At 31.7% G+C, this 60,948-nt stretch overlaps 3 protein-coding genes across 6 annotated transcripts; 2 read left to right on the top strand and 1 right to left on the bottom strand.

The window, feature by feature from the left end:
- The first annotated feature begins 4,868 nt into the window (after nucleotides 1-4,868).
- On the top strand, nucleotides 4,869-13,751 carry LOC112802089 (probable RNA-dependent RNA polymerase 3). 3 transcript variants are annotated; one of them, XM_025845106.3, is made up of 18 exons: nucleotides 4,869-5,432; nucleotides 5,970-6,135; nucleotides 6,222-6,351; nucleotides 6,736-6,810; nucleotides 7,037-7,226; nucleotides 7,465-7,663; nucleotides 7,769-7,856; nucleotides 7,955-8,095; nucleotides 8,849-8,920; nucleotides 9,421-9,527; nucleotides 10,031-10,179; nucleotides 10,330-10,552; nucleotides 10,868-11,093; nucleotides 11,283-11,455; nucleotides 11,752-11,911; nucleotides 12,557-12,695; nucleotides 13,009-13,181; nucleotides 13,311-13,751. In XM_025845106.3, the coding sequence occupies exons 1-18, from the start codon at nucleotides 5,084-5,086 to the stop codon at nucleotides 13,545-13,547; spliced, it is 2,997 nt and encodes a 998-aa protein (XP_025700891.1). In that variant the 5' UTR covers nucleotides 4,869-5,083; the 3' UTR covers nucleotides 13,548-13,751. The 3 variants fall into 3 exon arrangements, with proteins under 3 accessions (XP_025700891.1, XP_025700889.1, XP_025700892.1); XM_025845104.3 differs by having other exon boundaries at nucleotides 5,964-6,135; XM_025845107.3 differs by having other exon boundaries at nucleotides 5,964-6,135; nucleotides 13,278-13,751.
- Nucleotides 13,752-16,341: 2,590 nt separating this feature from the next.
- On the bottom strand, nucleotides 16,342-18,012 carry LOC112802088 (small ribosomal subunit protein eS26x). The gene is made up of 5 exons (XM_025845103.3): nucleotides 17,748-18,012; nucleotides 17,550-17,642; nucleotides 17,389-17,473; nucleotides 17,142-17,275; nucleotides 16,342-16,616 (listed from the first exon to the last, which is right to left on the bottom strand). The coding sequence occupies exons 1-5, from the start codon at nucleotides 17,748-17,750 to the stop codon at nucleotides 16,539-16,541; spliced, it is 393 nt and encodes a 130-aa protein (XP_025700888.1). The 5' UTR covers nucleotides 17,751-18,012; the 3' UTR covers nucleotides 16,342-16,538.
- Nucleotides 18,013-40,620: 22,608 nt separating this feature from the next.
- On the top strand, nucleotides 40,621-42,665 carry LOC112802087 (uncharacterized). 2 transcript variants are annotated; one of them, XM_025845101.3, is made up of 5 exons: nucleotides 40,621-40,942; nucleotides 41,014-41,089; nucleotides 41,958-42,009; nucleotides 42,105-42,174; nucleotides 42,287-42,665. In XM_025845101.3, the coding sequence occupies exons 1-5, from the start codon at nucleotides 40,847-40,849 to the stop codon at nucleotides 42,371-42,373; spliced, it is 381 nt and encodes a 126-aa protein (XP_025700886.1). In that variant the 5' UTR covers nucleotides 40,621-40,846; the 3' UTR covers nucleotides 42,374-42,665. The 2 variants fall into 2 exon arrangements, with proteins under 2 accessions (XP_025700886.1, XP_072093586.1); XM_072237485.1 differs by having other exon boundaries at nucleotides 40,632-40,942; nucleotides 41,029-41,089.
- Nucleotides 42,666-60,948: the final 18,283 nt, after the last annotated feature.

The raw sequence follows: 60,948 nt of genomic DNA, 5'->3' as shown, positions 1-60,948 counted from the left end.
GTGGAGAATAACTCAGTGAAAATAGATCCTCTCAATTGTTAAAAAAATTGAGAATATAAAATATGATATTTAACCTTTCATTACTCTCTCTTTAATATTTATTTTCAATCTCACTAATAAAATTAATGGTGAGAGATTATATTTTACTTTTTAAAAAAAAAAATTGAGAAGATCCATTCCCAATTATAATTATACGCATAGTAATTAAGCTTTATTAAAGTTGCTAAATTATTGTATGTTGAATGTTGAAAAAAATTGAATGTTAGGTCCAATGAGAATGAAAACAAAATGGCAGTGGGCTTGAAAAAATTAATGTGAGCTTAAAAAATTAATAATCTTGGTAGTAATAATTTTGTTGCATAAGAAAATACATATGAAATATTTAATTAGCAACATATTAAAAATGGGCTCATCTTTAAACGCTCTTTGCTATTTATGGTGTGCTGCACATTTTATTAATTCGTTAAATCTAAATTTTTTATTTATTATATTTTATTTGAATTATCTAGATTTAAAAAGGCAACATGTTAATCAGATTAACCATTTTTTTAGAAATTTTAGATTTTTTTTTTATAAGTTTCAGATATTGAGCTGAAGTCCAAAACAAAAAATATAGTATATAAATATTAAAAGCAATATGTATGTACAACAAAAAATATTACTGGGCTTTAAAATTAAAATAAATAATACATAAAAAATAATTTGAAAATCTATGGACTAAATTAAAAAAAAAGATATATTAGAATTTTTAAAAAAATATTAAATATATATTATGTATATAATATTAAAATTTAAAAAAATTTTGTTTTGTGTAAAACAAAATTATAATATTAAATAAAAACACAATAATAATAAATTTTGTATTATATACATTTAATTAATATATATATATATAATTTTATTTTGTGTGAAATAAAATTATAACATTAAATATGAAGTGAATGAAAAAAGATTTTGTATTATATAAATTTAATTTAAAAAACATATATACAAGATAAGAAGCAAACAAACATATAATAATTTTATTTTGTGCGAAACAAAAATTCATATAAAAAAATATTTATATAATTTTTTATTGAAATATGTTACTTTATTATATCTAAAATATATTATTTGAAATAATTATATTATTTTAGTTAATATATTATTTAAAAGAATATTTAAAATTTATTATTTTGTATTAAAAATTTATTAAAAATATATTATTAATTTTTCTTAAAATAATATTTTTTTGTTTAAATACTATGACAAAAAATTTTTACGGAACTATTCAATAAATATTATATAAGTTAATAAAAGAAAAAAGTACTCAAAATTTTTTTTATCAAAAATAAAAAGACTCAAATTCCTGACTTAGGTGAGTATGAGAAGAATATGCTATTTGAATTATAACTCGTTGGTAAAGAAAGAAATCATCTTAATTATATATTAAATAAAATAATTATTTATTAGGCTCATTCTTATACAAATAAAAATTTCTCTTAATTTTATATCCGTAATATTTTATACCAATTAACTTTAAAGTTTAATTATTTTTTGAATAAATTAATAAAAAAATAATACAAATAATTGTTTAAATATAATTGTATTTTAATTTTTCATTCTATTACACGTCGAGGATGAATTAAAATAAAAGATAATGGACTTGTTGTAACTGCTATGTATTTTGCGTTTTAACTACGTTGTCATCTGAGAATTTTGGCACCTTCATGGAGACCAGAGTTCTTCTACAGAATTGATTTTGTATTTGGAGTTAGCCAACCAGCAACGGCTACAGATAGGTTTCTTCCTCTTCTATGGTAGCAATTTTTCGGACTTTGAAGGTCATTCATGGCAGAGGTGGAAGGGAGTGGGTTCAAGTAGGCAGAATGATATCGTGGAAGCACCGCCAGCAAACAAACAGTGAAGATAAGACATCACATCGATAATAACAGAGTAATGGAAGAATTCGATCAAGTTTTCTTGAGTATATTTGTGGTGACTGGTGTAAAGGTCGTACTGTGTTAAACGAGGAAATTAGTTTTTTTGTCAGTGTCAATTTGTTTATTCAGCTTAGGACTGGAAGTGAGTCAAGCCAGCTCATGAGCTAGTTCGAACTCGACTCGTTAATAGCTCGATAAGCTAAGCTCATGAGCTAGTGAGCCAAGCTTGAGGTTGGAATTGAGCTCATAAATTAAATAAGCCGAGTTTGAGTTTGGATAAGCTCAGCTCATTAGCTCGTGAGCTGGCTCGATTATATATATAATTATTAATACACATATCCTATATGCATTTAATTTATATTTTTAATATTATATATATACATATGAAATAGTACTATATAATTATATATATTAATGATCTTAATTATTTGAAATTTTATATTTATTTTTTACATATAATTTTGATGTAGGACATAAATAAAAAATTTATAATTTATTGATAGATAACAATATATAAAATTGATCTTTTTAAATATTTTTTAAAATATATAAGTTATAATTTATTGATATAGAATTATAGATTATGTATTTATATTTCTATTATTTGAGCCAGCTCGTGAGCTTTCGGTGAGTCGAGCTTGAGCTTAAGAAATATGCTCGATTGTTAATGAGTCGAGCCGTGAGCCAATCTCAATTATTGTGAGCCGAGCTTGAGCTTGGTCTAGCTCGGCTCAGTTCGACTCACTTTCAGTCCTAATTTAGCCCATAACAAAAACAAAAACATAATAAATAAATTTAATTTACCTTATAACTTTTGATAGTAGGTTAACTTTTAAAAAGTGTTGCACTTTCTACTTTACTTGGAGTGCACTAGCTTTTACCTATTAAATGAGATTGAATTTAAGTGTTGAATGGTAAATACTTTTGTAACAAAATTGAAATTTTTTTCTTCAACCACATTTTAATTCAAAAGTAATAAATTATAATTTTTGTGTTTCCGTTTAATTGTTATATTGGAAAGTAATTAAATTTTTTTTTTGTTAATTTATTATTCAATTTCATTTATAATAAGAAATACTAGGAACAATAATCAAAACTCTTGTAATTTTTTATGGTTGTACTTTACAAAAAAAAAATTTAGACTATTATTTTTAATATATTTTTTCTAAGTGTTGTTTTTTTTTTATCAAATTTTTTTTATTTTTCTTGTTTATAATATAGATGTTTTTGTTTAGATTTTTTTAAATGTTCTCTAATGTATATTATTGTATTTTTGTAATGAAATTTTAAATATTTATTATTCATATAAATTTTTTAATTATTTTTATTAATACATATTTTTTTATGGAACTTTATTATTCTTTTGTTTTTTTATAATTTTTACTATATATTTTTGAATTAATATTTACTTTGTTTATTATTATTATTATTATTTTATTATATAAATTATTAATTCCATTAAAAATGCCAAATTCAATACATAAAGTGAGAATTTATTCATTGTTACCAAAATGAACTCAGCCACAACCCAGTAAGATTTTATTGCACCAATAGGTGGTTTTGTTCACATTTCACAAGGCCTTTATGATTAGTATTTAGTCCAACTATTTTATGCTGTATGTGGCTTACTTTGCAAAACTCGGCTTTAGTAACTTCTTCATAGAGTCATGGCTGTCTTGACAGCTGCCTTTTTTTGTCTTTTTAGACAAATTTTAAGGATGTATGTGGTATTTCATTTCACACAACACGACAAATTTGTTACATCCAACCGGACCGTACTTGCCATACCAGTGTTTCATTAAAGCAAATGGAACATCTGAAAATTTTCCAATAGTATAATACTTCTCCGCTAAGTTAACCCCAAAGAAGAGTGATGGAGAGGAGACACCACTACTACTAGGCTACTAAAGTACTACTACTCTTGAGTCTTTTCCACCATCATATTTGAAACTCGGTGACAGTGTTATGTCTTGTCATCCATTTTTTCACTCCACCAATTTTGTTCATTTACTTTTTAGACATCCTTTTTTCCGATTGTTTTTTTTTTAAGATATTAACCGCATTTTAATAACTCAGTTATTAAATTTTATAATATTTTTTAAAATTTTGGAGACCAAACAATATACCTTTCATATATTATTATATATTTAAGAAAAATATTAAAAAATTATTAAAATTTATTATTTTTTATTATTATTTAATTATTAATTTAATTTGTTAATTTTTTAATTTAATAATTTAATACTATATTTTGCCTTAATTTTTTAAATATTGATAACTAATTAATAAATAAAAATAATAAATTTGAATATTTTTTTAATGTTTGTCTATATTTAATATTAGAATATAAAAACCACTCATAAAACATTTTTTTTAAAATGTTTTATAATAATTAAAATTAAACATATATAATTCATCAAATTGTGTTATTTTTGTCAAAATTAAACGAAATAAATCAGTTTTGACCGAAAAATCGATAAACCAAATCTTAAACCAATTTAAATTAATATTTTTTATAAAAATGACTATAATTCTTTTATTATAGAAAATTATTTAAAATATTTCTATTATATATTTTAAAAATTTTAAATTCTAATTTTTTTCTTTTTTTATGCTATCATTGAATTAGAATTTAGGATTTTCAAAATTAATATATATAATAAGAATATTTTAGTCATTTTTTATAATAAGAGTATTATAACCATTTTTTTATAAAAAATAAATATTAATTTAGATCGGTTCAAGATTTGATTTATCAATTTTTTGATCAAATCAATTTATTTAGTCTAATTTTAACAAAAATAACACAGTTTGATCATCGATACATAAATTAAATTTTAATTATTTAAAAACGTCTTTAAAAAAAAGACATTTTAAAAAAAAGAAGTTTTAAGTATCTTTACCTAAGTGACCCTTAAAATATATCATTACCATGTGCCTCTTCCTAATCACCAAGGTTTGATCAATATCCAAATTCTACGTTAAAATATCAACCATTATATGTAAACGCAGAATCATGTATAGTCACCACTCTTCAGTGTCCTCACTCCTACTCCTAACACGCTCTCTTTTCACTGTTCTTCACCATTTCTTCTTCTTCTTCTTCTTCTTCTTCTTCTTCTTCTTCTTCTTCTTCTTCATTCACACATTGTCACAAACACATGGCGACTAACAACGGCACAGAGCAAGTAGTGGTGCCTCTTCCAGTTAAGGTGGACAATCTTCTAGAGCGCATCTGCAAGGAACAGAACCAGCGTCCTCCAGATTCTGAAGCCAGGCGCAAGCTCGCTGAAATTGGCGAGCAAGAAGCCCTTACTTTACTAGACAAAATCTCAGACTCCAAAATCAAGTCTCTAAGCGCATACATAGTTTACATGATCAAAATATCAACTGGCTCATCATCGCCATCTTCATTTCCTTCTCCGTCGATCTCCCCTTTTGCTTCTTCTACTCTCTCTCCCAACCGTTTCACCGGTTCAGCTACGCGCACGATGAGCCAGCACCACCAAAGTATGCTTCTTTACTTCGAGTTTGCATCTGTTCACTCGTTGCTGGATTCAGTTACACAAGAAAAGGAGTAGTTCTTCACTTCTTTGCTTCCTCTTTTGATTTTTCTTTAGGAAAAGAAGATGGAACTTTTTAACAATTGACAAATTTGAACTTGGAATCTCTATCTGCTTGATCTTATTTCTTACGTGCATAGCCTTTTTTGAGTTTAAAACGTCGTTTTCCACTTTCCTTTCTTTTTTCAAGACTAAATTATTTCCCGGTTTTGCCCCCACCCTTTTGTCAAAATTATTTTTGTTTTGTTTAATTTTTTGAGTTTGTTTTTCTTTTGCATGATTGTTTGTATGAATAAATAGAGTATCATTTGTGCACCATGAGTACTGCAAATGCAATGTTGAGTGTGATACTATGATTCATTAATAAAGTACCGTGCTTCTGTCAGGAACATAACACTGTTTTAATGTCGTTAGTAGGGCTTTTAGTGCCATCGTGGGATCATTTACAAGCTTCACTCTTTGTCGTTCATTTTTGAAGCTACAGATACAGTTGGTTTAGGCAGTTCTCAGGCCGTTGTTACAGAACTTAAACGAAACCCCTTGGATTTTTATGCTGAAAGAAGAGAAGAGAAAATGCTTAGTCCACAGATGGAGGCACTTGGAGAATTGGAGTTCAGAAGGGCCTTTCTGCTGTTGAGTTACATTGGAGGGTAAGCTCAGTGCATCTTGGCTATTCTTCTGTTTGGTTTTTGGTTTTTCCTTGCATATAATTCTGTTTTCATTCATACAATTACAGGGAGAGTCTTGAGACTCTTCAACCGGACTATATTAGAAGCTTGAAAGATTTGCCTATGGGAAGGTTTGAGAGAACAATATGGCAAGATGTGGGGCATAAATATATAAAGGATTGCCGCGATCGGCAATCGGTAAATATCATGAACTGATTTCTGGATAGTAATTTGGGTTGGTTTATTTCTTTGCAATAGGTTTATAGTTTATTCCTTTGCAATTGGTTTAAGTGCGACTGTGACATCTGCAATCAAGTTGTCTTTTGTTTCAAATTTTAATGTTTGGCAGTTATGGTAGTCATAAAATTTGCATTAATAAACTTCACTTGTTGAACTTTTAATTGTTTAAATAGTGCTTGACATACAGAAATCAAAATTTTGTTTAACAGAATGGGAATATCTTGTTTAGCCTTGGGATAGAAGACTTTTACAGTCTACAATGATGCATATCAACATGATGCTCTTTCATTCTGTGTTAAATTTCTTTTCTGTTTGTACTAACGACAACCTTGGTTTCTTCAGTATGTTGACTGGGATTCTAGTAGGCCACATGTATATCAGTGCTATGTTTCTACGGATGGGAGCTTAAGATTCAAGGTTTGTAGATCTCGGCATTGTTTTCTTGTACTGTCAAAATTTTTGTAACCACTCGGTGGTTTTAATGCCATCAAGGTCTCCATTTGTATAGCATTAAAATTATTATACTTTTATGAATTGTCTGTATCAATAAGCTGCCTGTATATTGGTTATTTTTCTACATAGATATTTTATTTCTATGCTAATGCTTTACTTTATTGCTCCTGTATGTATATCAATCTCTCAGGGTCCTGTTATACAGAACTCAAGAACACACCTACAAAGAACGTTAGGGGATGACAATGTCTTACTTGTTAAATTCTCCGAGGAGGGAAGTGTCACGAAGACGCGAATCACTGTTGATGAGGCTATCAACCTGTATGAGAAGTTTGGAAAGGAAGGGATCCAAGTTGGACTTAGATTATATCGCTTTTTTGGTAACCATTTTACCCTTGTTCTTTCATATTTACCCCCTCTCCCTTTTCTGGCTAACCTCCAATTATGATTTAACTACTAAATAGAGTGAGAAATTTGCTTTTTAATTTTATCCTTTGATATATAATATTCTATTTTTAATAAATCATTACTGTGTCATATATCAGATGTTATCTCTTGAGTTGTTTAAGAAACTTGTAGTGACTGGCATGTAACATACATCTTCCACCAATTGAGCAGTTTTTAAAGATGGTGGAAAGGAAGAGAAGAAGAAGGACCCAGCATCGTCCTCTGTAAAATGTTATTTTGTTAGGATGAAGTCACTTTCTTCTGCTGATGAGAGGGCATCGTACATTCTGGCAGATCGGAATATGATCGAAGCTAGATGTTTGTTTATGCATGCTCACACATTAGCTAGTGTGGATAAGTATATGGCCAGGTAGTATGACAAATACTTTATTTTAGATATCCATATTTTATTTGGCCTGCACTTAATCACCTTGTAATAGATTTTGTCCAAGAAACTAACTGTAGTGGTATTCAGATTCTCTCTTCTTCTATCAAAGACGTTCAAACTTGACATTGACTTGGCTAGTGTGAATGTTAAGCAAATTGATGATGAATATTGCCTGGTATAGTCAATTGCCAATATACTCAATTTTTATAATTTACAGTCTTGCATGAAGCAAATTATTATTATTATTTGACCTCCCTTGTCATTGGGAATTAGGATGAAAAAGGAGAAAGAATTCCTGATATAGATGGCAAACTGCGTATTCATACAGATGGAACTGGGTTCATCTCAGAAGACTTGGCGTCGTGCTGCCCTACCAGTTTGTTTAAAGGAACTGCCAAAAATAAAGTCACGAAGGTATCTCGACTTTTTAGTGTATATTCCACTAAATTGTTCTTCAGTTAAATTCCTTTTTTTTCCCAATGACTGGTCATTTGTTAAGAATCCACATTAAGAAGAAAAAAAATATGTTGCAAAACCACAGTTTTGGTTGGTGGATTAAACATTTTTTTTCACTTCCTGTGAAAGGATGAACTCAACTTTTCACCTTTCGTGGTTTATATATACTCTCCGAAATGGTGGCTTGTGCTTTATCTTATTGACTTTAATGACTGAAACATTCTGTAGTTGATCAACTTTAATGACTGCACACATAAAAACTGTTCTAAAGTTGATGCATGGAAGAGAAAAATTTTGGATGGAAGCTCTTTATTTTTCTGGTGTCTGTTTTTTTTTTTTTTTCCATCATGTCTTCCATAAGAATAAGAAGTCTTCCATAATGCAATATGTTTTTCCCTGTACTTTATCATATTCTGGTTCTCCTTTTGTTGGTATTTTCCTAGTGAAGTAAATGACAAATTTTAAATGCCAAGAAATATTTCAATATGCTTTATGATCTAGCCCCTTTGTGAGTATTCTGTGCTTATGGCTGTCTTTAAACTTAGGAAACTCCCGATCTGTTAGCTTTTGATGATACAATGGGGGATGGTCAATTTCTATGGTTTCCTTGCCAGTTTTAATATTGCAATGACGTTTTCATATTGCTTGTTCATGTCATATGCGCGGATGTTGTCCTAATAGAATTTATAATTTTCCCTTTTGCCCATAAAGCCTTTGATGATCCAGTGCCGTCTCTTCCACAAGGGTTCTGCAATTAAAGGCACGCTTTTGGTTAATCATACGGTATGTTTTTGAACAACACTTGGTTAAAAGTCATGATTTCTTCTTTGGCATATCTTTATCTAGTCAATATTATCGAACCCCTAGTCTGCTGAGTGCTTTTTAAGCTGTCTGAATTGATATGTAAATTATAACTGTGTAGATAGATCATAAGATACTTTTTGGTATTTCAATATTTTGCTCCACTGTTTTTATTCTGGTTCTCAATGATTAAGTTGAACATGTAGTCTTATAATGATGAGAAGGATAACATAGGTGATATGTTTATAAAATATTATTGCAATTTAACATTGATGGACTATATTACAGAAGTGTATAAACCCAAATTTATCTGAATAGGGCATGCTGGTATTTTAGTTTTCCATTATATTTTTCCTGGTTACTAGAGGTGCTTGACATACTCTCTTACTTAGAATTGGACAGGTATTGTGGTTTATTCTATAAAATAATTTATTTTCTCTAGATAAAGAAAAACATTATGGTAAAGTATACCTTTTCTGCAGCTTCCTCCTAGGACAATCCAGGTTCGGGATTCAATGATTAAAGTTAAGAGCGACAAAGAACTTGAGAATGCTCCAAGCATAGATTCGTTAGAAGTAGTGGGAACGAGGTTTTTCACTTCATCACCTTTCCTGCTAGTATTTTGGCGTAGTTATCATTATTTTGATAATTAAGTTATTTCAGAAGCTGATAGAGTATATGTCCAATCACATATTACTTGTTAACGGGATAATGTATTTCCTTTTATCGATTTATGTGTTTCATCTGGATGCACAACTTAGCGGTCCACCAGACCATTATAAAATGGGCCCTTTCAGTGCTGTGCTTTATTGTTTATATTTACATTTCACCATTTACTAATAATCCTCGATATAAATGGGCTAAAGAGGCATATAATGATTTCCTTAATATGGGTGCTTGAAGGAGATGCGGGTGTCACCTGGTTGGGTTTGGTGAAGGTAGATATATGCATCCAAAAGGACACTATTTGATGATTCTATGTTGCCCAAAATTTGCAACCAATAATAGATAGTAGATTGTTCAAGCTTTTTTCTTATGAGATGCCTAGCAAGTCTACTGTTCTTTCACTAACTAAAGTTCCACATGTTTCAGCAATCACCCAAATCGCTCATTCTTGTCTAAATATCTCATTGCACTTCTAAGCTATGGTGGAGTTCCAAATGAATACTTCATTGAAGTACTTCAGGATAATCTGAAAGAAGTTGATCAAATCTTCTCTAATAAGCGCGCTGCATTTAGAGGTTGTTCATGCAGATTAGTAGATTTATTTTGTCATATTTCATCAAGGTCTTGCTTGTTTAGTTATTTTGGATATGAATTGAAGTGATATACTGTTTTAAATGTATTGAAATCTCACCAAGCAAAGCTTTCTTACCATCATTTACATGCAGCTTCTCTAAACCATGGTGAGATGGATGATTACACTGCACTGCGAATGATCTTATGTGGGATTTCTATTGAAGAGCCGCATTTGCAGTTTCAATTGTCCGTATTTGCAAAGGAGGAAATGAAGAAGCTTAGAGGAGGGAAGATCTATATACCAGATTCTTTCTATTTGATGGGGACTGTTGATCCCACTGGAAAATTAGAAAGAAATCAAGTTTGTGTAATTCAGTAAGTGTAAATCTTTTACTCTTTGGTATTAATTAATCTTTTGTCCAGAAAATTTTCTAAATTTTAGATGTATTTGATATTCAAAAGTCAAAACTAATGAAAACATAATATTTGTCTTGATGACACACATACATCCTTGTAGTGAAAATGGCCATTTTTGCCAAGAATGAACGGTATGCAATATTGAGTAGAACAAAATGCTATGACCATGTTTAGCTGCATCATGCTCTATAGTGTTCTTTTTAAAAAAAAGTGGAACAATTTTTGCAATTTAATATTATTATGTCTGAGCTGATTGTTCCTTTTTCTTTGTAGTGAAAATGGCCCAATTACAGGGGAGGTGTTAGTTTACAGAAATCCAGGTTTACATTTTGGGGACATTCACAGAATGGTTGCAGTACCTTTGGAGGAACTAAAATCTTATGTTGGTGATAGCAAATATGCAATTTTCTTCCCATGTGTTGGCCCTCGCTCTGTGGCAGATGAGATTGCCGGAGGCGATTTTGATGGAGACATGTACTGGGTTTCACAAAATTCTGAGGTTCCATTCCCTGTTTGAAATTCAATTTATTCTTCTCACTAAATTTGTTTATTGCATTGTTGCCCCATCTTCACAAAATGGAACTCTTCTTCTGGGAAAAAATACCCTTCTTATTTGTTTATTGCATTGTTGTCCTCCGAGGGGCTTTAAAGTAGTTTAATTTGACCATTCAAGTTTGAAATGCTGCAGCTATTAAAATCCTTCAGACAGAGTGACCCTTGGATAGAAACTCGACCTGAAGAACCTCATGATAAAGAACCACGTGATAAAGAACAAAATGTTAAAGAACCACGTGATATGTCTTCTGATGAATTTGAGGAACGGCTTTTTAGACTATACCTAAAGACTCGATTTGAACCAAGGTGAATCTGCAGCTATATATATAAAAATTTGTAGAATTCTAGTGGTATATATGCTTTCCGGAAGTGAAAATTGTGCAGAGTACTGCAGGCAAAATTAGATTTAAATACATACATGTATGTTCATGCTCATCTCTTCGAGATAACCACTCTTTTATGCCGATTTAGACACCTTATCCTGTACTCCTTACATGTAATCCTTGAATAACATAGTGAATCCAGGTAACAAGGCTGTTGGTGGAACACAATCTCCAATTGGTCTTAAGGATTTTCTTTTATTTTTATTTTCTATTTTTCAGCATTGCAATAGGTGCAGCTGCTGATAGCTGGATGGCACTCATGGATCGATTTTTAACCATAAGAAATGAAGAGGAGAAGGAAAGAGTGAAGGAAAACATAATTAGATTGGTTAATATATATTATGTTGCATTGGATGCTCCGAAGAAAAGTGGTCGTAAGGTTAGTTTGACCGCGTCATTCTATTATTGCTTTCTGGTGTCTGCTTGTGGACTCCATGACTTTTCTTGACCAATCAATTAGCAGTTGTGTTAGTGCTTCTTCTCACTCAACATTGAACTATTTATCACATCGAAGTCTATAGGTTGATCTGGGGTTCCCGATCCACCCCACCCCCCTCCCCTCTCTCTTTCTACTTTTTCCCAATCATGGGATTTCATGATCTTAGATTGTTGGCAATGCAGTCATTACTTGATTAAATTTACTGTTATCATGATGAACTTTGTTATCTGTAAATATTAGAATTTATTTTATGTACTACTTTGCTTATTCATTATGGCGTGCAAATCTGGGTGCATTTCTCTTTTCTGCTGATCAATTGTCATAAACTTCTCTTATTCATTTGTCGCCAGTCATTGCCAATAGATGCAATGATTTTATATCTGTTCTATCATCTGTTGTTTTCGGTTTTCTACTGTTTAAATGTTTGTTTTGGGATTGAAAAATCATGTTTCTGGTGCCGTGTGGTCAAAGAGATGATATGACTTTGAATTTGGTTTTACTGATGTAAATATTTACAAATAATGCTTTCAAGAATGAATACCATCTGAGTTTTCCAGAACTCTGACACATGTACTTTATCAACAGATTGAAGTCCCAAAAGAGTTGTCTGCAGAATTGTTCCCACATTATATGGAAAAGGAGAAATCATTCACTTCAACCTCTGTGTTAGGAATGATATATGATGAGGTTCTCAGATGGCAACATAAAGAAGATCCTGCAATAGGTGAGGACTTGCATTTAAGTCAGGTATTATATATTTATATAAATATAGAAAAGGATTGTCAAGCGCATAACATTACCATCTGGCGAGGTCCCAGGATGATAGATGTATATTGTTCTAGTTTTTCATAGTGGAGAGGGGGTGTTTATGAAGATTCAAACTTGCAATCTTCTGGTTCTAAGACAGCAACCCTAACGTGATTTTGAAGCCTACCTTCATGATTTATTTAATTATTTTCCTCCAAGTACTTTATATAAAGTGATGTACAATCTGTCCATTTTATGTATGCTGATTATCGTCCTGTCCATGTTACCAGACATAAAAAAACTCCCTTGTTTTGATATTGAAGTACCTAAAACAAGTTTGGAAAATTGGCGAAATTTATATAAGGAGTATTTGAGGGATATGACTGCTGCCTTAAGAGACAAAGAAAATGACAAAGATGCTTCCAAATGGAAGGCAGATGAAGTCATCAAATATTATAAGCAGGTAAAATTCATATTTTTCTAGTTATATTATTTGTATATACCCTCATTCTATATGTAAGCACATTTTTTTTTACTCCCTGGATGTTACCATAAACAGTGTATGCTGATGGGAATTTTCCTTTTTGGGTAGAAACTGTATGATGGTGCTGACAATATGGAAGATAGTGCAAGAGACATAAATGATATTTATATTGATGCTTTGGCTGTGTATAATGCTACTTATGACCATGCCATGGCAGTGAAGGAAGTTAATAAATGCGGATTTGCATGGAAGGTTGCAGGTTTACCTCTATGCAGTCTTTATAATCTTAAACAAGATGAAAAGGCTTTTGTGGTTTCCCTCTCTGTATTGCGTGAGATTGGATGATCATCTTCACTCTACACAGTCATACTAGCTAGTTAATTGTATCATAGCCTATGCCAATACTTTGGTTGATGAACTGTTACCAAACTGCACCTTAGCTGTGCCTAATTTGTCTGTAATATAATATAGGTTTTCATGTTATCAAGTATCAACCTGTAGGATTGGTCATTGGCAAGTAATGAAACTTTGTGCACTATATTCATTGTAGATCTTTATGTTGCTGCTTTAAATTGAATATGTGATATGTGACCATGTTTGTTTTGGGGATTTATGATGTTAATATCTAATAATACGGTGTGGCAGTAGTGGAGACAATGATGGTGGTGATAGAGATGGAGGTGATGGTAGCACGGCGTAGGCACCATGGAGGAAGTCAGTCATTGTGGAAAATGAAGCAAACTTTGTGCATTGTCCATTATTTTGGTTTATTGCAGTTATTTTTGTGGCTGCTTTTAAGTGGGAATGTGGGATGTGGTATCTGTTAATATTGATGATAGGGATTTTTCATGTCTAATATATGTAGTTGACCCTACTAAATTTACCTGTCATTATTTTTGTAGCTCAAGAAATTAACTGAAAATTTAGAAACTTGGTTGTAGTTAGTCGACGATGATTCTTTTTTGGGTTAGAACTTCAAAGAATTTAGTAGTTATTCGTGATTACTTAAAAGTAGTGATAGTTTAGAAGAATTGTTAATTTATTATCTCACTGATCTTGAGAGATATTGAGATTCAGTTATAAACTTATAATTGTCTTATCTTGTATAAAAACATGGTTGTGTAGGAAAGTCTTACAGTCAATTTAAATTTCCTTTTAATCTTTAATTAAAAGTACAAATAATGGACAATTCTGACTATTTTTTATACTTTTTGTTTTCTATCAATTATTCTCTCCATTTTGCTTTGGAATCTATTTTTATGTTTCTCCTTTTATTTCATGTTTCCATATAATATACTAAATTAAGAATGTAGATTATATTTGTAAAAAATGTTGTGGTATGTTGAACAATGTTATACATCTTATGCTAACTTAACAAAATATTTTATGGTAATTGATTCTGTCATTGTTTTTATTTGAATATATTTTTTCACATATTAATTATCAAATAATTTAATATATATATTTTGAGATTAGACAAAAAAAAATGTTGAGATATAACTTTTTTTTTACACGTATTTAGCCAATTTCACCCTACCAATATCTACCATTATTTTGTTGTTACAAAATGTTTTCAATTTTTTTCTTGATGTACGTAAAAAAATTTAATAGTTAAATATAATAAATATTTATTTAATTAGTGATTATAAAATTAATATTGGACCTTTATTTGAATTTTTTTGTTTTTGTAAAATTTTATTTATTTTGGATCAAACCATATTTATAAATAAATATTAAAAATACAGACCTAAATTTTATAAATTACAAGATTTATAGAAAAAAGTCTTTTTTATATGTATGAGAAAAAAAAGTCTCCTTCTAAAATGTTCACAAGAAATACATAAAAAAATTCTATAGTAATTAGATACATTTTTTGGAATAATAATGAACAAAATTTATTTTAAAATACTAATTAAATTAAACAATTATTTAAAATAACTATCAAAATTTATTAGAAATATAAAAAGAGTAATAATTTGGTTAAAAAAATTGAGAAAGTAATATATATTTAGAAAAACAATATGGTTACGGTTTAAAAGGTTCAAAATTTTTCATAAATAATAGTTCTAGTAAATAATAAAAAATTTGTGATATACGTAAATATAATTTTTAATTAATATATATGATTTGAATATTAATTTAAATTTAAATTTATCTATTTTAAATATTAAACAGTATTTTATATTGTATTTTAATTTTTAAGTTGATAAATGAATAATTAATTATTTTTAATTTATTATGTATTAATTTTTAATTATAAGATGAATTTGATTATTTCACGTATTAAGTATTGAATTTTTTTTGTGACTATATCAAGTATTGAATTTGATTATATTTACGTATATTGTAAATTTTATATTGTGTACTATAATTATTATTTATGAAAATGTTTTAATCTTTTAAACTATAATCATTACCCAAAATAAATAGAATTCACAAAAAAAAAGTTCAATATCATTTTTATAGTCACTAATTAAATAAATATTTATTATATTTAGTTACTAAATTTTTTTACGTGTTTTAAGGAGTAGCAAAAAAAAACAAAAAAAATTCTGCTACTTATTAAAATAATAGTAGATATTATCTTTTAAATTTTCTCTCTTTAGATACTTGGTAATTTTTTTAGATATCTTGGTAATTTTTTCTATTGACAACAAATATATATAGGTATAGAAAATTTTCTCCTTCTCCACCATAGAATTCACCAATATGAAATTGTGTGTTGATTTATTGTTATAGATTTGTCATCTAATTGTCCTGTTTATATCTGGAGCGAATAGATACAAGAAGATAAACCTATGACTACATATGATACACAAACCTTTTAAATGATACCACCTTTTAAAGAAATAAACTCTCTAATTATTTTAAATTATATCTCAAAATATTAAATTCATTTTAACTTTAATTATTTGTCTTTTAAAACATTATTAATATTATATGTTATTTTTTTTAAAATATATATAATTATAATATTTAAAAGAGAATAAAACAGGAAGAATAAAATAAAAAATGAAATCTACTAGCATGATTGTTTTCATGAGAGACTTGGCATATGGATCATTTAAGTTTTGCCATAGTATGGGTTTTTTATCCTAAGAATTTCAATAACTATAACCATTTTAAAATAATAAAAAAATTACCACCCCAAATCGCTAAACTTTATATAACCGGTGTCCGTTGTTATCCAAAACAGAAAATCATGACAATTGAGTAATTCATGCAACAATAGGGAGAAAATAATTTTACGGCAACTGAGATTCAAAATAAAAAACAATAGTAATTAAGGATTATCACAAAATCGATGCAACATGTCCTACGATCTTAGAATTTGAGTTAAGCTCTAGGGGCAGCTCCTACTCCACCAGCAGGACGGGGTGCTTGACCAGGCTGACCGGGCCTTGGTGCATCATCCTTTAAAATGAGAAACAAATATAATCATCAAAAAACCAGTAAATGGTACATAAAAGGCATAAAATTGATTACCATCACTTACAATTCCTAGGCACAAAAGTCACAAGTCTATTCAGATATGTAGAACATATTATCATTTATCCAAAAGAGAGAATGCATAACGAATTACCCTAAACAAGACTGAAAGTTTGGAGTCCCATTCATTTATGCAGTCAATCACATTCACATGCTCAAGTGAACAAGAAGACAATGTTATAAGAATGCAAAATTGACATCACAGTTCTAAGATCTGAATATAGCTAAAACTAAAAGACGGACAAGACGCAATTCTTAGTGGATTAGGATCAGCCTCAATTCTTTCCATTAATGTGAAGTTCCAACTAATTATCCAAACACTGCAATACTCCACAATTTAGGAACAAAATGTGTATCAACATAGCTAAATATTATCTAAAACAGTTTGAGCTCATTAGAATCAATGCAACAGATTGTGGAAAAGTTAAAAGAATGGCGAAACAGGCATACCCTACGCCTGGCAAAGCGCTGTGGCGGCTCGCGGTTCCTCCTATCGGTGCGAGAACGCACCCTCACGACATGAGAGTGGATGGCACAGGAAACACAATACTGCATCTTCACGTACAACTTCGGAAGAGTGTATTCTACAACCAACAAATCAAAACAATAGAAATTCATAAATTCAAAATAATTCAGCAACAAAAGAACACAAATCTTGATAAACAGAGATAGATAGATTATGTGAAGGAAGAATTACGCTCATAGACGCAGGCTTCCTGAACATCACGAACTGCAGCTTGCTCAACAATGTTCCTCACAAGGAACCGCTTGATCGATTTGTCCTGTGAATTTTATTAAAGAAAAAATTAATCTAAGAGGAGTGAGAAACAAATCTAAATGGAGAAAGAATGAGAGTACCTTAGGGCAGCACTTGCCGCAGTTGGAACAGCGGATGAATTTGACGTGGCCGCGGCCATGCTTGTTTCTTCCGCCATTTCTGCGCTTGAAAGTCTGAAAAAGAAGAACGAAACAGAGAATGTGAGGGATTAAGCAGAGAAGAAGAAGAAGAAAAAGAAGAAGAAGAAGTAAAAGATATCGGCGTAAGAAGAGATGAACCATTGTGGGAGCTCCTGCGGCTGTGAAATTAGGGTTCTGGTGGCAGCTTCTCAATAGCACAACAATTAGGTTTTATTGCTTGCTTGCTTTTATCCCTAAGCTATTACTGGGCTTGTTTAATTGCTTAATCTTTTAAAAAAATTCAAAACATTCTTATCTTTATTTTTTAGAGACCAAATTTCTAGGATTTGTCTTTAGGAAGCTCAATTTTTTTGAATTTTTCTTATATTTACAATAAATTATTTATAAATATGATTCATATGGTGTTTAATAATAATAATTATTATACATCTTATGCTAACTTAACAAAATATTTTATGGTAATTGATTCTGTCGTTTTTATTTGAATATATTGTTTTACATATTAGTTATGAAATAATTTTATATATATATATATATATATTTATATATTGAGATTAGACCAAAAAAATATTGAGATATAATTTTTTTTTTTACATGTATTTGGCCAATTCCACCCTACCAATAACGTGTAGAGATGGATCAATGGTAAAAAAAAATGACTGGCTCACACAATCAAGTCCTTATTTGTTCATAGAGAAAGCATTTGGATGCATAAGGCATAAATATGAAATTGTGTGCTGATTTATTGGCATAGATTTGTCATTTAATTGTCTTATTTATATTGGTAAGCAAATAGATACAAGAAGATAAACCCTATGACCACATATGATATACAAACCTTTTAAATACAGAATATTTTAAACATAAATAAATATTTTAAATGATAATATTTTAGTATATAATACTTTAAATAATAACATAATTTTTTACTTTTAAATAATTAAATATAAATATATAAATATAAAAATTATGAGTATTTTTTATTCATTAAAACTAATTATTATACAAAAAATTTTTAAAATATTAAAATAATATTTTAAACTGTAACATAAAAATAAAAAATAATTAAAATTTTATTTTATATTTCTTGATCAATAATTAAATTATTATATTCAAAATATATTAATTAATTATTTTTGTTAAGAATATAATTTATTTAAAATATTATATATAGTACATGAAAATATTAATTTTTTTATTCTTTTAATTTTTTTAGAAAAATAAAATAAATAATATAATTTTAAATATACACCTTTCACATTATATATTTATTTATATTAATAAGATCTAAACTAATCAAACTTACACAACTAAAAATATTAAAATTATATACAAAATCAAGTTATTACAGAAATATAATCACATAAATACATTATTTTCTTTATACCTTTTCCATAATAATATATATACTATATACTATCTGAATTAAAATGCAGATCAGTTATTATATGTAATTACACCTATATATATGATTTGTCTAAAAAAATTAGAAAAAAATTATATTATTTATTTAGTTTTTCTAAAAAAATTGAAGAAAAAAAAGTTAATATTTCTATGTATTATATATAATTTTTTAAATAAGTTTTATTTTTATAAATATTTTGATAAAAAATTATATTATATAATAATATATTTAACAAAGTAATTAATTAAAAAATTTAAAATATAATAATCTAATTATTTGATAAGTAATATAAAATAATTTTTAATTATTTTATATTTTCATGTTAAAGTTTAAAATATCATTTGAATATAATTTTTTAATATTATAAATTTTTTTTACATAATAATTAATCCTAATGAATAAAAAATACTTATATTTTTTATATTTATCTATTTTATATTTTTTGAAAAAATAAACTTACACAAATCTTCTTAACATATATATATATATATATATATATATATATATATATATATATATATATTGAAATAAGATAACATATTAAATTTGTTATATTAAAATTAAAAAATTATATATTTAACTCTTGAATATAACAAAATATATTTTTAATAAATTATATATGATGAAAAATATTTTGTGAAACACATTTGTACACCAATTTCTCATATATATATATATATATATATATATATATATATATATATATATATATATAAGTCTGGTCGAGTTAGAGAATAAAAAACTAGAAAAATAGAAAAAAATATTTTAAAGTGTAAATAGCTTGATTTTTGTGAGTTTGGAGCTTATTGGTGCTTGTTGGAGCTACCTTGGTAGTTGAATTTTGGTTGAAAGCTCATTTGGGTTATTTTGGGAATCGGTCAAGATATGATTTTGGTTTCCTCTATGTAGTATATAATATTCATGGACACTTAGGCTAGTGACCCATAAGATAGGATTGGATTTGAATGGTTGGGGAGTTGTTGGGTGTTATTGTATGATGATATTTGATGAAATGATGAATTTTGAGTTGATAATGATGATTGGTAGTAAAATGATGAGAATGAATGATTTATGAAGTTGAGGAGAGAATTATGTTGATACATGTGAAATTGGTGTTAATGGATTGGTAATGTAGTTGAAAATTGTTAATGAAGTTTGATTTGTGAGATATGTTGACAGGGATGTTGTGGATGGAAAAAAATAAAGGAAAAAGGTGGTAATTTTGGTGTGATATGGCATAGAGGGTTGATTTTGATGAGAATTGGAGTTTGGAATGGTATGGATTGGTTTGGTTGTATTTTGAAAAGGAATTGTGAAAGTTGTGACTTTGGGTAAAAGTGAAATTTTGATGAACTTTGCTTGATCATAACTTTTGCCTCAGTTTTCAAAATTGGTTGAAAATAGTTTAGAATTAAAGATCTTCAAAAACTCTTTAAATCAGTATAAAGTTTGTGAAATTTGGAATTTTGTAGAGGAAGTTATGATCACTCAAAGTTGGTGTTGAAAATCTGAAAATTCTGCAAAGTTACAGAATTCTGAGTTTTCTGGTATGTGCGCACGCACACTCTGCGTAAATGGTGACCTGTGCGCACGCACAGACCTGTGCGTTCGCACACATAGAGGCAGGCAATCTGCCTGCAACGCTGGCACAGCTTGTGCGCGCGCACATCAAAGGAAAAATTGCATCCTGTGCGTACGCACAGACTTGTGCGCACGCACACGTTGGGGCGGCCAGTCTGTTGGGGGCGCTCGCACAGGTTGTGCGAGTGGACAGACCCATTTATGTTTTGACACCTGTGCATACACACACCCCTATGCGTACGCACACTTTTAAAAATTTCCTGGGCGTGCCTACGCACACCCCTGTGTGGACGCACACGCCCTGTTTCTCAAATTTTGCTTTGTTTTCAACTATTTCACGTTTCTAACGAGGTTGTAAGCTTCTATAACACCTTTTAAAGACTTTTGGCCATATTTTTGGGTGTTTAAACATGGGAAATAGGTTAAGGGTCTTAGGCGCTATTATTTGGGAAAGGTTAGCAAATAGAGTGCTAGGTTTCTGTTGTACTGGGAAGGTTGATGATGTGTGCTGAATGGTTGATGAATGAGATGCGAGATCAAGGAACTGAAATGTGAAGGAACAGTGGTTGAAGTGAGTCAAGGACTCTGAATGAAGCGATGTATCCATCTTGTACTAAGAATGTTTTTAAAAATCACTGTACTACTGTTTTATACTGAGGATATAAGACGCTATGCGCCCGGCAGGGACGGTGGTTAATCCCGCCTGTCGAGATAGCGGCGGCGGCATAAGGACGGTGGTTAATTCCACTTGCACTTAGTTATGAGGACAGAGGCAAGAGATCCCGCTCACATCCCTTCGGATCATCAGAGCGTACAGGCGCAAAACCCTGGATAGTGATCCGAGCACTATATCTCGGGGGTTCCCACACCATGAATCCGAAGGGCAATATCTCCATGGGGATGTGTCGGGTTGGCAGTTGAACCGACAATGTGATATCACAGCCAGTAGGCCAGGCATTCATCATGTGCATTTTCTATCTGTTTGTATACTTTGCCAACTTGATATTGTTTTTCTATCTGTATAACATGTCTACTTGCTATTTGAATTAAGTGCTACACATGCCTATACTTGTGTTTTATTTGTATTGTATATACTTGTGTTTTCTACTGGAGTTGAAGAGGTTCAGAAAGCAGTGGCGATGGGATCGCTTGGCGGATCGATTGGTGAAGGCTGTGGGATAGCGGTGTTTGATTAGAGTAGAAAATTTCCTAGGATAGAATACCTTTTTTTGGTACCATGGCTTAAGTTGTATTAAGGAATTACATATTATGCTGTTTTGTTTTAGAATACTTTAAGCTTGAATCTTGTGATGGATATAGAGTCTAGGATTGCCTTTGGCGTCCCGAGGTCTAATATCCTACATCACTGGAAACTATTACCATACTGACAACATCCGGTTCTCATACCATACTCTGTTGTGTTTTTCAAATGCAGGTCGCAACCCACCTCGGTGAATTGTCTGATTGGTGACAGGAGCGGAGGATCTTGACTATCTTGTGGAGTCTTTTGATTTATTATATCTATCTGTCTCTCACTTTTGTATTTTACTTTAGCCTAGAGGCTTGTATTGAGAGAACAAAACTTGTATAAGCTGTTTTTACTGTCTGGTTTTATACATGGTCTGTATATGGCTAGCCGGTTTAAACTCCGCAAATCCTGGCTAGTGTCTTATGATACTACATTATTATACTATGATGTTTTGTTACTCGATACCTATTTCTTGTGCTTTAAGTTAGAATCTTTGCTAGTACGTTTTGCGCTTTTAAAGTCCTATTTTTGAGCTATATTCTTTATCGGGCTTCTAGATAATATTAATTCCTTCTATATAATATATGAAAAAGCTTAGAATTGTCGTAACCTTTGATTAACATTTGCTTTACGACGCGATGTAAGGCTTAGGCTAATTAAGGTGTTACAATAATCATCACCCGTTCGAAGAAATGACCCTTGAGGCTTTCCTCTCAAAAAACACTACCGTCACTGATGACGACGTCACCGCTGTTGCTTCGCTTCATAATCATCATCCTGTTTCTCATCAGTTCCCGCAGGTGTCTACCGTTGAAGGCTCATCCTCCTCCGCAGCTTAGCCTTTTGCCAATGGGATGGTGCAGTGGTAAGTGAAGTCCCAACACCCTCGTTATCATCAGGAGGAGGCGCTGGTAGTAGAGGAGGAGGGGCAGCTGCGGTGGCAAAGGGAAAAGTGAAAATTCTTATGTGGTAAGTGAGGTTTACTATTCCTGAGAATCTCATTATTGGGGTCTATAATTGTTGAGTTGGAAGGAACAGGAATTGAATTAAAGTTGAGATTTTTCAATCTTATCTCGATAACTTTAAATTACTTGTTGCGGCTTCTTAAATTTGTCATTCCAGTATTCGGTTGTGAAAATTGGTACAAAAGATCAATCTTTTATTGACTCTGTTATGGTAATGTGGAAATAATTGGTTGGATATAGATCTAATTGATTATTGAATACCCGTGAGATATCAACGATAAGTGGAATAGATTCAAAAATATGTTGATGATAATATATATAACATTGATATGACACTAAATGCACAGGAATTAATAGATGAATTATGTATATATTTTGTGCAATATGATAGAGTTGGATATGTAAAAAGTGATCCCCCAAATTCTCATTGAAAAGTGAAACACTTGACATTGAAAAACTTGTCGATCAGTTACAGATAGGACACAAATTTTATGTCATCGGAGTCTCAATGAGATCGCATGCTACCTTGAGTTGTCTTTACTACATCCCCCACATGCAAATTCCAACATTTTAATAAAGTGCCCTCACGCAAAAAAAAAAAAAAGTGTCATTGTGAAATACCTCACTACCACATAGGACTGTCCAAATTTCTGTGTTGTTCAATGACTTTTAACTGGTCATGACCATTTTTTCCGTTGATCTTTCTATTGTTATTTTTTATCTTAAACATTATAGTGGGGTCAAAAAGCCAAAATCAAGTTAGAGACATTAATAAAGGTTTGAGCTCTGTTTATTTATAGTTTTCCAAATGGCGGGTGTTAAATCCATTGAATTCTAATTGATTTCCACATTACTGAGGATTTCAACATGACTATATCCATTGATTTCTATGGAGTCACTTCTTTGAAACTTAAAGGATGCAAATGTTTATGTAAAATGCAATCTAAATATTTTGCACCAAAACATTCATATTTCATAGACAAAATTCAATTTGTAACTTCTAATTCCACCATCCATAACTCTAATTTTTCCCACAGAGATTGGTAGGGTTAACACAATGATGACCAAAATACTTAGACTTATTACATCCATGACTATTAGAACCTTTATCAAGCAATTGTTTTTGGGGGATGTGCAGGGGGAGAACATGAGAATGCAAACAGACAAATTCATAAATTGTAAATAATAGTGGACTATGACTTGGTAGAAAAACAAATGCATCAATATAATTTACCTGTTAAAATATTCCAGAGACAAAAAATTATCAGAAACTTCACTTTCTAATGAAAGAGATGTGCACTGTAATCTCCCATCTTTCAACCATATATATTTAAGGTTCTTTGATATAGATCCAACTAAGTCACAACATGAATCAAAATTCCAATAATTACTAAAATGGCAACACAATCAACCATATATTATTCATTTTATGAAGTTCAGCAACATGTAAAGCAATTAACATCAATAAAAAGTATTTTTGGCTGTAAACACTAAGAGGCAATAATCATCCAAAGATAAGTGCATTCACAAAAAAAATGAATAAATCATTCACCTGTTCTAAAATTTTTAAGATTTTGAGTGATGTAAACATGTTCCAAAAGAAAAATTAATAAAAATAGCTAAAAAATAAAGGAATTTAAACTCGTCTATGATTGATACAATGGATGGTTCACAACTCTGCCTCATCATCATCATTTGCCCCTGGATAAAAATCAAACACCAATAACAAATAAAAAAAACAAAAATTCATAAAAACAAATACCAAAATTGAACATAAACATTAATCCAGAAATTGAAATCATGAACAAAAATCAAACAACAATAACAAATAAAAAATAAAAATCATGAACAGAAACATAAACCCAGAAATTGAAATCAGAATCATAAAACCAAATACCAAAATTGAATAGAAACATAAACCCAGAAATTGAAACCATAAACAAAAACCGAACATCAATACCAAATAAAAAAATATAATATCATGAACAGAAACATAAATCCAGAAATTGAAATCATAATAAAAAAACAAATACCAAAATTTTTTAACCCTCACAAATATAACCCAAAAAATTTCAAACAACCAAATATACAGAACAAAAAAGAATGAAATGCATGAAATAAATTCATAGAAAAAACCTTAACAAAAAATAAGTAGAACAAAAAAAACAATTGAATAACTTCAACAAAACAGATTCATACAGTAGAACATAAAAGGATAAAAAATAAAGCTAAATGAAGCAAATTCATACCTGAGGCTGAGACTCCATTGGAACATTGGAAGTGGAGTGATGAAGGGGGAGACAGAGTACCACGGCACAGGCGACGATGTTGACTCTCTAAGACCCACACCACCACTATGAGGCTAAAGACGAACGACGCAAAGAGAGAAGAGAGATACTTAGAATGAATGAGACAATGAGTTACTGGGATGAGAAGAGAGAGAAGACGAGAATGGCATCGGGGTTTGAGATCGACAGTGAATGCTTGATGCATGGCGATGGTAGAGAGCAAATAAACGTTACATGTTACAAAAATTAGGTTCTCCATCATGAATCTTAAAAATATGCGTGAAAAATGTAAAAAATGATAATTGTTATTAAACTCCCATATGGACCATATTTATAAATTATATAGTGTGTATATCTAAAAAAACTCAAAAGAGTTGAGCTAGCTTACTAAAGACAAGACAGACATCCTTATCCAGCTATACCACAAAAATTTTTCTTTATCATACTCACCAAGCAGACATGAGCGTATGAATGTACACATAAGAGATTGCATTTTTCACCATGCTGCGCTGTATTTTTTTCATTTCACTCGTGCACATAAATTTGGCTACAATTTTGTCTATATATTTTAACTTTACACAATATAACATTCTTTATTTTTGTGTATTTTTTATGTACTCTTTATGTATTCTTTTAATTTTATTATTTTATCACTTCTTATCATTTAATAAATTTATATTCATCTATGTTATAATATTGATGAGATCTACTAATATAATACAGTATTAACACAAATTACAAAGTGTTATGTCATAGAGTGGTATATGTCTATGAATTTTATTAACATGATTCAATATTTAACAACTACTGTTGATAAGCAAAAAAAAGAAGAGGACAAACTATTTAAAAACTTGATTGCGGAGAAGACCAGCCAAATATATATTATATGGTTAAGAATGGACATCCTCTCTATTTCATTAAATACAACACTTAAAGCACATAAAAAGATTACAAAAAATTATTGAAAAGTATAAAAGACCTTATTAATAGAAGGAAGAAAAATGCTACAAGCCCTAAATCGAGCAAAAAAAATAAAGATAAAAGAACATTGTAGGCAACTAGACATGATATTTCAGAATAGAAAAATTATTTTTCAACAGTATTACATTAAGTAAATTTTTTTATTAATTTAAATGTATATTAAACATAAATATTTTATATATGTAATTAATTTTAATTTACATATGAGTTCGAATCAAATAACATCAATTATAATGCTTATACATTTGTATATGAAAAAGTTGTTGAAGAGATACATAAAGAATACATAGAGAGTACGCAAAAATAAAAAAATATTGTGTCATATATTTCTTAATTAAAAAATTATAAAGAATACATAAAGAGTACATATATTGTAACAATGAAAACATTATCTTAGGATCTGGCTTTTATTGGGTTTTGACCGTTGTTAATACTTTTAGAATACTGTATTAGATTAGTTTAAAATATGATTCATCGATTTTTCTATTAAACTGCTCAGTCCGGTCTAATTTTAACATTATACTCTTAGACATGCCACCACAAATTTATAGGTTTAGATAATTTTTGGTATCCACACCATAATTACTCCCTAAAAGATATTAAATGTCTTTAGTGATAAATATTAATTTGTTTCGAAAATAAAAAAGAAAATATTAATCGTTCTCTTTCTAAATCCCAAGAAATAACACTTTTAATTTATTTTAATTTTAGTTTTAATTTGTTATTATTTTTTTATATTTTAAGTTAACTAATTTGATCATATGTTATTTTAAAATACCAAAAATAAGAATTAGAACTAAAACTATTATATTTTTTTTCATTTTATTTTAGGATGAAAGTCATATAGTTGATTTATCTCACAGTGTCGTATCACTAAATCACTCTTTTTCAGTCGACTACTTCAAACCATCTACAAGTGTGATAATCTTTTGTATTATGTTATGATCACATAAATATTATAATATAGATATAAATTTACTAAATGATAAGAAGTGATATCATGCTCTATTACCATTTTTAAAATATTAAACTGTACCACTTTAAGGTCCAATTTATTGGATTTTCTAGTCGATTTGGTTCAGTTTTAACAGTTATGCTCTAAGGTAAGTGTAGATAATTTTTTATATTCATACCATAGTCGCTCCCTAAAAGATATTAAATATTTTTAATGATAAATATTAATTTTGCTCTCAGGTATGTCACCACAAATTTATAAGTATAGATAATTTTTTATATCCACACTATAGTCACTCCCTCAAAGATATTAAATATTTTTAATGACAAATATTAATTTATTTTGCAAATATCAAAGAGAATAATAACCGTCCATCCCTCTCTAAATACTATGGTATAACACTTTTAATTTTTTTTGAATTTTAGTTTTAATTTGTTATTACTTTTCTATATTTTAAGTTAATTAGTTTGGTCATATTTATTTGAAAGTACCAAAAATAAGAATAAGAATTAAAACGAATTTTTTTCTAAAATTAATAAAAAAATATTATTTCCAAAAACAAACTATTTCAATTTTAATTTTTTTTGTTTAGGATGAGTTTGCTGCATCCTCCGACGAACTTCTATAATTTTATAGAATTCGCACTAAACTCAAATTTCTAAACCATTGTTATCGTCTCCAATAGTACATAAGAGTACATAAAAGTACACAGACAACAAGCATGGCTTCTTCAATATTGTCGCACCATTATATCATCGTCTCCAAAAATACACAAAATATGATTTATTACTGTGTACTCTTGTGTACTCTGGAGATAATGATAATGGTTGCCATTGCCCGTTGAGAAGCTTAAGAATTTGAGTCAACCGTTATTTTTGAGAATTTGACCCTCTATTAATATCATGGAGTTCGCCGGGAAATGCGGCGAACTTGCTTAAAATTAAAAAAACGTATCTTGGTATTTAAAGTTGAAATAATATTTTTTTATTTAAAAAAAATCGTTTTCTCCTCCTCCATCATTTTTATTGTTGTTGTGCTTTTCTCTCTCTTTTTTTTTGGTATATCTTCTTCATTTCTATCAACTTCATCTTCTTGTGTACATATGTCTTTGCCACTGTTAGGGCTCTTTTGATGAGTTCCTCTCCCTCCCTGAGTTCTCCATGAATTCATTTTCTCTGGTGTACTATGTAATTTTTGCCAAATTACAAACTTTTTGTTATGTTATGGAATTTGATGGATCCTGTGCCTTATCATTTGTTTAATTGAATGGAGGTACCTAAGTTTATTTATTTGTCTATGATGAATAGAGAAAGGTATCACCAAAGACCTATATGCTTCCATTTTAATTTCATTTTACTATTGTAAAAATATAAATAATTTGCTTTGTTGAGTACATTATCCGTTCGCCTTGGTTACAAGTTGAAACAGGCACTTGACTCGAAGCCGAAACAGAATTTAGCTAGTGTTCTGAAAGGTTCCTTATGTTCTGGGTTATGTTAGGAGAATTCAAAATTTTCAATCTCATGTTCTACATTTTTCTTTTTTTGTATGGATAATCTCTTATCCAAATTGAAAAATAGTGTCTTACTCATGAAGTTTGCATAATTTTATACTTTGTCTGATATGTACAGTAGATTATAACTTCATAGTTTTGTTTTAAAATTCAGGAAATGAAAAACCTTTCAACATAAGAAAATTTCAAATTATTTTATGCAATATAATGGATATTCCCACGCACTAGATAATCATGGCTACTTCAACTACAATTCAGATTTATTTTATGCTTGAAAGATCATTTTTATTTTCATACTGTTGAATGATCAATTGTAGTATATCAGTATATGCTTCTATTATTAGCCTAATTGTTTTATTTTGAGTTTAATCGAATCCTATTCTACTCATCATCAAACGGCTCTTTACTCTTATCTATTTATTGATTGTTTCATTTTTATCTTATCTTTGTCTCTGGGACCTAGTTGTTACGCTAATAAGTTAGAGAACTTTTAAATAATATTGGAGATTAGAGAATTCACTAACAACACATTATTGTGATAGATGAAGGTGTGTAAATAAGGAATTGAATATAATAGAGAATCAAAGAAAATATGTTTATAAAAAAATAAATAAAAAAATTACCTAAAAATATATTTGTCTCTCTAAAAAAAGATTTGGTCATTCTCTCTAAATATTATAAAAATTAATCATTTTTAATAATTTTTATATTAACAGTCCTTTTTAATAATTAAATCTCCCTAATAGTCATTTATAATAATGCTTCGAAATAAAAAAAAGGAGGGAGGAACGAAGAACAAACCAAATAAGAAGGAAGGATTAGAAGGAACAAAGTGAGCAAGAAACACCCACAAATTAGAAGTGCAGGGCGACACTATGGTAAGGCTTCACATTAGCACGAGTGAATCCTTGGCGAACTAGGTTTTGCTTCCACACCTTTTGTTCTTTGTCTTTGGAAAGAACAACAACAAGTAAATGAATTAAATTAAAACAACATTAAGAAGAAAAAAGAGATGAAATTAGAACCAAATTAATATAAGACAAAATCTGAACCAAATTAATAGCAACATAATCTAAACTAAGTAGAACAAGCAAACTAAAGAACGAATGGAAAGAACTACCAAGCCGCATGAAAGGGAGGATGGAGAAGAGTAGTGATGGGCATATCGAGGAAAATGATGTAACAACAGGAACTGAAGGAGGGGAGCTACACCACAACAAGGATTTGTAGAGAATGATTTGCCTTTACTCCTGTGTATTTACACAAAAAAGGAGAAGGTCTCTCAAAATGGACAAGGTTTCTTAGTGCATATGAGAGGCTCATTGTTTTACATATTGACAAAGTTTTGGTGTGATTCTTCATTATTAGATGTTACGGTATTTTTCAAAAATTTTGGGGGCGGGGTCGATTCGGAGGGGGATTGTTATTGCATAACTTTTTTTAATTTATTTGCAGCAATATGTAAGGGGCATATTGTATTATTTTAATTTTAAAGCCACAATACGCGGAGGAGGGGTATTGTATTTTTCTTATTAAAAAATATAACTGAAGCATTATAAAAGGAAGAATGGATTTGTTAAGTTGATTGTGACTGTGAGAGTGTTTTATTTCCTTGAGAGTTTTTAAGAGTATAAAAATGGAGAGAGGTGTCAGTTTGAAGATATATTATAATGATCAAATCTTTCTCCAAACATTTGAGGGTGTAGGTTTTGTATGTGAAAATTTATGAGATGTTGTTATTCCTTTTGCAATAACATATGCAAAATTTAAGATTATACTTTGTCAATGTGTTGATAATCAAGTATTAAAAATAGTCATAAATATTCTTTATAAAGATAACATTTGTTAGTATTTGCTAGATTCGTTTAGTTTCAAATAATATATGTGGTTGATGAAGCAAGTATGCAAGGGATGTTTTCGATCTACCAACAAACACGAACACAAGTGTCAGTTATCGAGTTATATGTTGAGTTTGAAGAATTAGTTGAGATTGATTTATTGAATCGGGGCCTAACATCGACTAGACGATTTATAACACTGAAAGCGAAGAGGAATTTGAGGGCACTTACTATATTGTTAGTCCAACTGAAGATATGGATGAAAATGATATAATAGTTGAATCTGACATTGCAGATGTGACAAACGCACTAGCGAGCCAACATCCAGCTGGAGAGCCTTCTTTCATGCACATTTTAGATCTGACGTTATGAATATACCAGAGTTTCTTGAGTATTTCAATGTAAGTAAGTAAGTAAGTAAGTAAGTAAGTAACTAAGTAATAATAATAATAATAATAATAATAATAATAATAATAATAATAATAATAATAATAATAATAATAAATAAATAAATAAATAAATAAAAAATTATTATTATTATTATTATTATTATTATTATTATTATTATTATTATTATCAAGGCTAGTCTTATTAAGAGAAAATTTTGTTGGGTTATAAAGCAGTACAATGGTAGTCACACATGCATCAGAACTATAATTTCTCAAGATCATGCCAAGCTAAACTCATACATAATTGCAGAGATGATAAAGCTATTGGTTGAATATGATCCATCTTTAAAAGTAAAATTTGTGATTGCTGAAGTGCAATCGAAATTCAATTATACAATAAATTATCGCAAAGCATGACTATCTAAGCAAAAGGCAATTGTAAAAGTTTTTGGTTGTTGGGAAGCTTCTTATGAAGCTTTGCCGTCATGGTTTGAAGCAATGGTACAAAAATATACATCGTTGGATTATATGACCACAAACTTAGTACAGTCCATTAAAGGGATATTGAAGGAGGCGCAAAATCTTTCTATCACATCATATAATGAGAAAATCGGTGTTTGTTTCTGGTTGATAAGTTTTAGATCCTACAGTTGCTCTAACAGATACAAATTTGGCTAAAAAATTATTTCCTTCTTTTCATATAGTCTTCGGTGATATTCATATTCAATGCTTAGTTTGATAATTTTCCTTGAATTTGCACTTCACTTGCACATGACTATCCAAATTCCTGTGTTGTTGAGTGACTTTTAGCTGGTCACGACCATTTTTTTTGTTGATCTTTCTATTGTTATTTTTTATCTTAAACATCATAACGGGGTGAAAAAGCCAAAATCAAGTTAGTGATATTAGTAAAGGTTTGAGCTCTGTTTATTTATAGTTTCCCAAATGGCAGGTGTTAAACCCATTGAATTCTAATTGATTCCCACCTTACCGAAGATTTCAACATGACGATATTCATTGCTTTCTATGGAGTCACTTCTTTAAAACTTAATGGATGCAAATGTTTATGTAAAATGCAATCGAAATATTTTGGACCAAAATATTCATATTTCATAGACAAAATTCAATTTGTAACTTCTATCCACCATCCATAACTCTGATTTTTTTTTTCACAGAGATTGGTAGGGTTAACACAATGATGACCAGAACAGTTAGATTTATTACATCCATGACTATTAGAACCTTTATCAAGTAGTTTCCTTTTTGGGGATGCACAGGGAGGTGGAGAAGATGAGAATGCAAATAGATAAATCCATAAATTGTAAATAATGGTGGACTATGACTTAGTAGAAAAACAAATGCATCAATATAATTTACCTCTTAAAATATTCCAGAGACAAAAAATTATCAGAAACTTCACTTTCTGATGAAGAAGATATGCACTCTGATCTCCTATCTATGAACCATATATTCAAAGTTCTTTGATATAAATCTAACTAAGTCATAACATGAATCAAAATTCCAAAAATTCACTAAAATGGCAGCACAATCAACCATATATTATTTATTTTATGAAGTTTAGCAACCTGTAAAGTAATTTAACATCAATAGGCTGTAAACACTAAGCAGCAACAATCATCCTAAGGTAAGTGCATTCACAAAAAAATGAATAACTCATTCACCTATTCTAAAATTTTTAAGATTTAGAGTGATGTAAACATGTTTCAAAAGCAAAATTAATAGAAATAGCAAAAAAACAAAGGAATTTAAACTTGTCTTTGATTGATGCAACGGATGGTTCACAACTCTGCCTCATCATCATCATTTGCCTCTGGATAAAAATCAAACAGCAATAAGAAATAAAAAAAACAAAAATTCATAAAAACAAATATCAAAATTGAACATAAACATAAACCCAGAAATTGAAATCATGAACAGAAATCAAATGGCAATAACAAATAAAAAATAAAACATCATTAACAGAAACATAAACCTAAAAATTGAAATCAGAATCATAAAACCAAATACCAAAATTGAATAGAAATATAAACCCAGAAATTAAAATCATGAACAGAAATCGAACATCAATACCAAATAAAAAATATAACATCATGAACAGAAACATAAACCCATAAATTGAAATCATAATAAAAAAACGAGTACCAAAGTTTTTTAACCCTCATAAATATAACCCAAAAATTTTCAAACAACCAAATAAACAGAACAAAACAACTAATTGAATGAAATGCATGAAATAAATTCAAACAAAAACCTTAAAAAAATAAGTAGAACAAAAAAAAACAATTGAATAACTTCAATGAAACAGATTCATACAGCAAAACATAAAAGGATAAAAAATAAAAGCTAAATGAAGCAAATTCATACTTGAGGCTGAGACTCCATTGGAACACTGGAAGTGGAGCAATGAAGAGGAAGACGGAACACCACAGCGCAGACGACGATGTTGACTCTCTGAGATCCACACCACCGCTCTGAGGCTGAAGACAAACGACGCGAAGAAAGAAGAGAGATACTGAGAATGAATAAGACAATGAGGTGCTGGTTTGAGAAGAGAGAGAAAGGATGAGAACGATGCCAGGAGAGGGTCTGAGACCAACAACGAATGCTTGATGCACAGTGACGGCAGAGAGCAAATAAGCGTGGAGTAGGTTGTGCCTTTGTGGTGATTTAGTGGATAGTGAGGCAACGAAAGTTACAAGTTACAAAAAATAGGGTTCTCCATCATGAAACTTAAAAATATGTGATAAATGTAAAAAAATGATAATTATTATTACACCCATGTATAGGCCATATTCATAAATTATATATTGTGCATATTTAAAAAGCTTAAAAGAGTTGAGCTTATTTAAGACGGATCCTAAAATTATCCCAATAAAGTAAAAAAACATTCCACTTCTAAATTATCTCCTAAACATTAATATTAGAATAATTATCCACATACCTAATAAATTGACCATCTGACATATCTATTGTTTACATTATTTAGTATTTTCATGGTCTACCTATACTTTTTCTTATTTTATTTTAATACTTAATCTTGGATTAAAATATTTTAAGTTGAATAAATTGATAAAATAATAAAATAAAAAATTAATTTTTAAAAATAAACTAATAAAATATATGTTTTATAAAAATTACAAGTTTAATGATGTTAATTTTTATTTTATAAAATTAAGTTTATTCCACCTCCACGGTCTCTCTTCCACCTCTATGTTAGCATATTGATAGCCACGACTAATTATATAGCGAAATCCTATAACAATCCTTTAAAAGAAGGTTTATTCAGTAGTGGAATATGTTATGTGGCATCCTCTAGATTTTTTCAAATTTTTTATGTATGATCATTATTACAATAACACCCATGATCAAATCATCCTCATTTTACTACTCTTCTGAACATCGTGTCTACTTTTCTTATCATTCTTTACAGCTTTATTTACATGTACACACCTGAAATTTTAAATTTCGAATTCAAAATCAATTAAAAAGGGGATTCATTCCCAATTTTCCATCATCTGTGTTCTCCATCCTCTGTTTCCTTTCTTCTCTCTTCCTCCTCTTCTTCATCGATTCTTCTCCTTCATCATCCGTTCCTCCTCTTTTTTTCTTCCCTTTTTCCGTTCGTTTCTTCTTCCTATTCCTAATCTAAATTGGAGATGGAGAAAGTTTATGTACTCACCAAGACAGAGGATGTCATTGTACCTGATGGCTCTAACCTTCAGAGGAGTCGTCGCGGTGGAACAACGCCAGCGGTGGTGGTAGGGTTACGGCGGTGGATGAGGAGCCGATTGCTATGGTGGTGCACGATGGTATGGCGTGGTCGTCCCCGTGGGTGCGGTGGAGTTCGTGGTAATCATCAATGTGTGGTGATGGATACGGAGGAGAAAGCGGCGGAAGAAAGCATATAGTTGGAAAGTACTGAGTCGAGGCCATAGGGAGCACATGTAGTAAGAGCACAGCAGCGACGATCAGAACAGAGCCGTGAGATCTAATCAGCGTTCAGAACAGATTTGCATGGTTGTTATTTTTTTGTTTTAATTAATTAATTAGATAAATTATGTAAATGATTATTATTTGCTTAATCTACAAATTTTATTGTTTGAAAATTTAAATTTTGAATTGAAAATTAATTTGAAAAAAAAATCATTTGTATATGTTCATTTTCATTATCCGCACAAATTCTCTTCTCTAGATAAGGATCTAATTAAATAAGAAGCTAATTTATTTTTTATTTTAATGCAGCCCCCAAACATATATCACCAACGTAAAAAGTGCAAATGTATGGACCACTCGCAAATTAACTTTTTCATACTAAGCATAATATGTATTTGTGTGGACTTGGCATTTATACATATATTTTTTTCCTCTAATTTTGGTTAACTTAATTGTGACTTGATGGCTAAATGATTAAAAGTCTCAATGTTTATTTTTAAGCTTTTGAATATCACAAATTGTATTGCTGGGTCAGCAGACAGTACACTAAAATTTTGGAATTTAGAATCCTTTGAAATGAATGGATCTACTAGACAAGAGGTTTCTCATTTATAGTGTCGTGTAATTAATGGTGTCTGGATTCTGCAGTTTTTCTCTTTTAAATATTCTTATTGTGCATTATTTTCTTTTTTCAAGTTCACCCCATGATGTACAAGCACACATATAGTGGAGGTCATGGTTCTCTATGAATTTTGGTAGATATTTTTGCTTAATGTTTCCTTTATAGTTTCTTTTCGATATGTTGATTTTACTAAAATTATTTGAGATCTTATTTCTAACAACCAAAACTTACTAACAATAGAAATGGGCACGTTACCATACAGCAAAGCTTCAAAGGCTTCTCCATAGTGCAATATGAAGACAAGATCCATGGGTGTGAAGAATTCCACTAAGAAAACTATTAGAAGGAATCACAAATAAGTGGTAATTCGTTTTCCCAATTAATCTACTGATAGTTGTCATTTACTTATGGGGTTTTTGTTGGTTTGTTCGGTATTTTTTGGTTTGTTCTTTTGTCATTTAGTTATTTCAGCAGGATTCAAGCTATGATCAAGAAGATTTACCTTAGGTTACCAAGAATAAACCACCAGTTTCTTCCTTCAAATTGCTAAAGAGCAATGAAACCTTCATCTTTTCGTTTTGTGGATGACTGCTGTTATAATATACATATAATTTAGATATTTATCTATTTATTTTTTAAAGATATGTTCTTTAACTACCTTGCTATTGATTTTATATTGTTTATTGTTTCTAATATTGCTTATGGTTGTACTGTTGTTCTGTTTTGCTATGCTATCATATACATAAATATTGAGAATTTACTATTAACTATTAAGTGACGACTAATTATAAAAAATTATAATAAATAATAAATAATCTTATTTCCTTGATATTCTTATATAAATAACACTCATATTTGTTCCTCTCTAAAAGAAGGTGGTCAAGATGATAAATATGTATCTTCATGCTTTTCATGCTAAGACGTTTAGCTTCTTTCTTTAATTTTTTTTCCAGGAAAAAAAGAAGGTGAAACTCTCGGAGTCCAGGATCTGGCATATCTTCTTGCAACAGCCAACTTTATGGGATCTCCAAGCTCCCATTTAGATCTGTGGTACTCTAACTTCTTACAATCCCTGATTTTACTGCTTTCTTTATTAATAACAAGTGAATATATACACTTTTGTGCGTCCCTTACTCTATTGCTTTCTTTGTTGCAATTCCTTTTGTTTCGGTCTTCTTCCTTTCTTTTTAGAATTGGCATTTGATTGATGGGTTATTGCGTTTATTTTTTATTTTTATTTTTTTAATAGTGGTTTTATATTGTTTTAATTTGAGAGTGACATTATTATTATATTTTTCAATATATTTTTAAGCATATTTTAAAATCTTGATTTTCATTTCATATAACTTTTCTATAATCTTATTTTACCAATACATTATAGACTAAGATTCTTAATACCCCTCCTTTTGAAACTCCATTTTTCTTTTGTTATCTTTTTCTTAGGCTTTAGTATGAGATTGGGTTCTATGTTGATATGAAGTATTTCGAGCACATCGCTTGATAGTAAATTTGATGATGTTGATAAGTTCCTTTCTGCATGAACATTAAACCTATATCTACATTAATTTGAATAAACAAGTAACTGAGTAAGTTTCCATAAGATTCCTTAGTGGTGTCACTTTGTATATGTTCTATTATGTTGTCATTAATTATTCATTTTAATTATGCCTGTCTAAATATTTTATATCTGATTTGGTTAGTAAGCATGGTTCCAAGACTTTAAATGTTCTCATGAAGGAACCGTATCATTCTAGATTATCAAAGGGAAAAAAAAGAAGAAAAATTGCTTTCTTTAGTTTGCATGCAAGAAATCTTTTGATATCTCATTCATACATAAGCAAGATCCTACTTTTTAAGGAGGAAAAGAAAACAGAACGAAAAACAAATAAAACACAGAATTTGACCATCTTTAGTTTCTTTTTCCTCACTTGAGAGCAGATGCATGAAACAGGACATAGTTAAACTTATTAATAAAATTAACAGATCCTCCATTACCATTCAGTTTATTAATAAGATTTGAAGAATTACAAATGGGGCCACTATTTTATCTCTGGGTGACTTCGTTCTGGTTTGTTTCCTTTTTAGATTAATGGTATGTATCAATTGCTTTGCAACATTAGTATTTGATATTCTTCTTTCAGTGGTTATGTTTTAGTTCGATGAGGTGGATTTGACCGGCACAAAGTTTGAATATTTATGGTTTGGAGTGAATATTTATGATTTGTTGACATGGTGATTTGTCTCTTTATCTTGAAAAATTTATATGTTTGGCAAATATTTGCATTTAAATCTTTTTTACAATTTTTCTTTCGAAATCCTCTGTTCCTATAGAATTAAGATAGTTCTTTCTTAGACTCTTTCATTTATGAGAATCTATTATTCTACATAATGAGAGTTTAGAAATTAACTATTTTACATTGCGTGCATTGTGCATCCTGTTTTTTAGAAAAATAACTATTTATATTTCTTAAATGATTTAGGGCTATGAAGTTCTCAAAAAACTTGCTTATGTGACTGATAAATTTGATAGGAAATTCCTTGAGCAATTACGTGAGTAAGAAGATTTAGTACTTCGTTGTACTTAATATTCTATGCTCTTTTTTTTCCTTTGTACTTGTGTTCAATGCTTTTTTTTTTTCATTTTCGTTGATGTGCCTTCTCTTGCTTAGTTGCTTTTCAAAGAGTTGGATACTTATTTGTCTATATATTATGACTTAATTTTTTCTTTTTGAGGGATATAAGTTTGCTTTAAAATATTGGGTTGCCATTGTTTAATTGAGTTCTTTGTTTATTACAGAGAATTTTGCACCACAATTCCTAATGATTTTAGATTCAGAAAAATTAAGCTCTCTCTCCCATATATTTTTTTATCCACTTAGTCATTTATCAAGTTATTCTATGGTTGAAATCATAATTGTGAATTTCTGACACCTGATAGTGGATTTTGTACACTTTATTCTCCAATTGGTTTCCTTTTATATTAATGGTATGTATCAATTGCTTCGCAACATTAGTGTTTGATATTCTTCTTTCAGTTGTTATGTTTTAGTTGGATGAGGTGGATCTGGCTGGTGCAAAGTTTGAATATTTATGGTTTGGAGTGAATATTTATTTTTTAAAAAAAAAATCATGAAGCTTTTTATCTTTTGCTGCTTTAGCTTTCATTATTGTATATTCATGCTCTAACTACACAAGTTATATCTTTTCCAGCTAATTTTTTGTCGAGATAGTAAATTGTCTCTTATCTTGAAAAATTTATGTTTGGCAAATATATGCATTTAAACCATTTTTTCAATTTTTCTTTTAAAAGCCTCTGTTCCTATAGAATTAAGATAATTCTTTCTTAGACTCTTCTATTTATGTGAACCTATTATTCTACATAATAAGAGTTTAGAGATCAACCATTTTGCATTCCGTGTAACGTGCATCCTGTTCTCTAAAAAAATAGCTATTCATATTTCTTAAATGACTAAGTTATGAAGTTTTTAAAAAACTTGGTTATGTGATATATAATATTCTGTGCTCTTTTGAATGTATATAATTGTATTTTTTTATTATCATTATTATTTTGACTGCTGCTCTATTAATGTATATTTATAATTTTACATGACTTTTGTGGTATTATGTAGTATATGAAGTTTGTGACAGTGCCATTGCAATGTTAGGTGATCTTAATAGTAGGAAATGACTTTTCTTCTCTGATGTGTGTTATTATCTATGAGACTATGACTATTAACAAGCTTTAGGGGTCAAACATATGAGTCTATATTTATCGAAGCATGTTTTTACACACAGACAACTTTATGTTGCTCTTTCAAAAGTAAAATTCAAAATCAAGATTAAGGGTATTAGTTTAGAATAATCATTCAAGGCAAAAGATATAAATGTTGTTTGTAGACAAATTTAGTTGATTATGTATAATTTTAAATTTTATTTAATATGTAATTTTAGATATTTATATTCTTCTATAAGTTTGTTACTTCTTTGTAGAAATTATTTTTGGATACTTATTCACTTTAGTTTACAATTTTTCTATCATGTATTTATTGTAATTAAACGATAATCTTAATTTTAATTTATATGTTTTTACAATTTTCTTAAAAGTAAAATTAGATCATTTTATTCTTATGATTTAATTTAAAATAAAAAAATTATATTTAATTAATTATTCTAACAATAGCTTAATATTAATTGATTTTTATTAATCTTAGCATATCTATGCATCGCTTAATGTTATTGATTTTAGAGACAAAATGGTGAGGAGTGCATGAAGGCATAAACGCTAGGAGATTATCACAGGGCTGAACTAATTCTAAAAATAGAGTGATGATGTTGATTTTTTTTTTAATTGATTTGAATACTAAATTCTAAATAATAGTTGAAAGACTTATTTTTTAATATATTTTTTTATATAAATTGATCATTCTATTGTTAAAAATTTAAAAAATAAAAAAATAATTTACATCACTATAATTTTTTTATATTTAATAATAGAATTTAGATTATACAAATTTTGAAACTAAATACTTGGAGTTTAAAAACAAAAATAAATTGGCTGAGAATAATATAAAATATATTTAAAGAGAACATTTTTTTAAATTTTTAATAATCTATTTATCATTATAAAATTACGTAAATCAAATCATTATAAAAAATAATTTATATATTATAAAAAATAATTATTATATATATATATATATATATATATATATATTAGATAATAATGTTTTATTATTTAAATTAATTAAATACTAATTTTTTTCTTTTTAATTTTAATTAACATATATGATATATCTAATATCTTTTCATTATTTTTGTGTCATTCCCATGCATCCTAGTTCGGTACTAATTTCGCATTTGGTGCCCATTTTGTGCCTGTCTCCTTTAATTGCCTAGTTCTTAGGCACCAGTAGCGTCGTAGCTCCATGGATCCATTTTGTGCTCGCCAGAAAAGAAATGACTTTGTCATGTCAGCACCATTTCGTGGGTGCCATTATTGATTTGGAGGCAAAACTGATTTTGGGGGCGGCTTCCTTGAAATGGTTATGCTTATTTTCAGAATACTTTTTTATTCCTGCATATTTAGGGAATAAATATTTTTTTTATTTATGTAAAAAAGCCAATTCTGCTTGATGACACGTAGCAACAACTTTATTTTTGTAAATGGTCTAAAAGGTTTGTTGTTTTTGTTTAAAGCGTGTATAAAAGATTTAAGTCACCAAAAAAGAAAAGAAGCGTGTATAAGATTTAGATAATATTAAGAAAAACATTACATTTAAAATGGGCTCAAGTGGGCTCACATAATAACTGTCGGCTCAACTATTCCCACAAGCTGCAAACCTCACATTGGTACAGCACCACTACCAAGGGAACAAAATCCAAAACCCTAAGCAATCCAAGAATCAGGAATGAACACGCATAATAAACGAAAAAAAGTTGCACTTTCTTGAGTTCTTCTGCGAAGGAAATTTTATTTGTGATAGTGATCAGTGAATAAATGAGTAGTGGAAAACCCAAAGAAGAGGAACATGACGGTATGTCCGTACACTCTCCGTGCAAACCCCCTCCTTCCTCTGCTTCCTCTCTCCCCAAGGTACCGCATTCCTCCTTCACTCTCTTTGGTTTTTGAATTTTGGATTTGGAAAATGATCGAATTTGTGATAGGAGCAAGCAGCGCAGGTTGAATTGGAGCTCAGGGTGTTGGAAGCTCTCGAAATTTATCCTCCAATTAAATTACAAGGTTTTTGTTTTTTAATATTTCCATTTGATTTTGATACTGCACTGTAGGGATTTCTTTAGTGTTAAAAGAAAACTCATACGAGGATAGAAGAATCATGTAAATACAATTAAATTCGCCAAATTTGTTAGGTAGAGCTATTGATTCATTTCATTAATTACAATTAATATGGAAGGAATTTAGGATAAAATTATACTGGATTTCAAATTACACAATGAGAGCAACTACCTGAGCTTGTTTTCCTGATTATGGCATTTGTCATCTTGAACGGAGGAGTGTAAGGGTGATGCAGAGTACATTTTCTTGCATGTGTCATAATTTACTTTAAGGATTTATGATAGAAAAAATGCTGAAGTAAACTTTTATTTGGTTAGCGAGGCACTAGATAACTACTAAATAGTTTCTGATTACACTATCCTAAATTATTTTTCCATTAAGCGAACATCAAGGGTATGGACCTGTCAACTAGACAATAAGCAATTAAGCATTTATGTTGACTACAAGAAAGTAGTATTGATAGTCATGTATGAACATTTTGAATTGTTGTTGTGTGAAAGTGCTGCTTTTCCTTATCTGATGCTTTTTCTTTGCCAAGGATTAATTGTGTTTGGATGGATGTTGGCATCATCCTTTAAAAGCATTTCTACACTATATACTCCTCCCAATTCTTTTTTATATATCATTGTCATCTTTTAATACATTTTTAGAGCAATGTATTTAGATACAGTACATGAAAGGGAACAGAGTGAGTAGTAGCATTAGTAGTTGACACTTGTTGTCAAGGATCAATATTTTTTATTATTGTTATTATTATTTTGGATAATGATTCATCAGTTTAGGTTATGCTTACAATGATTATCATTTCTTGAAGGAATACATCGCCATTTTGTCATTTATGGTCTGATGGAATTTCTAAAGAGGAGGTTAGAAATGTCTTGATTGTTTGATTATCAAGCGTGATGTCTTAGATCTATATTTTCTGTTAGATAATCTTTAGAATTGTATATGCTTCATTCAGTTTTGACCGACACTTCTCTGCTGAAGAGGTCCTTCAACTGTTGGATCGGTTCTACAACTTAGAAATGCTGGTAAGTATGCAGACAGGTTGTGATTTTTCTCAGTTACCACATACTCAAATAACAATGTTAATTTTAGATTTGAACTAATAAAGAGAAGTTTTATTTTTTAATTTTTCATCAGAAAACAGATGATGAAGAGATTGACTTGCTTAATCATGAAGAAGATTTCTCCTTACCTTCCAGTTACTTTATCAAGGAAGAGTCCTAGTGAAACTTCTGAAGTAAATACATTTTCTTTCAAACCTGGATTAGCATTTCAGTATTGGATCTACCTTGTCACATACATATATATTGTCAAATTTAAGACGTTGAGTTGTGATGAGTGGCAAATTTAAGCGTTAGAATCCTCATTTTAGTCTAGATTAGATTGTATTGAAATACATTTGGATAGTAGAGTACATTAGATTAAATATACTAAAGGCACCATCCATGTAGCCATGCCCATGTGGAACCGATCACTCTTTTTTCTTTTTTTTTTATATTATTTTTTCATTCCCAAATGTTGCTTCTGGTTCATTCCAAGTAATAATTTTTTCAGCATTGGATGTGCTGTTGAGGCACTTATGCAATTTAAAATGGGAATGAAACCAAACCGTCCTGGAATATATTGCTTCTAATTCATTCCAATTTAAGGAGATTACATGTTCGAAATTCAAAAAGTTTAGGGTTTAGCTATTGCTCCCTCCAGGTTCCAAGAGCTAAAAAAAACCAAAAAATAAAAAAGGAAAAAAAATGCACCAAAAAGGGAAAACAAGTTAAAACTTAAAACTAACCGTCAATAAAGAATAATCTATTGTACCGTGGAAAGAGAGTCAAAGGACAATTTCAATAGTTGTCAACTTGTCATTCACAATTTTCTTGTGGGTTAGTTAGCCACTCCAGTACATCATAGTTATTTTGAGCGCCTATCATCTTTCATAGATTACATCATTCTTATTCTATTTTTAATTATAATTATTTATGCGTTTTTTAATTATATTTTTCACTCATTTTTAACTATTATGATAATCAATTGTTGCGAAGGAAGAATCTTCTTTTCTTTTAAATGTTGCTCTTGCTTTTTTTTTATTTATATTTTTTACCTCCTCTTGTTTTCCTTATTTTCTTCTTTCATTTTATCTTTTTTTATGTGCATTTTTTTTCTTTTTTATTTCTTTGCGTATTTCAGTGTTATTTTCCAAAATTTGTTTATTGGTTTCAAGAAATTTTTATATTTATTTTACAGAATTTGTGTTTGTTTCACATAATTTGGTTTCACCTTAACTACGCTTAGATTTTAAATAAAAAAGGACAAGGTACTCTTAAAAATTAAAGAATGAGAAGAAAACGGAGAAAATGATGCTAAAAGGAGTAGAAGGGAAGATACAAAAAAAAAAAAAAAAGAGTGAATGGTAACTGGATTATAAATTGTTGATTATAATTTGTTGAAATTCGATTGTTTTTAAAATATTAGTAAAGATATGTATTTTAAATTTTAATTTTATATTTGTGATTATTTTTATTTTTTATTTACGTAAGACCGGTTCTATCAGTCCAACCAATAAATCAGTAACCTAGTCGCTTTAATTATCAGTTCAGTTATGACAGTTATGATTTTTTTCAGTTAATAACATTGTTTTTAAATGAATGCTTTTAGATAATCAAAATTTTAAAGAGTAAACTACTTTTAAGAGGAGAGAAAAAAAATCCTAACAGAGAAAAAGTACGTACTCCGTATTCAAGGAAAATGAGAGAAGGAGAGAGCGAGGGCGAGCGATTGAGGGTGAAACACGGTGAGGAAGATGGCCATGCCATCGGAAGAGACAAGGGGGAGAGTGTGGGTGGGTGTGTATCCGGTGTTAAGGAGAGTTCTTCTTGAGAGGGGTTAGAAAAGCCATCCAAGGTCTCTTTTAGAGATAAAGTCATTGGTGCAGAAAAGTCTAAGGCCTTTGCATTAGTAGAGTCTTTATCTGGGGATGGTATCGCGACGGTGACAGGTAAGCAGGGTGATTCTCGTCCACCAAATGTCAGTTTTACCAAGGAGGCAAAGAGCTGTCTAGTTGAACCTTATAAGGAAGCCATCATGATCAAGGTGCTGGATAAGCATTATGTCTACACAACTCTCATGCATAAGCTTCGGATAGTATGACGCATCAAAGGAGAGTTTGATTTGTTGGATGTGGGTTTGGATATTTTTTTGATTATATTTGATATTGCTGCGGATCGTGAGAAAGTCATTCTTGGTGGCCCGTGGTTGATAGACGGTCACTATGTTACAGTAAAGTCATGGGATGTGGATTTTAGGCCATGCGAAAAATTCTTTGGATCAACGCTGGTATGGATTCGAGTCTCAGGACTTCCAATTTGGTGCTACCAGGAACAAGCAATGTTGCGAATTGCTTCTGCAATAGGGGTTCCGGTGAAAGTAGATTTGGCTACTAAGCTTGCAGAAAGAGGAAAATATGCTCAAGCTTGTGTTCAAATTAATATTGAGTTACCTGTAATCAAACATATTATAGTGGAGGGTGTGACTTATGAAGTGGAGTACGAGAGTTTACAGTTGATTTGTACTACTTGTGCACGGTATGGGCATGATAAATCGTTGTGCATGGAGAAGGCGTTCTCGGAAGGAAACGAAAATTCCTTTGGTGATGGAAAAAATAATGAAGCCCCGACACTAGTGCCACACAATAATCATGAGATTCAAAAAGAGGCTGAATCGGAAGCTCGTGATTTGGGTGAGAATCCTCGTAATTTGGGTGAGAAATTAGGAGTTGTTAAAGGGAAGGATGTGGTTACGGAATCATTGGCTCTTCACATGTCTGATGGTCATGTTAATGAGGAATGCATGGATGATGGAGAGGGCTGGCAACAAGTGCTGCGTAAGAAAAAATTCACAATGGGCCAGTCATCAGGTTTGAAGGACCAAGATGGAAAGCAGCACAAGTATGGTTTGAGAAGGGTTCCAAGGCCCAATTTGCATGGTGATGGAGGCAAATCAATTGGCATTAGGATGGAGAAGCGAGAAAAACATGAAATTGCGCCATCTCCATCGCGCAGAACTCCTGCACGTCGTGGAATTTCTCTACGGAAGCGTCCTCGGCCTTCCTCCCTGCAGAACTCGCCAGTTGATAAAAATAGTGGCACAACAGAGGAAACCTTAGTAGATGGAAGCATGGCAGGTGCAGTGTCAGGGGGTCCGAAAGTGGCAATTATTGAGGATCAGAGTGTGCCAGTACTGCAGGACAAACCACCTATTGAGGTTAGTGATTCTGTTTAAAGTTTATGTTCTTATTTATTCTGTCCTTATTATTTATGGATAGTTTAAATATGATTGTTTGGAATATTAGAGGTGCTTCTAATAAGTTAGCCCGAGTGCATTGTAAGGAACTTGTTAGGAAATTTAGACCTGTTTTCTTTATTGTGGTTGAAACTCACTCCCCTTTTTAGTATTTAAAATTATTTTGGGAAAGGTTGGGATATTACTCTGTTGGTATAGTAGAAGCAGAGGGGCATAAGGGAGGTATTTGGTTTCTATCCTTTATGAATGGTGTTTGTTGTAAGTTCATTGATGCTTTTGATCAGGGTGTTACTGTTGAGGTTCACTTTGATAATTTAATTTGGAGGTGTAGTGGTATTTATGGCAGTCCTCAATTTAATAAAAGGGTTCTCCTTTGGAATTATCTTGTTGCACAATCCATGGTTTTTCAAGGACATTGGATTGTTCTTGGTGATTTTAATGAAGTAAAATTTTCTCATGAATCTAAGGGCTATCAATTTTCTCATCAAAGAGCAGACATGTTTGCTACTTCATTAGGGGATAGTGGTTTGTTTGATCTGAAGACTATTGGGTGGCGGTTTTCTTGGTACAGGAGGGTGAAAAATTATGTTGGCGTGGTAAAAAAGCTTGATCGAGTCTGTATAAATAGTAGTTGGTTATCTATCTTTCCAGAGGCTTATGCAGAAGTTTTAAATAGGCTTCAGTCTGATCATTGCCCTATTCTGGTGCATTGTAAAGGTTGTCCTCAGCCTAAAGGGAATCGACCTTTCCGATTTGTTGCTGCTTGGGCTACTCATCCTGGGTATAGGGATATTGTGAACCAGTCATGGTGGTCTGGTAATAGAGGGATTCATGGCAAGCTTTCGGAAGTACAGAAGAATTCACTAGAGAGTTTAACTCGAATTAGAACAGCAGATTAATTATTTACAAAAGCGTTTGAAAATGGTGGATAGTATTTATTTGCGTAAGAAAGAGCAACAGTTGCTTGATGATTATAATAATACTCTAGTGCAAGAAGAGCTCCTATAGTTCCAAAAGTCCAGAGAGCAGTGGGTAAGATTCGGGGATAGGAATACAAGTTTCTTTCATATTCAAACTCTTGCGCGAAGGAAGCATAATAAGATTCATGGCCTTTTTCTCAAGGATGGAGTGTAGGAAACTGATCCAGAGGTTCTGAGTCAAGAAGCAGAGTCTTTCTATAAAAGCTTATTCTGTCATTTGGATGATGTTGATTTGGGTTGCCTTGGTGATGTGCCTCTTCCTTCTCTGAATGAGGAAGCTTGCAATAATCTTACAGCACCAGTTACTATGGAGGAAGTCAGAATAGCTGTTTTTCACATGAACTCTTTTAAATCTCCGGGTCCTGATGGGTTTCAAGCTTTCTTCTTCAAAGAATACTGGGAGATCATTGGTCTTGATGTTTGGAAGATGGTTAAGCAGGCATTCTCCGGTGTTACTCTTGAACCGAGAATGTTAGAGACTTTACTAGTTCTCATTCCAAAGGTTGAATCACCGGTATCTATGAAAGATTTCAGGCCGATTAGTCTCTGCAATGTAGTTTACAAGATCATCACGAATGTCCTTGTTAATAGGCTTCATCCTCATCTTGCAGAGATTGTTGGCCCGCTTCAAGGAGGATTTATTCCGGGACGAGAAACTCCTGACAACATCATTATTGCACAAGAAGTCCTCCACTTTATGAAGAAGACTAAATCAAAGAAAGGCACATTAGCCTTTAAGATTGATCTGGAGAAAGCTTATGACAGAGTTGACTGGAGGTTTTTAGCTCATACCCTTAAGAGCTTTGGTTTTCCTATTCTTACACTTAATTTGATTATGAATTGTGTCACTGCTTCTTTCTTATCTATTATTTGGGATGGGAATCGTCTGAATGGCTTTACTCCTAGTTGAGGTCTTGGACAAGGAGACCCTACGTCACCCTATCTTTTTGTGTTGTGTATGGAGCGATTGGCATGCTTTATTAGTCATCAGGTTGACTTGGGCTTGTGGGAGCCGGTTGCTATTTCTAGAGGGGGACCAAGAATATCCCACTTAATATTTGCGGATGACTTGCTTCTATTCTATAAAGCTACAAAGAGACAAGTGCAAAATGTGATGTTGGTTTTAGAGACTTTTTGCAAAGCATCTGGGATGAAGATTAATATGGAGAAGTCTAAAGCGCTTTACTCCAAGAATGTCTCTGCAACAAGGAAAGAGATTTTCACTGGGGTATCCTCTATCAAATTTGTCCAGGACTTGGGCAAGTATCTTGGAGTTACCCTTAGCCATTCTAGGGTGACTCGTTTAGCTTTCAATGGTGTCCTGGATAAGATTCGGAGTAGGCTAGCAAGCTGGAAAGGGAGTTTACTCAATCGGGCTGGTAGACTCTGCTTGGTTAATTCTGTTGCCGCCGCTATTCTGACATACCAGATGCAGGTCTCTATTTTTCCCAAAGAAATCATTAGTAAATTGGAGTCTATGATGAGAAATTTTCTTTGGAAAGGACAAGTTGATGGAAGATGATTGAATCTTGTTAGTTGGAAGGTAATGGTTACTCCAAAAAAATATGGAGGTTTGGGAATTAGAGATTCTTATTGTGTAAATATTGCTCTTTTTGGGAGCTAGTTTGGACTTTTTTCCAGTATCCAAACAAGCTTTGGATCCAATTGTTGGATGCCAAATACCGATCATCTCTATATGACTGTTTTAGTTATTCTAAGAACAAGGACTCTCCCATTTGGAGGTGTCTTTGCAAGGCTTGGGAAGTGTTGAAGGATGGATTTGCTTGGTGTATTGGAGATTTGATCCAGAATTTTTGGTTTTCTAGCTGGAGGAGAGAAGGATTGTTATCTAATGAGATGGATTATGTTCACATTTCTGATTCGAATCTTCGGATACAAGATATTTGGTCGGTTGGTAGGTGGCATTTGGATACTCTTTATTCTCCTTTATCTCAAAATCTAAAAGGTAATATTCTCTCTTACAATCCAGATGAACAAGCAAGTCCAGAAGTGGGTTGGTATTGGAGTGGGTCTGCTGCCAAAGTCTATGACTCACACAATGGTTACTTGTGGTTGTGTAAGCAGCTGTTGTTGGTTGGGAGGAGCGGGAGAATTGGCTTTGGCTTTGGCGTCAGCTTGTTCCAGAAAAGCATAAGTTTTTGGCTTGGTTGTGTCTTAAGGAGGCTCTTCCTACTGCAAGTTTTCGCTTTAGAAGAGGGATGTCATCATCGGATAGGTGTCCAAGATGTCTTTCTAGCCAGGAATTGGTTTTACATTGTATTCGGGATTGTCCAAAAGCTCAGCTTGTCTAGCATAGGTTGGATATTTCTTGTCATCCTTTGGATTTGAAGAACTGGTTCTTGTATCATAGCAGAGAGCATCCGTTCAAGTTCTTTTCGGGACTTTGGTGGATATGGCGAGCAAGGAATAATGACATCTTTAATCCCCATGAAACTTGGCCTCCGGAAAAAGTGATTTGTCTGGCATTAACTTCAAAAAAGAAGCTTAGGAATATCTTTGAATTACAACGTATGTCCATTCCCTCTACTCTAAATGGTTTTTGGAATCCCCCATCCATTGGTACTTTTAAGATTAATTGTGATGCTAGTTATTTTGGTTCGGGTGATAGTGTTGGTTTTGCTTGTGTTATTAGAGATTTTAATGGGAGTTGGCAAAGGGGGTGTTTGGGAATGATTGAGAGTAATAGTATTCTTCAAGGAGAATTGTTTGCTATTTGGAGAGGATATCTCTTAGCTTGGGATGTGGGTCAACGAGATGTTATTTGTGAGACGGATTGTGTGGAAGCATTTAATCTTGTTACTCAAGATGGTTTTGGGTTTATTGATCCATTGGTGCTCAAAATAAGAGATATCATGCATTGGAATTGGCGTGTTGACTTTCGTTTGATTATGAGAAATACAAACACGGTGGCAGATACTATGGTAAAGATGGCGATGAAGTTAAAACTTTTGCATGTAGAGCTTCTTTCACCTTGGGAGGAGTTTAAAAGTAGTCTTAAACAGGACTGTTCCTCTATTTAAGCAGTTCCTTGTTTTGTTTATTTTTTTGTTTAATTTATTTCAGTCATAAAAAAATGAATGCTTTTAGATTTATTGAGTTTGAAAAACTTGAAATATGATGATGATCAAACATTATAATTAGAAAAATTGTTAATTTAATTTATACTTCCAATTGTTTGTTTAATAATTTTGTTTAGCGTGCAGATTTTGATTATTGGGACAAAACTCACATAAGCCCAATATTATGAGAAAGTACTGAGCCTTTGTGTAAAAATAATTTCAAGCAAAATAGCTGAATTATTTTAATGCATAAGCAAATGTTTATTGGGCCACGAAACCAATGTGCAACCCAAAACAATTTGTTGAGAGACCAACAATCTCTTGGTCCGAAATTGAAAAGAGAAGGAAAGGAAAGAAAAGTGGTTCGGTTACCCACTCTCTCTTTATGATGGAATTCAAATTTTAATTAAATTGAATGCATCCATTAGTTAATGGAACACAAAATTCAATTTGATTAATTGTCCACATAGGTAACCGAAGTCCACTATCTAATATCATTTAATTTTTCATTCAATGCTTTATTTTTTCTCTCTCTTCACTCTCTTGTTTTTGGTTGTCACTTCCATCAGAGAAAGAAGATTGAAGAAGTTATCAGAGAAAAGCAGTGAAGCTATGAAGAAGCAAAATGCTAGGATGATGGACTTTGCAAAAGGAAGATCCAAAGCATGACGTGGCTAAGATTTTTGCCATTAAAGGCAAGATGTGAATAAGAAGCTTCAAGATCTTCATGCCAAAAATGTAAAGGATCAGTCTCGGTCAGAGAGGAAGATCTCTGTGGCTAAAGCTCTATTCCATTTTTGTTCGTCCAATAGAGAAGGTAGCTACTGGAGCTACGAAGAGGAAGAAGCGAATATGGAAAGGTTGGAACTATCAAGGATCAAAGATTCATCAAGGGTCAGAATTCATTCTTGGGGCCAAAGTCAAGATGAAAGGCTCAGATTGATGAAGTTTGATGAGAAGGGATAAGAGAGAGGTACATGCATGTTGATTTACTTTCGATTTTCCCTCTCTCTTCTCTCTGTCCGAATCGGCTGTTTGTTGGAGAAGATGTTGGTGGCTTGGTTGAACCGGTTTCAACCTTGGAAGCTTCCCCTTCTATAATAAGAGTGAACGGCTAAGAGTTGAGACAAGGAGAGAAAGCACAGAGTTCTCATAGCTACCTTAAGCTAACAGAGTTCTTCTCCTTCAATGAGTTTTATTTTGTATTATTTTCTTTAGTTTTGTCTGTCTGACTCTCATGGTAAAAGACAAACAAAGTGAGGTTTGTAAGAAAAAGCCAGTGAGAGGAAAAAGACAGAGAAAGCAAAATTAAAGAAAAAGTCATAGATGTCTATGAGTTTCTTTGTACATCTGTGTTGTGTTTCATGATCCTGATGGCGGCTAACAGTGGCTCAAATTTGGTTGCCTATACTCTAACAGAAGGACAGTCAAGCAACAGACCCCATTTTTCAATGAAAAGAACTATAGTTACTGGAAAAAAAGAATGAAGATATTTGTTCAGTCAGTAGATTACAGACTTTGGAAGATAATCCTAGAAGGTCCACAATTTCCAACCACTATAGGAGCTGATGGTGTGGTTACTCTCAAAGGTGAAGCCAATTGGAATGAGGAAGACAGAAAGAATGTAGAGCTCAACGCCAAAGCAGTCAACTTGCTCAACTGTGTGGTCAGCTTCGAGGAATATCAACGGGTATCAAGATGCACAACAGCAAAGGAAATCTGAGACAAACTTCAAATAACTCATGAAGGCACAACTCAAATCAAAAGATCCAGAATAGACACGCTAAATAGAGAATACGAAATGTTCTCAATGAAGGAAGCAGAAACGATAGATGAACTATTTGAAAGATTTAACGTCATCATCACTAGCTTGGATGCTATGGGGATCACATATTTTGAATCTGTTCTTGTGAGGAGAATATTGAGATGTCTCACAAAAGAGTGGGAAACCAAAGCAATAGTGATAGTTGAAAGTAGTAACATTAATACTATGACATATGATGATTTGAGAGGAAATTTACTTGCTTTTGAAAACTCATATTTGAAAAAAGATGCAAAAAGGAAAGGAATCACTCTCAAATCTGTTACTAAACATTTGGATGATGAATCCAGTGATAACTCATCTGAAAATGAATTTGTTTTGTTTGCTAAGAAATTCACAAAAATGGTAAAGTTGAAGGAACGAAACAAAGGAGGCAGCTCAAGGAAGCCAAAGAAGGATCTCAGCAAAGTAATCTGTTACAACTGTAAACAAGTTAGGCACTTCAAGTCTGATTGTCCAAAACTGAAGAAGGAGGACAAGCTGAAAAGAGGAATGAAGAAAGGTCTCATGGCATCTTGGAAAGACTTGGAAAATGACACTGATGAAGATGAAGAATAAGAAATCAAGTCTCAAACCTGTCTCATGGCCGATCACTTAGAGCAGGCAGTATTTATTTCTTGATCCTTCCACCGAAGACCTTCATCTTATGATTGATCATCTTTCTGAAAATATTAAATGTTTCCTAAGTAAAACCCAAGATCTTGAGTCTCAAATAGAAATACTGAAAGGTGAAAATGGTTTTCTTAAAGATAAATTAAGAGAAGCCGAAACTGCTGTTGATCTTGTTGAAGAAAACAAGTAGTTAAAAGCTGAACTTAAAAGCTGTGAATACCATTACTTTGTGACTGCTAATCTGAACTATTTTGAGGAAAATGAATGGCTGCATAAAGAGATAAAAATACTTAAAGAGGACTTAACCAACTTTACTCAAAGTTCTAAAAATTTAAATCAACTCTTAGCAAGTCAAAAACCACTTTATGATGAAGCTAGTTTGGGTTTTCTAAATTTGAAAAATTCATTGAAAAATCTTCTTTTACCAACTTGGCATCCACTTCGGATGACATAAGGTTTTAAAACCCAACAAGCTTTAGAAAAACCGCAACTCATAAATTTTGTAGATTATGCAATCGGAATGGACATTTCCCATTCAGTGTTTCATAAGAGAAAGGATGAATGGAGATAAAGTTTACAAAATTGTTTGTGATTATAATGGCTTGGGACGAAGAAGATGGTTTGACATCAAAGGATCTAAGAAGATTTAGATACCTAAGGTCACTTAAGCTTGTTTTGTAGGTTTGTCTAGCATCCAAAAGAAAAGACAACATGTGGTATATGGATAGTGGGTGCTCTAGGCATATGATCTGAAAGGAAACATTCTTTATCAAGCTTGATAAGTATGATGGAGGGTTTGTTACTTTCAGTGATAATGGAAAAGGAAAAATAGTGGCCATAGGTAAAGTGGGTAAGAATTTCTCTTCTTTCATTAATGATGCTTTGCTTGTTGATGGATTAAAGTACAATCTTCTAAGCATTAGCCAATTGTGTGATCTTGGTTATGAGGTAATTTTTAGAAAAATGGATTGCTTTGTTATTTGTGAAAAATCCAGTGAAATTTTGTTTGAAGCAAAAAGATGTAATAATGTATATGGATTAACTCTATAGGATTTAAAAGATAAAAAAGTAACATGTTTTACTTCTCTTGAATCTGAAAAGTGGCTTTGGCATAAGAAATTGGGTCATGCATGCATGTACCAAATTTCTAAGCTTGTTAAGAAAAAATTGGTTAGAGAAATTCCTAACATTAAATTTGATAAGGATATTACTTGTGATGCTTACCAACTAGGCAAACAAGTAAAATTTTCTTTTAAACCAACAGATGGAATTTTTACTAAAAAACCGTTAGAAATGTTGCATATTGATCTTTATGGTTCAACTAGAACTCAAAGTTTGGGAGATAAACACTATGGGTCGGTGGTGGTAGATGATTACTCTAGATTTGGTTGGGTTCTCTTCTTAGCTCACAAAAATGATGCATTTCATGCTTTTTCTTTTCTTTGTAAAAAGATTCAAAATGAAAAATATTTGAAAATTACTCACTTGAGAAGTGATCATGGAAAGGAGTTTGAAAATCAAGATTTTGAAAAATTTTGTGATGATTTTGGTATTGCGCACAACTTTTCATATCCTAGAAGTTGAAAGAAGGAATAGAAGCCTTCAAGAAATAACTAGAGCAATGCTTTGTGAAAATAGTGTACCAAAATTTTTGTGGGCTGAAGCTGTAAATACAGCTTGCTATATTCTTAATAGAACCATCATTAGAAAAGGTTTAAAGAAAACTCTGTATGAGTTTCGGAAAGGAACCCCTCCTAATTTTAAGTATTTTCATGTTTTTAGTTGCAAATGTTTTGTGCTTAACAATAAAGAAAACCTTGGAAAATTTGATCCAAAATTCTATGAAGGAATGTTTGTTGGATACTCCACCACTAGCAAAGCTTTTAGGATTTATTTCAAGGAACATAGAACAATAGAGGAATTCATACATGTATCCTTTTGTGATTCTAACTCTATTCCAAGTGCTGTGTTAGAAGATGATGCAGGTTGTGAAACTGATGTGAACTAAGAAGCCAGTCAAGATAATCCCAAGTCTGTCCAAGCTGTTGAACCTGTCTGTCCAGAAACACCTTGTTAGAATGAAGGAGACATTTCTGTTTTGTCTCCTGAACAAGCCAGAGAATCTAGAACAAAATTGTCAACTGAAACTCATCAAGGCAGAACCTTTCCTCAAAGGCCACGAAAATAGAAGTTTTTGAAGGGTTACCCTCATGAATTCATCATTGGTGATCCTTCCCAAGGCATAACCACTAGATCCTCAAGCAAGAAGCAAGTGAAACCAAGCAATGTTGCCTTCTTGTCCCAATTGGAACCTCTCAATGTAAAGCAAGCTCTTGAAGACCCCTCATGGGTTAAAGCCATGGAAGAAGAGCTAGCACAATTTGAAAAAAATGAGGTTTGGACACTTGTACCAAATCCAAATGGTAAAAAGGTAACTGGTACAAAATGAATTTTCAAAAATAAATTGGGTGAGGATGGTAGTGTTGTTCGTAACAATGCTAGATTAGTGGCACAAGATTACGATCAAGAGGAAGGAATTAATTTTAATGAGTCATTTGCCCCGGTAGCTAGAATGGAAGCAATTAGGTTGCTTCTTTCCTATGCTGCCACAAGGGTTTTAAAATGTTCCAAATAATTTCCAAATCATATTTTTAAACTATCAAAGGCTCTTTACGGCCTTAGGCAAGCTCCAAGAGCTTGGTATGAAAGGCTTAGTGCCTTCTTGTTGAAAAATGATTTTCAAAAGGGTACCACCGATACTACTTTATTCATAAAAGAATCTAATGATGATATCATACTTGTTCAAGTTTATGTGGATGACATTATGTTTGGTTCGGCCAATGAAGCCTTGTGTGAAGAGTTTGGAAAACTTATGACTAGTGAGTTTGAAATGAGTTTAATGGTTGAATTAACCTTCTTTCTTGGTCTTCAAATTAAACAAACTCCTAGTGGTATTTTTATTCACCAAGGTAAATATGTAAAAGAGTTAATCAAGAAATTTGGCCTTGAAAATTCCAAACTAATGGGAACACCTATGCATCCAAATACTAAACTTGATAAGGATGAAAATGGGAAAGATGTGGATGAAACAAAGTATAGAGGAATGATAGGATCCCTCATGTATCTTACATCCTCTAGGCCGGATATTGTTCAAAGTGTGGGTGTATGTTTAAGGTTTCAATCTCACCCAAAAGAATCCCATCTTTCGGCCGTTAAAAGAATCATTAGATACATTAAGGGCACATGTGATCTTGGCTTGTGGTATCCTAAATCTAATGAGTTTTGTGCAGTAGGTTTTGTGATGCAGATTATGTGGGAGACCGAGTGGATAGAAGAAGTACTTTCAGAATGTGTTGCTTCCTTGGAAGCTCACTCAACACGTGGTCAAGCAAGAAACAAGGCACAATCACTTTATCCACTGTTGAAGCTGAATATATATCTGCCGTAACTTGTTGCTCACAATTAATTTGGTTAAAAACTCAATTAGAGGATTACAAATTGTAAATCAATAGTATACCTTTATTTTGTGATAATATGAGTGCCATAAACATTTCTAAGAATCCTGTACTACACTCTAGAACTAAGCACATTGAAGTAAGATATCATTTTATTAGGAAACATGTGCAAAAAGGTACTATTGATATCCAATTTGTGAAATTCGAAGAGAAACTTGCTGACATCTTCACTTAACCTCTGTGTGAAGATAGGTTTTGTTCATTAAGGAATAGTTTCGGAATGATGGATTTGAGTTTTGTTGAAAAAATGTGATTTTCATACTTCTGTATGTTTTTGTCTCATAGGCAGCAGGAAGACAAATCTGGGCATATGATGAACAAGCTATTAAATAGGGGGAGATTGAACTTTGATGCCTTGGACTCAAGCCCAACCAACCTCTTTTAAGCCCACTCCATGATACTGGCTCATTAATTTTATTTTGCATCATGTTTCTTTTTAATAAATTATTTTTTAATATTTTTAGAAAGGTTATCACATTATATCTTTAAAAGGAAGAGTTCTTGTCAAATCAATTTTTTTTCCTTATTCTCTCCCATATTTCAAGGAAAAGACCTTTCAATTATTTGTTTTAATTTTAAATTTTCTTGATTAAAAATCGTTTCCATTAAATGCTCATTATTTTAAATGATACTCTCTCCACTAAGCATTTAATGTGGTCTAACATCTCCCCACCTTCCACTCTCTTTGGCCTCTCTTCATTTTCTCACTCTCCACTTCACCTCTTTCATCATGAGAAAGAAGATAGCCACACGAAGAAGCAGCCGAACCCCCAGTGTCAAAAATCCCCCATCTTCCACAGCTTCTCAATCCCACACTCACATTCATATCCACCCCAACTCGTCCTCTTCACCATCCTCTCACTCAACAGCATCCATGGCACCTAAGACTATCCATGCAAGAGTGACATCAAGGCAGGAAGCTGGTTCATCTAAGAAGAATGCCAAGGGACATGAGCAAGTCCCTGAAGAGGAAGAAGAAAGAATCGCCACTTCTATCTCCACAACCTTCACCACTAAGACGTTCCACACTTCATCCCTCTAGCCGGTCTCAAAGAACAAAGAAGCCAGTTCTTCACAACACCAGAGAACCCTCTAACTTGGACTCTTTGGACTTCAAAAACAAGTATGGTAAAAGTCACTCCCATTTTGATCCTGCCCGTTTTATGTCTTGCGCTGCTTTTGAGTTCCACTCACAAGTTCTGGTAAATCGCCATCTGTGTGCTTCCTATGTTGTAAATCTGAAAAATCTTTGTGAAAAAGGCATTGACTTTACTGTACTTTTTGATGATCTCAAATGGGCTCCCCTTTTCAAAATTCAAAAACCTGTTTATCCAAACTTGGTTCGAGAATTTTATGCTAATATGATGTTTCATGATGGTGCATTGCATTCATATGTTAAAAGGGTTCATCTCACCTTGAATTGTGATACTGTAAGTGCGGCCTTAGGGTACCAAGATGAAGGAGTTAGGACTTACATGTCTGGTAAATAGGACTCCATTTTTGGGGGTTTCCCTTCAAATAGCACTGACTCGGGTCTGTGAAAACTTCTCTGCTCTTGATGGAACAACTCTAACCCACAAGGCTCTCGGACCTGTGCGAGCCTTACTTCATTGCATTATCAATCATGTTCTGATGCCTCAAAGCGGCTCTTATCAAAAGGTTACGATTTGTGACACTCTTGTGCTTTTTACTATTCTCAATTCTACACCCATTTCATTTGCATATCTTATGGTGCAACATATGTGGAACTGTGTCCGCAGTGATAAGAAAGCAAATCTGCCATATAGAATATTTCTGACGTGCATCTTTGAGTACTTTAATGTGGATTTGAGCAATGAACCTATTGAGAACAAGGTTTCCACTATTAAAGGAGGTGGTGTACCCGAGTCTATGAAAGGTAAAAAGGGCAAAAGTTCAATGGCATCAATGCTCTCTGATAGCGAAAGTGACAGTCGTCCTCCTGAATCTTCTAAACTTTCAGAATCTATCAAGAATGTTTTGAATGAGTTCTCCAACATGTCTAGTATGATGGTCAGGACCTACAAAGAGGCTAGAAAACAAGCGTATGAAAATGAGAAGGTCTGGACCAAATGCCATGAAAGGGTTAATCTGCTGATAAAGAGTTTGGAGAAGGACATGGTTCATTCTGACGGAGAAGACGATCACCTTGACTCTGATATTAATCTTTCTGATGCTTGAAAAATTTGCTCACTGCTGCCTATGTTCTTGAACAATTTCTCTTTTACTGTTTTTTTGGATTTAGTTTCTCTTGAACTATTTGATGTTGGAATGACTGTACTCATTAACTTTAAATACTCTGCTTGATTTTTAATATCAAATATTTTGTATTACACTGCTGTTTCTATCTGTTTTGCAAGTTCCCTCCTTGATGACAAAAGGGGGAGAAAAATTAAAAAGAAAAAGGGCTGAATTGTTGTTGAAAATAGAATTGGGACTACCAATCCAATTCTTTGTGCTCTTCTTTTGAGTCTTTTGATCATTGTTTCATGCCAATTTTTAATGCTTATTGATGCTCTATTTTTATTACTGGCTATATGTTTCATTTGCTTGAGATATTTGCTTTGAATATATTGCTGTACGTAGTATGATGAGTCTTGATTATTTGTTGGACATGTACTCTGTCATACTCTGTTTTACAAGAAATTTTTTTTAGTAGTATGTTGAAGTCTAGATTATGTTTATAAATTTTTTTTTTCAAAATCAGGTTCTTACTTGATAAAATCATGGTTTTGGTTCTTAAGGTTCCATGTGTTGAATACATAAATTTTTCTTTGGAACTGTTTAAAGCATGTTACAGGTACTGCTTCCATTGAATAGATACACACATTAATGGGGAGCAAATTGATCAATTGAAAGGAGGAGGATTTGGTCAAATCATCAAAAGGGAGTTCTCTAAATTCTTATCCTTTTTCAATTTATTTTTTAATAATGTTTGTCATCAAGGGGGAGATTGTTGAATTTGAAAAATTTGAAATATGATGATGATCAAACATTATTAATTAGAAAAATTGTTAATTTAATTTATGCTTCCAATTGTTTGTTTAATGATTTTTTTTAGTGTGTAGATTTTGATTATTGGGCCAAAAGTCACATAAATCCAATATTATGAAAAAGTACTCAGCCTTTGTGTAAAAATAATTCTAAGCAAAATGGATGAATTATTTTAATGCATAAGCAAATGTTTATTGGGCCAGGGAACCAATGTACAGCCCAAAACAATTTGTTGAGAGACCAACAATCTCTTGGTCCGAAATTGAAAAGAGAAGGAAAGGAAAGAAAAGTGGTTCGGTTACCCACTCTCTCTTTATGATGGAATTCAAATTTTAATTAAATTGAATGCATGCATTGGTTAATGGAACACAAAATTCAATTTGATTAACTGTCCACGTAGTTAACCGAAGTTCACTATCCAATATCATTTAATTTTTCATTCAATGCTTTGTTTCTTCTCTCTCTTCTCTCTCTCTTGTTTTCTGTTGTCACTTCCATCCGAGAAAAAAGATTGAAGAAGTTATCAGAGAAAAATAGTGAAGCAATGAAGAAGCAAAAGACGAGGATGACGGCTGGTGCGGTATTTTATTACCCACACTTACTAACTGGCAAGTGCACCGGGTCGTACCAAGTAATACCTTACGTGAATAAGGGTCGATCCCACGAGGATTGATGGATCAAGCAACAATGATTGATTGATTGAATTAGTTAGGCAAGCAAAAATTGGTTTTGAGATGTTCAAAAGGTTTAAGTTCGAACTTAGAATATCAAAAGGATAGACAAATAAATGAGTTGGGAATAAAATGTTGAGAAAGCAGTTAAGGTTTCAGAGTTATCTATTTTCCAGATTTATTTTTATCACTAACTAATTTAATCATGCAAGATATAATTTCATGGCAAACTATATGTGACTAGGCCCTAATTCCTTAGACCTTCCTAGTCTCCTCTAAAATTCATTAATTGCTAATTCCTTGGTCAATTAATTCCAATTAGAGGGTGATGATCAATTTCTAGTTTATATGCCAAAAGAATTCTAATTATCCAAAAATAAAGGGATTATATGTCACGTATCCCGTTAAATACAAACAATTAGAAATTCAGTATAATATGTTTTCAAGCTGTTGTTAAAGTAAAGAGCTTTTCCAAGTTTTACAAGAACTCAATTAGAACATGGGTCATACTTCCGTTTCACCCATATTCGTAAAGTAAAGAGCGAAAACAATTATTGAAATATAAATCAAGACATGATTTAAATTAGAAAGATCAAACGAATAAATCCATACAAATAGACAGAGCTCCTAACCTTAACAATGAAGGATCAGTTGCTCATGGTTCAGAGAAGAAAAATAAGGGTTCTGGTAACAATCTGGTACCTGTCTAAATGTACAGAGTTTCTATTTATTACTAATCCTAATAGGTTTAAAATCAAAAGTTAAAAATAATATCTTTTCTTAAAAGATAAGATTTGAATTTAAATTCAAATTAATTAACAGATCTTCAGTTGATGGGTGGGGACCACTTGATTTGTCTATTCTGCAGCTTCTGATGTGTGTTTTCTGGGCTGGAAACTGGGTCAAAAACAGCCCAGAAATCGTAACCAGCGTTTTCTAAATTATTGCAGATCGCGCATGTGACGCGTCCGCGTCGTCCACGCGCTCGGTCATTTGTGCAGATTCCAGTCCACGCGTTCGCGTCAAGCACGCGATCGCGTCATTGCGATTTCTCCATTCCGCGCGGTCGCGTGAGCCATGCGTCCGCGTCGGTCTTCGCTGGTCATCTCTTTGGTTTCTTCCTTTTCTCTGCAGAAACTTCATCAAATCCCTCCGAATGCTACCTAAAATAAATAAAATTGTGCAAAACTCAAAATAGCATCCATAGTGGCTAAAATATAATTAATTCTAAATTAAACTCAATAATTTAGATGCAAATTTACTAGGAAAAGATAGACAAGATGCTCACGCATCACAACACCAAACTTAAACTGTTGCTTGTCCTCAAGCAACCAAAACTAATATAAGCTTATGATGTGAATTTGCATGAGAATGAGAGTTTGATTAAGCTCATGTCTCTTTTTATAGTGGGGTTTATAACTATAATCCTGAATAGGTTTGGCATCTCACTCTCTTTTGAATCAGAAGGATGTCATTGTCATCTGGAATTAGAATCCGGATAATATTATGAATTCTCTGATATTTTATATTTCAGTTTAATCCTTGAACACAGCAGAATTTACTTTAATTTATTTTTCTTTGGTGCTTTGTACTTTTGAGCCTAGCCGTGACGTTAAATGTTTTGTCTCAAGCTTCACTTGACACAGAAACACCATAAGCACTTAACTGGGGAACTCTCTTTGAGTTCTGATTTTTCTTTTAATTACTCCCAGACAGTGGTGCTCAAAGCCTTTGGCATACTCTGTTAAACGCACTTGGTCTCGACTCTAAGTGTTCTGTCTCAAGGATTACTTGACACAATCACACCACAA

The sequence above is a fragment of the Arachis hypogaea genome, chromosome 5 (assembly GCF_003086295.3).
Source record: "Arachis hypogaea cultivar Tifrunner chromosome 5, arahy.Tifrunner.gnm2.J5K5, whole genome shotgun sequence".
Lineage (NCBI taxonomy): Eukaryota > Viridiplantae > Streptophyta > Magnoliopsida > Fabales > Fabaceae > Arachis > Arachis hypogaea.
Note: the sequence above shows the minus strand (reverse complement) of the source record. Positions and strands in the feature narration are given on the sequence as shown.

Coding starts and splice junctions, on each gene's coding strand:
- LOC112802088 (XM_025845103.3), bottom strand. Junction 17,474..17,549: donor GCGGCAAGTGCTGCCCTAAG/GTACTCTCATTC, acceptor TAAAATTCACAG/GACAAATCGATCAAGCGGTT. Junction 17,276..17,388: donor GGAAGCCTGCGTCTATGAGC/GTAATTCTTCCT, acceptor TGTTGGTTGTAG/AATACACTCTTCCGAAGTTG.
- LOC112802089 (XM_025845104.3), top strand. CDS start 5,084: ATGGCGACTAACAACGGCACAGAGCAAGTAGTGGTGCCTCTTCCAGTT. Junction 9,528..10,030: donor TTAGAAGTAGTGGGAACGAG/GTTTTTCACTTC, acceptor CACATGTTTCAG/CAATCACCCAAATCGCTCAT. Junction 12,696..13,008: donor TAAAGAAGATCCTGCAATAG/GTGAGGACTTGC, acceptor CCATGTTACCAG/ACATAAAAAAACTCCCTTGT.
- LOC112802087 (XM_025845101.3), top strand. CDS start 40,847: ATGAGTAGTGGAAAACCCAAAGAAGAGGAACATGACGGTATGTCCGTA. Junction 40,943..41,013: donor CTGCTTCCTCTCTCCCCAAG/GTACCGCATTCC, acceptor AATTTGTGATAG/GAGCAAGCAGCGCAGGTTGA. Junction 41,090..41,957: donor TCCTCCAATTAAATTACAAG/GTTTTTGTTTTT, acceptor CATTTCTTGAAG/GAATACATCGCCATTTTGTC.